The sequence below is a fragment of the Scyliorhinus torazame genome, chromosome 4, assembly GCF_047496885.1.
Source record: "Scyliorhinus torazame isolate Kashiwa2021f chromosome 4, sScyTor2.1, whole genome shotgun sequence".
Taxonomy (NCBI): Eukaryota; Metazoa; Chordata; class Chondrichthyes; order Carcharhiniformes; family Scyliorhinidae; genus Scyliorhinus; species Scyliorhinus torazame.
The window spans coordinates 54,463,071-54,535,159 of NC_092710.1; the positions used below are offsets into that span (position 1 = coordinate 54,463,071).

Consider the following 72,089-nt stretch of genomic DNA (forward strand, 5'->3'; position numbering starts at 1 on the left):
GGGTTAGCCAGGTGTTTCACTCTGGATTTGACGGAAGGGCTCGAGGGGCAGCAGTAATGGTCAGCAAAAGGGTACGGTTCCAGTTGGAGAAGGTGGTTGCAAATCAGGGGTGCAGGTATGTGATTGTGACAGCGGCACTGGAGAGGAGGCCAGTGATAAGTGTATGTGGTCCCAATTGGGACGATGTGGGATTCGAGAAGAAGGCGCGTGGGGCCATCCCCGACTTGGACTCACTCAAACTGATAGTGGGGGGGGGGACTGGAACTTGGTGCAGGAGCCACGTTTGGACAGATCACGGCCACGCTTGCTGGTCCTGTCAGGGGGAGGGCGAAGGCGTTGGCTGGGCTAATGGGAGGGGTGGACCCGTGGAGCTTTCTGCACCTGAGGGAGCAGGAGTACTTGTTTTTCTCGGCGGTCCATAAGGTGTACTCGCGTATATACGTTTTTGTGGTGGGGAAGGCTTTGCTGGCTGGGTTTAAGGGGTCGGAGTACTCGGCAATTGCAATATCAGATCATGCTCCGCATTGGGTGGATATGGTACTGGAGAAGGGGGTAGTACAGAGTCCGGGGTGGAAATTAGATGTGGGACTGTTGGGGGATCGAGGGTTCTGTGATAAAATTGAATAAGTAATTGAGGAATATGTAGGTTTCAAACTGCGCGGGTGAGGTGTCGAAGGCAGTTGTCTGGGAGGCTCTAAAAGGTTGGTGGTGAGGGATGAGGTGATCTTGTTTAAGGCTAGGGTGGACAAAGAGGAGAGGTTGGAGCGGCAGAGGGTAATAGATGAGATGCTGGAGGTAGACAGGAGTAATGCCGAAGATGGGGACCCAGCGAAGTTGGAAAGGAGGAAATAACTACAGGCGAGCTTTGACCGACTATCTACCAGGAAGGCGGTGCGCCAACTGAGGCGAGCAAGGGGTGCAGTTTACGTGCATGGAGAGAAGGCGGGCATATGTTAGTGGGTCAGCTACAGAGGGAGGCGGCTGCAAGGGAAATTGTTCAGGTGTGGGACAGGGCAGGGAAGTTGGTGGTGGCTCCGGATCAGATTAACAAGGTCTTTGAGGAATTCTATGAGAGGCTGTACAGGTCAGAGCCACCTGGGGGAGACCTGGAGATGCAGGAATATCCAGATGGGCTGGAGTACCGAAGGTTTGGAGAGGGGGACAGGGCTACATTAGAAAGGGTAATAATGGAGCAGGAGATAAAAGATGCGATTGGCAGGATGCAGTCGGGGAAGGTGGCAGGACTGGATGGGTTTCCGGTGGAATATGATTAAAAAATCAAGGATAAGCTGGCACCACTGATGGTGGGCATGTTTGAGGAGGCGATAGGGAAGGGGGTGTTACCACAAACTTTGGGGTGGCATTGATTTCCCTGTTGCTTAAAAAAGATAAGGATCTGACGGAATGTGGGTCGTATAGGGCCATATCACATTTAAACGTGGAGGCAAAGGTATTGGCGAAGGTACTGGCAGGTAGGCTGGAGGAGTGCCTCCTGAAGGTGATACGTGAAGATCAGACAGGGTTTGTGAGATGGAGGCAGCTCTTTTCTAAGGTTAGGAGGGTATTGAACGTGGCTATGGCACCAGCAGAGGGGAAGGAAACAGAGGTAGTTGTGGCATTGGATGCCGAGAAAGTGTTTGACCGGGTAGAATGGGAGTACTTGTTGGCAGTTCTGGAACGGTTTGGGATTAGTCCACAATTTGTGTAAAGCTAATGTATAAGGAGCCGAGGGCGAGTGTCCGCACAAATAACATCAGCTCGAGATACTTTTTTCTCCACCATGGGACTAGGCAGGGATGTCCAATGTCCCCCCTGCTGTTTGCACTCGCGATTGAGCCGTTGGCCATCGCATTAAGAAGTTTGGGGGTATGGAAAGGGATAGTGCAGGGGAGGGAGGGGGGTGCAGAGCATAGGGCGTCCTTATATGCCGATGACTTGTTATACATGTTGGAACCGAGTCAATAGTGGGGTATGTTAGAGCTGCTTTTGGTGTTTGGGTCTTCCTCGGGGTACAAATTAAATCTCGGCAACAGTGAGTATTTTGTGGTGTCTCGGCTGCGGGTGGGGACAGGAATGTGGGGGCTGCCATTCTGGAGGGCAGGGACTCACTTTAGATATCTGGGGGTGCAGGTTGCTCGGGATTGGGGGGTGCTCCGTAGGGACAACATTTCTAGTTTGGTGCAGAGAGTGAAAGCTGATCTGGCAAGGTGGAATGGTCTCCCTCTGTCGCTGGCGGGTCGGGTACAGGCGGTTAAAATGAACGTGTTGCCGCGATTTCAGTTTATTTTCCAATGCCTGCCGATTTTCCTGCCAAAGGCATTTTTTAAAAGAGATTGAAGGGATGATTACCTCGTTCATTTGGGAAGGGAAGGTGGCCAGAGTTAGAAAGGTGCTGCTACAGAGGGGAAGGCACGCAGGGGGTTTGGCTCTTCCGAACCTGATGTATTACTACTGGGCGGCGAATGTGGAGAAGGTGCGGAGCTGGGTCAGAGGGGTTGATTCCCATTGGGTCAGAATGGAGGAGAGTTTGTGTAGTGGGTCGGGATTGAAGGCGCGAGCAACAGCGCCGCTCCCGATGGCACTGGGGAAATACCCAGGGAGTCCGGTAATAATAGCTTCATTGAGAATTTGGAGGCAGTTTCGACAACACTTCAGGTTGCGGGCAGGGTCAAGGAAATGCCGATTCGGGGGAACCACATTTGAGGCAAGGAAGTGGGTCAGAAATTTTCGGAGATGGCAAGAGAAGGGGATTGAGACACAAAAAGATTTGTTTCTTGGGGGTCGCTTTGCAGGATTGAAGGAGCTGGGAGCGAAGTATGGGCTGGAGCAGGGGGAAATATTTAGATACATGCAGGTTCGAGATTTTGCCAGGAAGGAGATACAGAGCTTCCCGGTGCAGCCGCCCTCCACATTGCTGGAGGAGGTGCTGACGACAGGGGGACTGGAGAAGGGGGTGGTGTTGGCGGTTTACAGGGCTATTTTGGAAGAGGAGACGGCTGGAAGGGATCAAGGCAAAGTGGGAGGAAGAGTTTTTTTTGGTAAAATATTTTATTAAGGCATTTGGGATTTTATAACAGTAACAGTAAACCATATACAAACAACTATAAACATAGTGCAAAGACCTCCCTCACAGGTCCCATCTTCCTCGAACAGTAATCTAGACTAAACCCCACCCCCTCTGCTGACAGTTAAATTTCTCCGGACGAACCCTAGCATTGCCACCTCCGGACGAACCCTAGCATTGACCCTCTTAAGGCGAACTTGATTTTCTCAAGACTGAGAAATCCAGCCATGTCGTTGACCCAGGTCTCTGATTTTGGGGGTTTTGAGTCCCTCCATGCTAACTGTATCCGTCTCCGGGCTACCAAGCAGGCAAAGGCCAAAACGTCGGCCTCTCTCGCCCCCTGGACTCCCGGGTCTCCGACACCCCGAAAATCGCCACCTCTGGACTCGGTGCCACCCTTGTTTTTAACACCGTGGACATGACATCTGCAAACCCCTGCCAGAATCCCCTAAGCTTCGAACATGCCCAAAACATGTGGACATGGTTCGCTGGTCCTCCCGCACACCTGTCTTCTATCCCAAAAAACTTGCTCATGTGGGCCTCCGTCATGTGTGCCCGGTGAACGACCAAAATTGTATCAGGCTGAGCCTGGCGCATGATGTGAATTTGTTGACTCTGCTTAACATATCCGCCCAGACATCTGCCTCTCTCCCCCTAACTCATCCTCCCATTTGTGCTTTAGCCCCTCTATCTGCGTTTCCTCTGACTCTACGAGTTCTTTATAAATATCTGAGACCTTCCCCTCTCCCACCCATACTCTAGAAATTACCCGATCTTGTATCCCCCGTGGCGGTAGCAGCGGGAAGGTTGGAACCTGCCTTCGCAAGAAGTCCCGAATCTGCAGATACCTAACCCCATTCCCTCCCGTCCATTCAAACTTCTTCTCGAACTCCCTCAAACTATCTATTTTCTCATCTAACTTCCTCAAACTCCCATCTATAAACAAATCTCCTATCCTTCCAATCCCTGCTCTTTGCCATCCCCAAAACCCTCCATCTAGCCCCCCGGGGCAAACCGATGGTTGTTACAGATTGGAGCCCAAACCGATGCTGCCTCCGCTCTCACATGTTCCCTCCACTGCCCCAGACTCTCAGGGCCACCACTACCACCGGGCTTGTGGAGTACCGGGCTGGCGAGAACGGCAGAGGTGCCGTGATCAATCCTCCTAAACTCATGTCCTTACAAGATGCTGCCTCTAATCGCTCCCACACCGACCCCTCCCCCACTACCCACTTCCTAATGCTGGCTATATTTGCCGCCCAGTAATAGTTGCTAAAGTTCGACAGCGCCAACCCACCTTCCCCCCCCCCGGCCACGCTCCAGCATCACTCTTCGCTCGCAGCGTTTTACCCGCCCAAACAAAACCGGAGATCACCTTATTTACCTGCTTGAAAAAGGCCTTTGGGATAAAGATGGGGAGACACATTTACCAAATGGGTGGAAGCATTCCCAGCCCGCACAAACACTGCAAAAACCACAGCCAAGATCCTAACCCACCACATCTTTACAAGATGGGGACTCCCCCGCAGCATTGAATCCGACCAAGGTTCCCATTTTACGGGACGTGTCATGAAGAACATCCTCACGATATTTGGCATCACCCAAAAATTCCACATAGCATACCACCCACAGTCGAGTGGTATCGTGGAGCGCATGAATCGGACCCTAAAATCCACCCTCAGAAAAATGGTCCAGCAGAACACCACCACTTGGGACTCAGTCCTCCCTTTTGCGCTGATGTTTTTGCGTAATACAATTTCTACATCCACAGGTTACACCCCACACACCCTCATGACCTGACGCCCCATGAAAGGCACAGAATATTTGTTAGGTTTAGACTTGACCAGCCCCGAAGTGACGGCCCTCACACACGAGAAAGCAGTAGAGCAATTAGTTCAAAATGTTAAAACGGCTCAGCTCGCAGCCGCAGTGAAATTGGGCAGCAGAAAGAAACAGAGCAAGGCTTGTTTCGACAAAACAGTGCTTGCGACTGAGAACAGTATCGGACAGCAAGTGATGCCCTTCCGTATATAAAATAAAGTATCCCAATGGTACTGCTTGGTTCCATATAAACCAGATGAAGGCATACGGAACACAGTCTAACCACGCACACCACGTCATGCTCGACGCAGCAGACCAAGCCCCACCCACAGCCAACGTAACCCGACCATCCCCCAACACGCCCAGCCCTGCCACGGACTCAACCTCGACTCCACCCCCGAAATATACACTCCGCCCCGGAACGCCCACAGACTGCAGCAGCAGAGACAGCGACTGTGACTCGGACGACAGCCACAGCACGCCTCCCTACTATCCCCATGCAACAGGACCCACACCCAGTTCAGTATTTTTCATATATTATCGGACTGAACCCCATTACAATTCTCACCGGACACACCCCCACCCAACTTTTACTGGACGGATGACTCAAGGACGGTACAGTAAGCCAGATTAGAGCAGTTAGATGGACCCTTCTCTTGCAGGGACGGGACATCACTGTTAAAAGGACAAAGACACGGACCTACTTAGCCGACAACTCACAGTACCCCGGAACCCCCCATGAATGTGAAATTATCTCTCCACACCACAACACAGGCCCCTTTATCGCTAAAACACCCCCCCCCAGAACGATAGGTAGTTCAACCCAGAGCCCCCAGCACACGGACACATGTGAGCCCATAAAGATCTATGTGGATGGATCTTCCACAGTCTTGGATGGGAAGCGCATAACAGGTTGCGGTATATATGTCGAGGACGCGCAGGGACGTGCCCTTGAGGAAATATCGTCAAGGCCACTTAGGCACGCAGGCAGCAGAGCTCGCGGCCATCGCGAATATAGTGGAACACCCAGATTCCTTCCCCAGCCCAGAAGACATATACTCGGACAGCCTCTATGTCTGCAACAGCCTCACGGAATTCCTGCCCCTGTGGAAAGCAAGAGGATTTGTTTCCGCAGACGGAAAACCCCTCTCCTCAGCCCCATTGCTCCGTCACATTTTAGAGAGAGCCCAGAACAGGACTTTTGGGATAATCAAAGTCCGCAGTCACCATCGTTCCTCCCCCCTGGAAATGTGAAAGCCGACGCCCTGGCCAAAGCAGGTTCCAGGCACGGATATTGTTGGACACCCCCCGAAATCGCACCAGTGAATGCAGTTCAGGTCTCACAGACAAAGATCGAGGATCTAGTGGAGGCCCAGAAGCAGGACACCAATCTCAGGGAGATTGTAAAAGGAAACTATCCAGCACCCGATGAGAGATTTAGAAATACACTGACCACACATGACGGTGTGGTGTTAAAAGACACCCTTTATGTGGTTCCTGAAAAGGACAGGAATCAACTGATTTGTTTGTTCCATGACGGTCATGGACATCAGGGAATCGATACCACTACAGCCCATCTCAAGCAGCTTTGTTGGTGGCCGAATTTAAAGGAAGATGTAAACCATTACATAGAAAATTGTCTTATCTCCGCCCAGAATAATCCGGATAGATATGCCAAAAAGGCTCAACTCAGCCACACCCGACCCGTTAATGGCCCCTGGACTAACCTCCAGATCAATTTTATAGGACCATTGCCCCCATGCAGGAATGGCTATAAATATGTACTTGTGGTAATTGACACATTTACCAAATGGGTGGAAGCATTCCGAGCCCGCACAAACACTGCAAAAACCACAGCCAAGATCTTAACCCACCACGTCTTTACAAGGTGGGGACTCCCCCGCAGCATTGAATCTGACCAAGGTTCCCATTTTACGGGACGTGTCATGCAGAGCGTCCTCACGATATTTGGCATCACCCAAAAATTCCACATAGCATACCACCCACAGTCGAGTGGTATCGTGGAGCGCATGAATCGGACCCTAAAATCCACCCTCAGAAAAATGGTCCAGCAGAACACCACCACTTGGGAACTCAGTCCTCCCTTTTGCGCTGATGTTTTTGCGTAACACAATTTCTACCTCCACAGGTTACACCCCACACACCCTCATGACCGGACGCCCCATGAAAGGCACAGAATATTTATTAGGTTTAGACTTGACCAGCCCCGAAGTGACGGCCCTCACACACGAGAAAGCAGTAGAGCAATTAGTTCAAAATGTTAAAACGGCTCAGCTAGCAGCCGCAGTGAAATTGGGCAGCAGAAAGAAACAGAGCAAGGCTTGTTTCGACAAAACAGTGCTTGCGACTGAGTACAGTATCGGACAGCAAGTGATGCTCTTTGTATACAACCCCAGCACATTCCTGCCACCAAAATACTTGGGTCCGTATTCCATTGCGGATAAAGTAAGCCCTTCCGTATATAAAATAAAGTATTCCAATGGTACTGCTTGGTTCCATATAAACCAGATGAAGGCATACGGAACACAGTCTAACCACGCACACCACGTCATGCTCGACGCAGCAGACCAAGCCCCACCCACAGCCAACGTAATCCGACCATCCCCCAACACGCCCAGCCCAGCCACGGACTCAACCTCGACTCCACCCCCGAAATATACACTCCGCCCCGGAACGCCCGCAGACTGCAGCAGCAGAGACAGCGACTGTGACTCGGACGACAGCCACAGCACGCCTCCCTACTATCCCCATGCAACCGGACCCACATCCAGCGATTCCGACTACGATCCAAGTGATCCCTTCATGATCACTTTCCTGAACAAACCCCACCACCGACCACCGAACCACACTGACGACCCCGATTCTGTCCCCAAACAACTAGACACCAATTATTGGCACCGACATAACTCGTTCCGACTTGTCCGCAACGACGAGAGCGACCCCACCTCACACCACGCAGCCCTTTCAGCCCTGATACACTCAAGAGTTTGGCACCCGGGAGAAAATGACGACCTTGGGTCTGACTCCCAAACCGAGAACCCCTGTTCGCAACCGAGAACTGAGGTGTCCAGATGATTTTTTAAAAGGAACCGTTTGGGAGAAGTGGTGTCCTTTCTGATGGAACCTGCAGCATGTTTTATGTTGTTTGTAAGTTTGTTAAATGTTGTTTGTCAGACAGGAAAACATTTTTCACGGCCCCACGCCTTTTTGGCCGAAACCTCTGAGGACTTGCCCACAGAGACTCACTATTGCCAGACACTAGTTCAGCGGAACTAGCTTGTCTGCGGAGACTTGTTCAGGTACCAGACGCCCGTTCGTAACTGCCCTTCTGGTTCGAGGGAAAGAACCACTACGGCAGCCCCCCCACGATGACTACATTTCTTGCCCGTTTTTGTCGGTTGCTCACGCAGTGGAGAAGTGGCTTGGGACCCGCCCTGCCTGGGAACCCCCCCTCTGGTCAACTACGCTCGGGTAGGGGAGACACGGCATTGGTCGCCGTCCTACCCGGGGACTCCACCCAACTCTTACCCGTCGCGGCCCATACGCACCTCATTTTCGAAATTTTAGTTCAAAACGTTTTGTTTTCTTTCAGGTACCCCTTAGGTTGCCAACCACATGCTATTTACATCCTGAAACATTTGGATGGTAAATTGCGCAGTCTGCGAGACGGCTCGCACTGGTTCATTATTTGGAAGTTTGTCTTGTCCTGAAATTCGGTTTTTGAAATACAATGAGGGAGTCACACATAGTGACCAATCATAAAGGGAGTATTTGGCACTACAGGACAGACACACTATCGTACAAGATATTAAACAAAGATAGTTACAGACACTATACTTGTTTCCACAGAACTCCAGAAGCTCCAGGACCGGAGAAGAGAAGAAAGAAAAGGAAAGAGAAGAGCCATGAGGACTTCCTTCACATGGATCAGCATCATCTTTATGGACATTTGGGTGCGTGTGAACGCGAACCCCATGACTTCAAGCCCCCCCCAGCCGTTAATGTTTCACTTCCCCACAGTACCCAGAGCCCAGTCACCAGCGACACCACATCATCTTGGTGTGCCAGGTTTATAACCTGGTACTCCCTGTCCTATGTAATAGAAACATTACTGGTATTGGCGATACTCTGCTGCATCGTGCAGACTATGCGTCTAAGAAAATGGGGAAGGAGAGCCGACCGCGCTCGAACCCCGGTATATAGGATCAGATCCCCTATGTTCGGAAAGGACCAGACCCCCGACCCCCGCGATCTATAATAAAGAGCATTCACTTGCGGTTTTATTGTAAATAAAGAAATGTAAAGAACTATACATGAGCAAATTGTACGACCCTGAGCTTGACTGCCAAGCCAGGAAAACTGTGTATAAACTGCTATGATTTTGTTTGTATGGTTGAGGAAGGTAGAATGATGAAATGTTTAAGTGAGTGTAGTGTACTAAGAATAGTTAGAGGTTCCCAGTTTATTGTTTTGTAATGCATGTCCCTGTTTGACATAGCGCCCTTAGAATTATCAGTTAAAGATTTTTGCATAGCTATGGTCAGTGCAGAGGCAATGAAGGAAGTGCCCCCCTTAGGTCAGGGAATGGAAAGCAACATAGTTATGTGATCCTTCACGCTTCGCGTTAGGATCACAAGGAGGATATGTAGCCTCTTAAAATGGCCAACTCCCGATTCAAAATGGCGAACGGCAAAGGCTGATGGGAAAGTCAGCCAACAAGACAAAAACCAGCAGCTGCAGGTTGGCTGTGTATTTACCACTGGAAAGGCCAGACAATATCGATACCAGCAACCATCAGCATAACAAAAAAACAGCTATCTGCATACTAATGAGCAATTCCCGGGAACAGTGAGCAACATTTACACACACAAAGCAAAACCAGACTCTTCGGCGCCAGCAGGAGCCTACACAAAAGGAGGTGAACGAGCACCTCAAGACTGCCCATCGATCAGGGAACCGCTTCAGCATTGGAGAAAATCGAACCAAGCGATTGGGACAAAGTCCAATCACTTGGGACCAGGTACAGGGTCTGCCCCGAAAGGCGGGAAGCCCCTGGGGACTGTAAGAATTGAGCCCCAAGTTCAAATCGCTCTCTTCTCTTCCTCTCCACCTCTTCGAGCTCTTCGTCCTGCCCGGGTCACCCAGCAACAACGAACCAACATTGACCGTGACCGGAGCAGTGAAGATCGAATCGTAAGTTTAATTCAACGCTCGCTACGAGATAGGCGCTCCTAGCTACCAATCTGTACCAACTTCGAATCCCGCAGGCTCAGAACCCGGACGAAAGGCCATTTGTCTCCCTGACCTGGTGGGCCAGTTCCAAGTTAAGTATAGGCCTGTTATTTGTAGAAGTAGCTTAGACGTAGAATTTGTGCATGAGTAGCAATTACTGTGTATAATAAATGTGCTTTGATTTAAATCTTACTAATCGGTGAATTGGATTATTGATCATTACTCGGACTTGAACCACGTGGCGGTATCAGAAAGATACCTGGCGACTCAAGAGCAAAGGTAATAAAACAGAGCAATTGAACTAAGGCAAAATCAGCAACAGTACGATCACCCCATTTTCCTCTTAAAAGCTGACAGAGGCTAGTCAACTCCTTTACTGGAGAAAGATTTGCTTTTCCCTCCAGAGAACTCGATGAAAGCTGAGGTAGTAGTGAATGGGATGGGTGGAGATAGTATCTCTATTCCATTCTATAAAGTACAATTGGAGCGTGATTTACTGTCAGATCCAGTAGTCGATGGGCTGCTTAAGAAATTCCCAGTAGCTGGAGTAGACTTCCATTTGGGGAATGATTTGGCAGATGTGAAGGGTGCAGTTTCACCCATGATTACAGAGAGTCAGAGAGAAGTACAGCAGATAGCACGTGAGATGCCAATGGTAGGGCATACGAGAGTTAGGAAACCTCATTTGACATTAAATGACTCAAAGAAATGTTGAAAGACGGTGGTGACGTATCAATGGTCAGTGGTACTGAACCAGATTCTGAGAATGCGAGCACCAAAGGTGGCCATAGGAAAGAGGAGTTCGAATTTAGTAACAGTGACAGCGATGAAGAGTCAGGCTAGAGTTCTGAATTCAATTTCGGTCCTGATTATGGAGTAAGGATAAACAACTGGTACAGAATAGACCTGCCACTAACTAACCCTGACCAAATGGCAAGTAATTCTTCCGAAGCTCGGAAAGAAGACCGCAAATCTGCTTGGAAGAAAAATATACCGAAAAGCATGGCATCAGTTAGTCAGGACAAGGACAGTGAGGGCTGTGAAGTGATACCAAGTGAACAGCTGGTTAATGAACATCTTTCGAAAGGTCCCCAGTGCCTCTTCAGGGTAAAGGAAGCAAATAGCAAAGGAGGTGAAATAATCAGCCATTGATTCCTTTTGAAAATTGAAAGGAAGGTGGATGGAGATTTAAAAAGGGGGATTAAGGGGTTGGTTTGAGATGAGTCTTCACTGCCGTGGTTGCAGCCTTTGGGAAAAGATTTGCCCAAAGATTTTCAGGTTGGTGCAGATCCGTCTTTCCACTGCCAGGTGGAGCTAAGTACAGAGATTTTCAGGTCAGCGCAATTCCAATCTCCAGCCACAGGATGGTGCTGTACGCAGGGTGACTGTACCGGTGCAACTCTGCTCTTCTGCCACCAGATGGAGCGTCGGCCTCCCTGTTGAATTACAACAGTTTTGACCCTGGAATGGGCAGACTTTCACTTGCCTGATTTCTGTACAAAACTCTGATGGTTTCTGACAGAACAGAAAAACAAAAGATGGAACTCTGCAGAAGACCCACCTTCTGTCCTGACAGTTTCTGACTGACTCCAACAATCACAGGCAATAATAGGAGATGGCTGAAATTACTACATTCCCGATTGCCTGTCTGCCAAGTCCATCAGATTGACATTGCAGGTTCTGCCACAGAACCCAAAGGGACATCCTGGATTTGTCTGTCAGGACAGGGCTGCAAAGGGTCCAAAGACTGTAATTTAAACAGAAATCACAAACGGTCCAAAAATAAAGTAGCAGCTAACCAGGGGTCTGTAGATCAAATCAGGCAGCAGGACGGGGATAAAAAGGAACACAGACTAGACAAAGGGCGTTACAACAGTGTCCTGCCAACTGAGTGTAATTGTCAGTCTTTCACTGCAGTCCAGACTGAGCCCCACCCTGGGTCCTTCCTGCCTGTACATTTCCCCAGTTTCCCATTGGGGAACATTCAGCCCGGGATCTCCTGCAGAAGCAGCGCTGTGGAGTCGGGAGGCGGAGTCTGGTGACCCTGTTCGTCCTGGGCGTCTGATGTCACAATGGGAGATGACCCTCACTGAGCTCCAGCTGGAAACTGGGAAACGGCCAATAGGATTTCAACCTGGAGCCCGGCCGGTTAAAGGGGAGGGACAGGGAATCAGAGAAACATGTTCACAGGATGAGAGCAGGGATGTTTATAAATTGAAAATATCAAACACCACACTCAGTCCAGGTCTGGATTCCTGCAGCAACTTCAGCTGTCTCTCTCCAATTAAATGGAACTGACTCTTCTGCAAGCTGAAACAGATTAACAACAAAGAACAATACAGCACAGGAACAGGCCCTTCGGCCCTCCAAGCCGGTACTGGTCATGATACCAACCTTTACCAAAACCCTCAGCATTCCTTGTGCCGTATCCCTCTATCCCCATCCTATCCATGTGTTGGTCAAGATGCCTTTTGAACGCCGTTAATGTATCTGCTTCCACAGCCTCCCCTGGCAACGCGTTCCAGGCACTCAACACCCTCTGCACATCTCCTCTAAACTTTGCCTCATGGACCTTAAACCTATGCCGTCTGGTGACTGACCCTCCACCCTGGGAAAGAGTGCTGCCCATCCACTCAATCCATGCCCCTCATAATCTTGTAGACCTCTATCAGGTCACCCCTCAACCTCCGTCTTTCTAATGAAAACAGTCCGAGTCTATTCAGCCTCTCCACCTAGCTAACACCCTCCAGACCAGGCACCATGCAGGCAAACCTCCTTTGCACCCTCTCCAAAGCCTCCACATCCTTCTGGTAGTGTGGTGACCAGAATTGTGCGCAATATTCCAAGTGCTTTGTTCTTTGTACATGAAGCTTAAAGACAATGATGGTTAAAGTGCTGCTTTTGTTATCTCCCGGTTTATTCTCTTGTCCTGTGCAGCTTCTGTGTGGAAATCTACAGACTGCTCCCACCAGTATCTTCTTCCCCTTCTTACTTACCTCCACCACATGGATTCAACATCTTCCGATCCAACATCATTTCTTGCTCTTGCGCTTATTCCATCTTGTACCAACAACACTACCCCACATCCTTTCCTGCCTGCCTGTCCTTACGTATCCTTAAATATTTAGTTCCCAGTATTAATCTCCCTGCAACAACAGCTCATGGTTATACGATCATACCCATTTGTGTCGTTAATTCATTTATTTTGTGCCAAATGCTACGTGCATTTTAGTAAAGAGCCAGTAATGTTGCCTTGTTCCTATATTTCCCTTTTAACCCTATTTTTTGTTTTTTAAAAATGTTTTTATATTCTCCCCATCTGGTAAACTCTGGGTATCAGTGTTTTTTTTATTATTCGTCATGGAATGTGGGTGTCACCGGGCCAGCATTTACTGCCCCTCCCATTTAAGAGTCAACCACCTTGCTGTGGATCTGGAGTCAGGAGTCACATGTAGGCTAAGGACGACAGATTTCCTGAATCCTAAAGGACATTAGTGAACCAGACGGCTTTTTTCTTTGCAACAATCGACATTGGTTTCATGGTCATCTTTTAGTTGAAGTTAAATTTCACCATCGGCCATGGTGAGATTTGAACCCAATCCCCGGAGCATTACCCTGCGTCTCGGGATTATTTGTCCAACGACAATATCACTACACCGCTGCCTCCCCTATCTAGATAGCTGACTTGTATAGTGTTGTATCCTTTTGCTTTGTTAGCCTATGTATTCTCTCTGCAGAAACGCCCCTGCTCTATTTAATATAAAGCTCTCCCTACTTCCCTAATTAACCGGTTTGCAAGAACATTAGTCCCAATAGCTCAGCAAACACAGAACTGATGAACAAGACTTGGTGCCAGGAAGCACAAGGGTAGCAAAGTTTTGGATAACCTCAAGCTTACAGGGAGGTGTGTGGCCTGCTGGGAATGTCATCAGGTAAATAATTCTGGAATAAATAAAAGAATGGATGACGGCTTCAGCAATAAATGAGCGGAGGCTGGGGAGGGATAGAATGACGTCACTGAGGTGGAAATAGGCTGCCTTGGTGATGATGTGCCAAAGTATTTGGAAGCTCGCCTTGGGATGAAATATTTTGCCACGGTTGTGAACAGTTCAGTTCCGTCTCAAGTGAGTGGAGTCTTTAGCAGGGACTGGGTGTATTGATTTCACTCTTGCCAATATTTCAAACCGTACACATGTTCTGTGTGTGTGGACAAGGCTTCCTGCAATCGTCTTGCCTGCTAAAACGCAAACAGAAAAGCGGAAGACATGTGGGACTGGGGGAAGAGATTCAATTACCTGACTGAACAGGAATCTCATTGGCGAAGTCGCACTGGGGACAGACCGTCCACCAGTCCCAAGTGTGCGATAGGATTCACTCAACCAATCAATCTGCTGAGGCAGTAGTGAGTTCATATTGAGGCGAGGTCATTCACCAGCTTCGCATTCAGGATGGGATTCACTCAGTTATCCAACCTCCATGCTCTGGGGAGAAAGCGCTTTAATGCCTGGACTGTAGGAAATGATGTAAAGGTTCTCGGGAACTGATGTAACACTAACGCAGTCAAAAAGATCAGACACTGTTCGGGTGTTTTCATTTTGGGAGTGGGCTGAAATCATCATCTAACCTCACTCGGCAATCAGGTTACCTCACTGTTCACACTAGGGAGAGCCCATTCACACATTCCCTGTGCGCCAAGGGATTCCCTTGCTCATGGGGGCCCAGGTAAATTCAACAGGTTCCACGGCATGGAGGAACGGGAAAGCTTGGGAGGGGAGATACGATGGGGGCAACTGCAATAAAAGTCAGGGGTGCAGGGGGTCCTGAGATGAGATCCCTTGAAACCAGATAGTTAGGATAACACTAGAATAGCTCTGCATAAGTTAGTTTATTGACGGCTGAAACTAACCATAGAAAATGTATCCAGTAATCATTATCAACCATTAAACATGTATTCTTAGAACATAGCAGTAACAGGCATTTAAACTCTTGCTAATTGTAGTGGCCGCAATGTATGATGGGATTTAAACTAGCTGACTTGACCACATTCCTAAGAAAGACAGAATCACACAGAACTAATGTGGGCAGCAAAGACACATGCAGAGGAAGCAGCTCTTATCGCCAAAGCTAGACATCCCATACTCAGGCAACGGTACAGCTAGGAACCACACACTGATAAGAAAAAATGGGAGGGAGAGCAAAGGACAATGGATGCGAGGGGCTTGAAAAACAACAGATGGCCAGTGGAAAGGACGGGACTACACCATGGGCTGATCACGCAGCTAAAATAAAGTTCATTGGTCGAGGAATAATATTAGCTAGAAGGATTGGACCGAGCCTAGGTGTGGCAGGGCTACTGATTTTTGGAAATTGTGTCACTATTGAACCTAAAGCAATTTAAAGCAGAGTGTTTTGGGCTTTTATCCAAATCACTCTCCCTCGTACGTTGACCAAGCTTGGAAAGTAAAGCCGCCTTAACCAGAGTTACTGTGTCCACGAGTCTTTGTGTCAGCTAAATAGCAATTAGGTAGGGAGATTCCCCATGTAAAAGTCAGCTCAATACTCAATCTCTGAAAACGCTCCTCGAAGGAGAATGGAGTCCAGAGGGATCTGAATACTAAGAGGGGTGTGCCTTACTCTGGAAGGAGGAATGGAAGAGACCTACACCTCCACTTCCTGCCTGAGGTGTAACAAGGAAAAACTATGATGTTGTTGCCATTACAGAGACTTGGTTGAGGGAGGGACAGGATTGTCAGCTAAACGTTCCAGGATTAGATGTTCCAAGTGGGACAGAGGAGGATCTAAAAGGGGTGGGGGAGGGGTTTGTACTACGGATTAAGGAGAATATCACAGCTGTACTGCAGAGGACACTTCAAAGGGCTCATGCAGCAAGGCAAGATGGGTAGAGCTCAGTAATAGGAAGCAGTAGCCAATAGCCAGCAGGAGATAGAGGAGCAGATATGTAGGCATTTTTTGGAAAAGTGTAAAAGCAACAGGGTTGTTGTGGTGGGCGATTTTAACTTCCCCTATATTGACTGGGGAAAATATTCCCCTATATTACGTTGTGCTAGGTGCGTGGGTGCGCCAGAGTTTGTAAGGAGCATCCAGGAGGGCTTCTTGAAACAATATGTAAATAGTCCACTGGGGAAGGGACCTTACTGGACCTGGTATTGGTGAATGAGCCAGGCAAGGTAGTCAACGTTTCACTCGGGGAGCCTTTCGGAAACAGTGACCATAATTCAGTAAGTTTTAAGGTACTGTTGGATAAAGATAAGTGTAGTCCTCGTGTGAATGTGCTAATTTGGGGGAAGCTGATTATATCAATATTAGCGCAGAAATGAAGAATCGAGTTCGGAGGCGGACCTTTGAGAGTAAGTCAACATCTGGCACGTGGAAGGCTTTGAAATGTCAGTTGATAGGAGTTCATGACTGGTATGTTCCTGCGAGGAAGAAGGATAAGTATGGCAAGTTTCTGGAACCTTGGATATTGGGAGCCTAGTCCAACATAAAAAGAAAGCATTTGTACGGTCTAGAAGGCTGGGAACAGAAAAAGCCCGTGAGGAATATAAGAAAAGTAGGAAGGAACTTAAGCAAGGAGTCAGGAGGGCAAAAAGTGGTCATGAAAAGTAATTGGCAAATGGGGTTAAAGTAAATCTCAAGGCTTTTCATGCGTATATAAAGAATAAAAGGAGCCAGGGAAAGGGTTGACACATTCAAGAGCAGGGAGGGAATCTATGTGTGGAGCTAGAGAAAATGGGCGAGGTACTAAATGAATACTTTATTCACAAAAAAGGACTTAGTGGATGATGAGTGTGGGGAAGGGTGTGTAGATAGTCCGGGTCACATTGAGATCACAAAGGAGGTATTGGGCACCTTGAAAAACATGAAGGCAGTTAAGTTCCCAAGGCCTGATGGGATCTACCTCAGAATACTGAGGGAGGCAAGAGAGGACATTGCTGGAGCCTTGACAGAAATCTTTGTATCTTCACTGGCAGCAGGTGAGGTCCCCGAGGATTGGAGAATAGTCAATGTTGTTCCTTTGTTTAAGAAAGGATAATCCAGGAAATTGCAGGTCGGTGAGCCTCATGCCAGTGGTAGGGAAATGATTGGAGAAGATTATTCACGACAGCATTTACTCCCAATGGGAAGCAAGTAGGTGTATTAGCGAGAGGCAGCATTGTTTTGTGAAGGGGAGTTTGTGTCTCACTAACTTGACTGAGTTTTCCGAGGAAGTGAAGAAGATGATTGATGAAGATAGGGTAGTGGATATTTTCTACATGGACTTCAGTAAGGCCTTTGGCAAGGTCCCTCATTGCAGACTGGTACAGAAGATGAAGTCACACGGGATCAGAGGTGAGGTGGCAAGATGGATAGATGGAAGACAGAGGGTAGCAGTGGAAGGGTGTTTTTGTGAATAGAGGGCTGAGACTAGTGGTGTTCCACAGGAATCAGTGCTGGGACTGTTATTGTTTGCAGGATATATACATGATTGGAGGAAAATGGAACTGGTCTGATTGGTACATTTATGGACAACACAATGGTTGGTGGAATTGTGGAGAGCCATCAGGACTGTCAGAGGATACAGCAGGATATAGATTGGTTCCAGACTTGGGCAAAGTGATGGCAGATGCAGTTTAATCCAGACAAATGTGAAGTAATGCATTTTGGAAGGTCTAATATGGATGGGAAACAGTAAATGTCAGAACCATTTAGAATATTGACAGGCAAAGGGATCTGGGTGTACAGGTTCACATGTCACTGAAAGTGGCAATGCAGGTGGAGAAGGTGGTCAAGAAGGCATATTGCATGCTTGCTGTATCGGCCGGGGGATCGAGTATAAAAATTGGCAAGTCATCCTGCAGCTGTACAGAACCTTATAGACTCATAGATGTTTATAGCATAGAAACAGGCCCTTCGGCCCAGCTTGTCCATGCCGCCCAGTTTTATCACCAAGCTAGTCCCACTTGCCTGCATTTGGCTCTTATCCCTCTCTCCCCACCCTGCCCATGTAACTGTCTAACTGTTTCTTTTTTTAAAATTTAGAGTACCCAATTCATTTTTCTAATTAAGCGGCAATTTAGCATGGCCAATCCACCTAGCCTGCACATCTTTGGGCTGTGGGAGCGAAACGCACACACACACGGGGGGGAATGTGCAAACTCCACACAGACAGTGACCCAGATCGGGGATCGAATCTGGGACCTCGGCGCCACCATGCTGCAGAGCCTAACTATTTCCTAAAGGAAAAGATTCTACCCACCTCTACCACTGCCTCTGGCAGCCCGTTCCAGATGCTCACCACCCTCTGTGTGAAGAAACCTCCCATCTGGTCTCTTTTGTATCTCTCCCCTCTCATCTTAAACCTATGCCCTCTAGTTTGACTCCTCTACCTTTGGGAAAAGATGTTGCCTATCTACCTTATCTATGTGCCACATTATTTTATAGACCTTTATGAGATCACCCCTAAGCCTCCTACGCTCCAGCGAGAAAAGTCACAGCCTATCCAGCCTCTCCTTATAACTCAGACCATCAAGCCTTGTAACATCCTTGCAAATCTCTTCTGCACTCTTTCTAGTTTAACAATATCCTTCCTATAATAGGGTGACCAGAACGGAACACAGTGTTCCATGTGCGGTCTTACCAATGTCTTGTACAACTTCAACAAGACGTCCCAACTCCTGTATTCAATATTCTGACCTATAAAACCTAGCATTCTGAATGCCTTCTTCACCACTCTGTCCACCTGCGACTCTACGAGGAGCTATGAACCTGTACCCCTAGATCTCTTTGTTCTGTAACTCTCCCCAACTCCCTACCATTAACCGAGTAGGTCCTGCCCTGATTTGATCGACTAAAATGCATCACCTCACATTTATCCAAATTAACTCCACCTGCCATTCATCGGCCCACTGGCCCAATTGGTCAAGATCCTGATGCAATCTTATATGACCTTCTTCACTATCCACTATGTCACCAATCTTGGTGTCATCTGCAAACTTACTAACCACGCCACCTCCATTCTCATCTAAATCATTAATATATATAACAAATAACAGTGGACCCAGCACCAATCCCTGAGGCACACCACTGGTCACAGGTCTCCAGTTTGAAAAACAACCCTCCACAACCACCCTTTGGCTTCAGTCGCCAAGCCAATTTTGTATCCAGTTGGCTACCTCACCCTGGATTCCGTGAGATTTAACCTTTTGCACCAACCTACCATGTAGTACCTTGTCAAAAGCCTTGGTAAATCCAAGTAGACAACGTCAACTGCACTGCCCTGATCTACCTTCATAGCTCAACATATTCTTTAGCTGATTTCTGAACTTAGCCTGTGTCAGTACATAAATGCAGGTGTTTGTGCAGCAGCTCAAAAGCTGCAGCATCAATCCCAGTTCTCTTACGAAGGGAGGTAAATATATGTCACTAAAACCTAAATATATCATCCGGATCCACATATAATAGAACATATACACTGCCCATAAAAGAATGAAATTCGCCGAGATAGCAAACAGTAAAATGATAGATTTCCTTCGGCTCTCCATCTCTGGATCGCTGGGGCTCTCCTGACTTACATGACCTCTGATTCTCCTCCGGGCTCTGCTGGCCACTAAAATGTACCTTACGGTTAAACTATTGAGCAGCATAATGATAAAAAATGGGACACATGGGTTGAGAATATAATGAAGAAGTTCAATTACTATCCAGAACTTTGAATACAAAATACCAAATGTTCCATAGCAAAACCAAGGGGCGTTTGAAAATTTATAGCGACCTCTCAACAGGAAGTACCAGAATATATTCTTTAAACAACTGAGAAATGACACTGTTCCAATAACGGTAACTGCAGTTTTCTGTGTGCAATATTTCACTTTCACATTCTGCCAGCAAATAGCCACAAATCGATCAAAGGTGAAAGTGACGGTGAACCAAACTGAACAGTCTGTAGTAGCATAAAGCAGCACGGCATGGATATTGCACACCGGAACATACCAAAGGAAAGAAAACAGTCTCGAATAAGAAATTGGAATCTGCCTCAACATCGAATCAAGGATAGCGACCAGCATATCCGCTGCTGCCATGGCCACCAAGTAGCATGTGGTGCCTTTGGAGAGACCACACTTTCCCTTAGATAGTATCGCAATCGTCAGCAAGTTAACTGTCAGGAAAGAAAACAGACATCAAATTATAAACAACACAAAATGCAGAAGTATAAGATAGATGGAGGCCTTGGTGAGATCAGTGGAGCATATAATCCCACACCACAAGACCAATCTGTGTGCTGTGCTAGAGTCAGATTTCTGAAAGTGATATATACTTAGTCCTTATTTCTCCACTCTATCCGTTATTCTTGAAGTTAGCATTAAATCTGTTTCCATCATCTTTCAGTTCGTGAATTCCAGGAATTCCAGGAAACATGCTGCCTAAAATAACAATCCCTATTTCCCTTATATTTTGTCAATTGTCCTTGATTTGTATCCTTTGGGTATCAACCCTGCTTCCAGGAGAGATTATTTATAAAAATGTAGCAGAGATCACACCATATAATGTGTTTTGTTTCAATAAAGTCTCTTCTAGTTTAAGGCTCTTCCAGTTTTCATACAGTTTATTATATCTGGTATAGATTTGGAAAGTATGAACTCTACCATTTGCAATGTAACTTTGCCCCATTGAAAGCGTGTACCTTAGATACAAAGCCTCATCACAGACATAGACAAAGTTTTATTAACGTTCATGACAACGGTATTTTTTTGGTTTTCCCATCCAGTAATAGGATTGAATAACTGTACCAGGGCTTCAGGACAAAGACAACATTTTCATAAACACACCCAGATTTGGGAATAATAATACAACCTAAATTAAACATACCCAAAAGTAAATACGGTCATTTCATTGTTGTTGCAGTTTTCAATTCCCAACTAAATATAGATGCATTTGTTCAACCTGGCTGTGTAAATCAGTAAAGACTCGGAATTCCTCCCAGGCAACAGCACCGAATTTGTAGACTTGTCCTGTGGATTTATGTGAAAGTTATCGTCCAGTTTTCGTAATACCCAGAATTTGCCAAATTCCTTCCATGTCCAATATATGCTTTGGTACAGTATCTGAATCATGGAATTCCAACAGTGCAGAAGGAGACCATTCGGCCCATTTAGTTTGCACCGACCCTTGGAAAGAGCACCCTACTAAAGCCTACGCCTCCACCGTATTGCTGTCAACCAGTAACGCTACCTAACTTTTCAACACTGAGGGGCAATTCAGCATGGCCAATCCACCTAACCTGCACATCTAGGGGTAACACGCCGCAATAAAACATAGAACATAGAACATTACAGTGCAGTACAGGCCCTTCGTCCCTCGATGTAGCGCCGACCTGTGAAACCACTCTAAAGCCCATCTACACTATTCCCTTATCGTCCATATGTCTATCCAATGACCATTTGAATGCCCTTAGTGTTGACGAGTCCACTACTGTTGCAGGCAGGGCATTCCACGCCCTTACTACTCTCTGAGTAAAGAACCTACCTCTGACATCTGTCCTATATCTATCTCCCCTCAATTTAAAGCTATGTCCCCTCATGCTATGTCCCATCACCATCCGAGGAAAAAGGCTCTCACTGTCCACCCTATCCAATCCTCTGATCATCTTGTATGCCTCAATTAAGTCACCTCTTAACCTTCTTCTCTCTAACGAAAACAGACTCAGGTCCCACAGCCTTTCCTCATAAGATCTTCCCTCCATACCAGGCAACATTTTGGTAAATCTCCTCTGCACCCTTTCCAATGCTTCCACATCCTTCCTATAATGCGGCGAACAGAATTGCACGCAATACTCCAATTGCAGCCGCACCAGAGTTTTGTACAGCTGCAACATGATGGCTCCGAAACTCAATCCCTCTACCAATAAAAGCTAACACACCGTTCGCCTTCTTAACAACCCTCTCAACCTGGGTGGCAACTTTCAGGGATCTATGTACATGGACACCGAGATCTCTCTGCTCATCCACACTGCCAAGAATCTTACCATTAGCCCAGTACTCTGTCTTCCCGTTATTCCTTCCAAAATGAATCACCTCACACTTTTCTGCATTAAACCCCATTTGCCACCTCTCAGCCCAGCGCTGCAGCTTATCTATGTCCCTCTGTAACTTGTAACATCCTTCCGCACTGTCCACAACTCCACCGACTTTAGTGTCATCTGCAAATTTACTCACCCATCCTTCTACGCCCTCCTCCAGGTCATTTATAAAAATGACAAACAGCAGTGGCCCCAAGACAGATCCTTGTGGTACACCACTAGTAACTGGACTCCAGTCTGAACATTTCCCATCAACCACCACCCTTTGTCTTCTTCCAGCTAGCCAATTTCTGATCCAAACTGCTAAATCACCCTGAATCCCATGCCTCCATATTTTCTGCAGTAGCCTACCATGGGGAACCTTATCAAACGCTTTACTGAAATCCATATACACCACATCAACTGCTTTACCTTCATCCACCTGTTTGGTCACCTTCTCTAAGAACTCAATAAGGTTTGTGAGGCACGACCTACCCTTTACAAAACCGTGTTGACTATCGCTAATCAAATTATTCCTTTCCAGATGAAGATACATTCTATCTCTTATAAACCTTTCCAATTTTGCCCACAATAAAAGTAAGGCTCACTGGTCTATAGTTACCGGGGTTGTCTCTACTCCCCTTCTTGAACTAAGGAACAACATTTGCTATCCTCCAGTCTTCTGGTACTATTCCTGTAGACAAAGATGACTTAAAGATCAAAGCCAAAGGCTCAGCAATCTCCTCCCTAGCTTCCAGAGTATCCTAGGATAAATCCCATCCATCAAGGGACTTATCTATTTTCACACTTTCCAGAATTGCTAACACCTCCTCCTTATGAACCCTTCTAGTCTAGTAGCCTGAATCTCAGTATTCTCCTCGACAACATTGTCTTTTTCCTGTGTGAATACTGATGACAAATATTCATTTAGCACCTCTCCTATCTCCTCGGACTCCAAGCACAACTTCCCACTACTGTACTTGACTGGCCCTACTCTTACCCTAGTCATTCGTTTATTCCTGACATATCTAGAGAAAGCTTTAGGGTTATCCTTGATCCTACCTGCCAAAGACTTCTCATGTCCCCTCCTGGCTCTTCTTAGCTCTCTCTTTAGGTCCTTCCTAGCTAACTTGTAACTCTCGAGCGTCCTAACTGAACCTTCATGTCTCATCTTTACATAAGCCTCCTTCTTCCTCTTGACAAGTGTTTCGACTGCTTTAGTAAAACACGGTTCCCTTGCTCGACCACTTCCTCCCTGCCTGACAGGTACATACTTATTAAGGACACGCAGTAGCTGTTCCTTTATCAAGCTCCACATTTCCATTGTGCCCATCTCCTGCAGTTTTCTTCTCCATCTGATGCATCCTAAGTCTTGCCTCATCGCATCATAATTGCCTTTCCCCCAGATATAACTCTTGCCCTGCGGTATATGCCTATCCCTTTCCATCACTAAAGTACACTTAATCGAATTGTCGTCACTATCACCAAAGTGCTCACCTACCTCCAAATCTAACACCTGTCCTGGCTCATTACCCAGTACCAAATCCAAAATGGCCTCGCCTCTCGTTGGCCTATCTACATACTGTGTCAGGAAACTCTCCTGCACACATTGGACAAAAACAGGCCCATCTAAAGTACTCAAACTATAGCCTTTCCAGTCAATATTTGGAAAGTTAAAGTCCCCCATAACAACTACCCTGTTGCTTTCGCTCCTATCCAGAATCATCTTTGCAATCCTTTCGTCTACATCTCTGGAACTTTTCGGAGGCCTATAGAAAACCCCTAACAGGGTGACATCTCCTTCCCTGTTTCTAACCTCAGTCCATACTACCTCAGTAGACGAGTCCTCATCAAATGTCCTTTCTGCCACCGTAATACTGTCCTTGACTAACAATGCCACCCCTCCCCCTCTTTTACCACCTTCCCTGAGCTTACTGAAATATCTAAACCCCGGCACCTGCAACAACCATTCCTGTCCCTGCTCTATCCATGTCTCTGAAATGGCCACAACATCAAAGTCCCAGGTACCAACCCATGCCGCAAGTTCACCCACCTTATTCCGGATGCTCCTGGCATTGAAGAAGACACACTTTAAACCACCTTCCTGCCTGCCGGTACACTCCTGCAACTTTGAAACCTTACTCATGACCTCACTACTCTGAACCTCCTGTATACTGGAGCTACAATTCAGGTTCCCAAGCCCCTGCTGAACTAGTTTAAACCCTCCCGAAGAGCATTAGCAAATTTCCCCCCCAGGATATTGGTACCCCTCTGGTCCAGGTGTAGACCATCCCATTTGGAGAGGTCCCACCGACCCCAGAATGAGCCCCAATTATCCAGAAATCTGAAACCCTCCCTCCTGCAATGGTTAGCTCTACTGCCTCACGACGCTGAGGTCCGAATATTCCGGCTCTGGGTCACTGTCCGTGTGGAGTTTGCACATTCTCCACGTACCTGCGTGGGTTTTGCCCCCACAACCCAAAGATGTGCAGGGTAGGTGGATTGGCCACGCTAAATTGCCCCTTAATTGGAAATGATGAATTAGGCACCCTAAATTTTTAATTTAAAAAAAAGAAGAAAAAAACCCTGCACATCTTTGGACTATTGGAGGAAACGGGAGCACACGGAGGAAACCCATGCAGACATGGGGATAATTTGAAAAAGCCATAGTCACCCAAGGCCCTGGCATTGTGAGGCAGTAGTGTTAACTACTGTGCCACCCATTATCATTATTATCATTATCATTAGTAAGTTCACTGCCTTCACCGATAAACTTCAGCACAATCTTTAGAAGCCCATGTAAAATCTGATTAATAAATATATCCCTGGTTGCAAATGCTGAAACGGTCTTCACATCTAACTTCAAATATTGCATCTCTTAAAATCATGCACTTGCAAGATGGTCTTAGTTTGAATAAATATGTACAGATTTGAATGACGGTGGGACCACATTTATCTGGATGACAGGGAATATGTAGACCTGCTGTAAATGTTGCCATTCACTCAGAAATGTCCTGTAAATGCTGAGACACATTCAGAAACAGCCTGTCATTAAGGACACTCTCAGAAGCCACCTGTCAATATCGACCAACATACACTAATGTCTTGTCCATATCGAAGAAGACAGTTAAAGGCTTTGAGTTAAACTGAGACACTCACAGGTCGATTTACATTCCATGTGTCCCTTGTAAATTCTATGACTCCCAACATAATCTACAGACTCGATGTAGACACTGACAGATCACAAAGATATTCGTATATGCTGTTAAAAAAATCTAAGGGTTCTGCGTTATCACTGAAGCAAAATCTTTTTAATACTGATAGGTCCCGTGTTTAATCTCATATGGATCCCTTTGTCAATAGTGACCACCTGCGAATGTTGCCATGATCCTAAGGAATTGTGTACTTTATCAGGATGCAGGAATCACCAAAAAATACACCATACATCAGCCACACATTTATATATGGCACGCATTGGAGCTCAGTAAGTCTTCTGTTACATATCAAATGTCCCAGGAACTCCACAGTGGGGAGAATTGGTAAATTAATGATCAGTGCGATAATACAGTGAAATATACTTTAGAAAATTAGTAGCTGGGTGTAGTGACTCACAGGAATTTGAACCACAGTAGAGACAGGATTAAGTAACCAGCAATATTGTAAAACATGCTGTAATACTTATAATTGAGATTAGCAGAATACCGGGTACAACATAAAACACGACAGTGTAATGTTAATATCAAAAACAACAATGTAGTTTAACAGAGTTACTAAGATAAGAGTTAAATATAGATCCTTACTCGGAACACCAACAGCGACAAGAAAGGGATAGTAAATCTTCTGGATGTCATAAAGTACATCTTGTATCTGGAACACCAGACTCCAATTCATTATTCAGCCCACAATGGAATCAATGTTGCAGTTGATGCTTCTGCAGTCTGGGAAAACATGTCAAAATGAAGCACGTATTCATAGTGAAGGTAAACCCTCTAGTGAAACAATTAGGGCCCATAGAGACTAATATTAATTCCAGTCACTGAACATACACGTTCAGTTAATACTTTGAACATCATCATTTATTAAATCACAAAGTGATTACCTGGACAATGCTGTAGATTCCGGAATGTTTCCAGGATACCGGACTCACCAAAATCCGGAACTTGCATTTTTAACCTGGTCCAGCCCTGTACCCCTTTCTTTGCCTCATCCATCTATTATTGTACGAGTGCAACAGGGCTGCACATTGCAAAACACCGTGACTGGTGTGTATGTGTGTGAACGAAACCTACTGTTTTATTTCATCTTATCTCGAGTTTGCTGCGCAATTTAGTCACAGAACATTCGAGTACTCCGAACCTAAGGGTTGGTGAAAATACACGATTTACAAGGTGGGGGAGGGGGGATCAAAAATCAAAAATGCCTGTCTGTTTCTAGGTGCGTAGTGAGAGGAGAAATCAAGACTTTGTTTTATAAATTTAGAGTACCCAATTCATTTTTTCCAATTAAGGGCCAATTTAGCGTGGCCAATCCACCCACCCTGCACATCTTTGGGTTGTGGGGGCGAAACCCATGCAAACACGGGGATAAAATGCAAACCCCACACTGACAGTGACCCAGAGCTGGGATTGAACCTGGGACCTCGACGCCGTGAGGCAGCAGAGCTAACCACTGCGCCACCGTGCTGCCCAAATCAAGGTTTCTTATATTAATCTCCCTCCTTTTTTTAATATCCGTTCATGGGATGTGGCATCACCTGTGGCTGGGCCAGCACTTAGTGACTAAACCTGAGGCAATTCAGAGTCAACCACATTGCTGTGGGTCTGGAGTCACAGATAAGCCAGGCCAGGTGAGGTAAGGACGGCAAATTTCTTTTCCTGAAGAAAATTCCAGATGAACCTTTAATAACAATATGCCGTGGTGGGATTCAGATGTTTGGTCCACAGAGGATTATCTTGGGTCACCCGGTTACCACGCGAGCTATGCGAGCGGCAATAACAGTAGCCACCCCTTCCCCCAAAAATTGAACACATGGAAAATAATGATCAATTCAAGGATAGTAAACATGAATTTGTGAAAGGGAAGTTCATCTTTGATGAACATATTGGCGGTTCTTTAGCTTGTTACTTGTTGCACAGATAAACAAACTGAGTGGAGTTGGATTTTCAGAAGACTTTGATAAGTTCTCACAGCGGAGGCTAAGAAACAAAGTGAGGGCGCAGGGCATTGGGAGCAATGTACTCGGATGGACGATGAATTGCGTCACAGACAAACAACGTAGAAGAGGAAAAAGAGTGTCATTCTCAGGATGGCTGTCTTTTACGGGTGGGGAATCACAAGCATCAGGGCTAGGGCCACATCTGGTCACAATCCATATAAATGGTTTAGATTGCAATGTTTCCAAATTTGTTAATGGCACAGAACTAGATGGAAATGGCGGTTGTGAGGAAGATGCTAGGAGGCTTCAAGTGGACTTGTACGGGCTAAGTGAATGGGCACGGACATGGCAGATGGAGTGCCGTACGAATGAATATACAGTTATCCACTTTGGTAGAAAAAGAGGCAGACGGAATATTCCTAAAATGGCGAGAGATTGGGAAGTGTTGGTTCCAACGGTATCAGGCTCGTTAATAATACACTGAAAGCTCGCATGTAGGTTCAGCAAACAATTATGGGGGAGATTTTTGTGGGCCTTCATTGCAAAGACATTTGAGCACTCAAATAGGGATGAATTTCTGCAATTTCTAGAGTCTTGGTGAGATGGCATCAAGAGTATTATGTACATGGAGAGATTGCACTGAAAGTTCACCAGATGTTAGCACTTACCCTGCTCCTAAAACCATTCACCCAGAGATACTCAAGTGGGGAAATAAGCTACCTACATCTACTCAGGAGGAAAAGTAAATGTGAAACTGCAACATGCGATCACTGGTACTACAATAACACCCGCCTCGACAGAAGGAAATGAGTTGTGGCTTGCTTGAATGTGTACATTCACTAATGCTCCTGCAAATCTATATTTACTCTCTCACATTCCTCCAAACACTGTCACTGAATCTGGACAGTGTTAAAGGATAGCCTGCCTTTCACCGGGTCATTTCAGACAGTCTGGTGATGGTCAGAGTTTTTACAGGCTCTGATGGTGACAATACATATTGAGGGATTCCCAGCTGTTTTAGGATATAGTACCAACAAGTTTTGTGTTCCATTTTTGTTTTAGCCTGTGCAGTGGTCACCAAGCCAGGCAAAGTGCTCCCAAAGTGGCTAAAAAGACCTTTCTGAGCCCCCCGCTGAACTTTTTCCGGGACACTATTCAATCACACGAGTCATTGATCAGGGTGTCCCAGACCTCCAGTCCTGGTTCCCTGTCAATTTGCTGCACAAAAGCCTTCGCCAGTGTGAAAACTGTTCAAGAGTGCCCAACACATCACACCCTGGTGGCAATTTCTCAGCCCAAGACCGTAAGAAACTACAGAGAGTCCAGAAACCGCCTCCCATCCATTGACTCCATCTACGCCTCCCGTTGCCTTGGGAAAGCAGGCAGCAGAATCAAAGACCCCTCCCGCCTGGGTTATTATCTCTTCCAACCTCTTCCATCAGGCAGGAGATACAAAAGTCTGAGAATAGGCACCAACAGATTCAAACCAGCTTCTTCCCCGCTGTTACCAGACTCCGAAATGACCCTCTTATGAGCTAAACTATCATCTCCACACATCTTCTCTACTGAGTAGTACTACATTCCGTATGCTTCACCCGATGTCTGTGTCTATGCATTTACATTGTGTATCTATCGTGTGTCTTATATACTTTCATGTATGGAACGACCTGTCTGGACTGTTTAGTAAGGGGAGGTCTTGCCTGACAAACCTGTTAGAGTTCTTTGAAGAGATAACAAATAGGTTAGACCAAGGAGAGCCAATGGATGTTATCTATCTTGACTTCCAAAAGGCCTTTGATAAGGTGCCTCACGGGAGACTGCTGAGTAAAATAAGGGCCCATGGTATTCGAGGCAAGGTACTAACATGGATTGACGACTGGCTGTCAGGCAGAAGGCAGAGAGTTGGGATAAAAGGTTCTTTTTCGGAATGGCAACCGGTGACGAGTGGTGTCCCGCAGGGTTCAGTGTTGGGGCCACAGCTGTTCTCTTTATATATTAACGATCTAGATGACGGGACTGAGGGCATTCTGGCTAAGTTTGCCGATGATACAAAGATAGGTGGAGGGGCAGGTAGTATGGAGGAGGTGGGGAGGCTGCAGAAAGATTTAGACAGTTTAGGAGAGTGGTCCAAGAAATGGCTGATGAAATACAACGTGGGCAAATGCGAGGTCTTGCACTTTGGAAAAAGGAATAGAGGCGTGGACTATTTTCTAAACGGTGACAAAATTCATAATGCTGAAGTGCAAAGGGACTTGGGAGTCCTAGTCCAGGATTCTCTAAAGGTAAACTTGCAGATTGAGTCCGTAATTAAGAAAGCAAATGCAATGTTGTCATTCATCTCAAGAGGCTTGGAATATAAAAGCAGGGATGTGCTTCTGAAGCTTTATAAAGCATTAGTTAGGCCCCATTTAGAATACTGTGAGCAATTTTGGGCCCCACATCTCAGGAAGGACATACTGGCACTGGAGCGGGTCCAGCGGAGATTCACACGGATGATCCCAGGAATGGTAGGCCTAACATACGATGAACGTCTGAGGATCCTGGGATTATATTCATTGGAGTTTAGGAGGTTGAGGGGAGATCTAATAGAAACTTACAAGATAATGAATGGCTTAGATAGGGTGGATGTAGGGAAGTTGTTTCCATTAACAGGGGATACTAGGACCCGGGGGCACAGCCTTAGAATAAAAGGGAGTCACTTTAGAACAGAGATGAGGAGAAATTTCTTCAGCCAGAGAGTGGTGGGTATGTGGAATTCATTGCCACAGAGGGCGGTGGAGGCCGGGACGTTGAGTGTCTTTAAGACAGAAGTTGATAAATTCTTGATTTCTCGAGGAATTAAGGGCTATGGAGAGAGAGCGGGTAAATGGAGTTGAAATCAGCCATGATTGAATGGTGGAGTGGACTCGATGGGCCGAATGGCCTTACTTCCACTCCTATGTCTTATGGTCTTATGGACTGTACGTAGAACAATATTCACTGTACCTCGATACAGCAGATCAATCAATACAATCCAGTTGGTGTGGAAGATGGAGTTCGGTGGGTGGGCTGTGGGATCTCTGATGAGGAACTGTTTTTTAATGGTGGCGTCTTGATTCAATTGCTGCTGCCACAGGGCCCATCGTGTTATTTACCGGCACAATGTTCTTAACCATACAAGCTGGCATGATGGGAGGCATGCAGCCAATGGATTGGGAAGGTTTTGTGCAGCAGCAGGCTTGGGTGATGTGAACCGACTCCAGGGGATTTCATGTTGAAATCGCCCCCTGTTTGCAAGGGTGTTGGTCAGGATTGGGAATGAGGGGAGCTGGGTTTATCGGAGGGGCCCAAGATGATGCACATTGTTGCGTTGAGTTGGGGATTGACAAGATTGATATGGGATGACTTGGACCATATTGGTGCCCAGTACTCCGCAATTGTGTAGATGAGAGAAAGAGCTGAGGTCCTTAAGATTTAACAATGTGCACCTCATAAAGTACCAGCACTCCTCCTGGGGAGGAGTTTGTTTCGCGCTTTGATCTTCTCTGTCTCACAGTAGTTGGTCACCTTTGCAACATTATTGGTTAGTTTAGGTTTCTGCTTTCAAAAAAGCCCGAGACTGAGAGGCACAGCAGATATCAAAAACATAGAAGTCACAGTGCAGACGAAGGCTATTCGGTCCATCAAGTCTGCACCGGCCCTTGGAAAGAGCACTCTACTTAACCCCACGCCTCAACCCTATCCCCGTTATCCCACCTAACCTTTTGGACACTAAGGGGCAATTTAGCATGGCCAATCCACCTAACTTGCACATCTTTGGGCTGTGGGAGGAAACCGCAGCACCCGGAGGAAACCCCCGCACACCCGGGGAGAAAGTGCAAATGACATCTGATCAGTTTCTGAATGGCGGCATGGTAACACAGTGGTTAGCACTGTTTCTTCACAGCTCCAGGGTCCCACGTTCCATTCCCGGCTTGGGTCACTGTCTGTGCAGAGTCTGCACGTTCTCCCCGTGTGTGCGTGGGTTTCCTTTGGGTGCGTTGGTTTCCTCCCACAGTCCAAAGATGTGCACGTTAGGTGGATTGGCCATGCTAAATTGCCCTGAGTGTCCAAAAAGGTTGGGTGGGATTACTGGGTAATGGAGATAGAGTGGAGGTGTGTGCTTAGATAGGGTGCTCTTTCCAAGGGCAGGTGCAGACTCAATGGGCTGAATGGCCTCCTTCTGCACGGTAAATTCTATACCACACAGACTGTTTCCCAAGGCTGAAATTGGACCCGGATCCCTGCAGCTCTGAAGCAGCAGTGCTAACCACTGTGCCACAGTGCCACCATTCAGATTCCGATCTGATATCGTCAGCATTGATGATCTTACTCAACATGTTTGGAGGCAGATCGCTGATATAATTTTGGAAAAGCATTGTGGCTAGAACAGTTCCCTGGGGAAACTCTTTGGACTTTTGCTTCCAGGCACGAGTCCCCTCACCCATGATCACCCTGAATTCTCTATCTCAGAATAAGAGTTTGATGGTGCCAAAAACCCATCGGGAGAGCATTCTTAAGATTTGGACAAGGAGACCAATGTGTCAGACCATGACGAATGAGATCGAAAAGCCAGCACCTGTTTGAGGCTATTTTCAAATAAATTTTCAATTGCTGTGGTTAGGGCAAGAATGTTGTCTGTGCTTCACCCCGGCTTGGTCAGCTTTCAAGATTTTCTCCACCTCTGGCATGGAGCCGCTGGAAGATGAGGTATTCCGGGAGCTTGTAGCAGGCAGAGAGCAGAGATATTGATCGGTAGCTTGAAGGTACGTTTGTGTCTTTGACTGGATTTGTGAGGCTGAGGAATATCGACATGTGCTAGGGTTCTCCCTTCACTGGTAGTCTTGGTGAGGGGCTGGTTTAACACAGTGGGCTAAACAGCTGGCTTGTAATGCAGAACAATGCCAGCAGCGCGGGTTCAATTCCCGTACCAGTCTCCCCGAACAGGCGCCGGAATGTGGCGACTAGGGGCTTTTCATGGTAACTTCATTGAAGCCTACTTGTGACAATAAGCAATTATTATTATTAATCGAGCCAACCAGCAGCGGGCATGTTTGCCAATGTGTTTGAGGACCTCAGGAAGAAAGTTGCCACAGGTCGGGCACAATGGTGTTCAGCAGCAGTGCCAGGCTTTGATGTTTTTGCAGCACGTTGTAGAATTCCACTCAGTGAAGTGTTCGGGGCAGGACCTGAAATTGTAATGCCTTCGAAATGCTCTCCACTCTGTCTTTATTTGATTCTTCACATTATACTCCAGGGGTGCCTATCCCATATGGAAGAGAGAGGTTGCTACGTTGTTGGCATTTACTATAATAGGCGTCAGGGGCTTCTCCAAGGTAGCATAGGAACTTCCAGGAGTTCTGGATGGAATAGGTGAAAAACAAGTTTTGATTGGTTTCTTGCCATGTAGCTTGCCAGGTAGAGTCCATCAAATGATCAAATATATCTGGCTCACCAGTTTCCCTGTAGTGCTGAAGGAGAGGGTGTACACTAAGTGATATCTATTTGGGATGGATTTGGAGGCAACTTTGTAGAATGCTTTGCAGATGGGGCTGTGTGCCCACTCTAAGGTAGCATGGCATCGCTACAACATTTTCTAGTCTTGTAGCATTTCTCCCAATTGGCTTTGCGTCAGTTCCATCCTGCAATAAGGTGAAAATATTGAGGATGCTGAAAATCTGGAATAAAAACTGGAAATGCTGGAAAAATAATCTCACCAGAGCTGAGAACACCCGCGGAGTGAAAAACAGAGCTGACATTTGGAGTCCGCGGGTTCATCTTTGGTGATGAAAAAAATGAGAAATTTTATTTCGTTTTTGGTTTATTTTTGGGGGTTTATTTCGGTTTAAGAAGGAGTTGTGTCGCTGAGCAAAATAGAAGTTCTACGATAGATGGAGCTAAGAAAGATTTGAGAAATACTCTATGGAACAGAACAAAAACCGAGTTCATGATAGTGTTAAAGACTAAAGAAGGTGCTGATAGTAGCACAAAGGTAGCAGAATATTTTAATAACAGAACCAAGGTCAGCGCAGAGTAAAGTAAAAACGTAGAGCAAATAACAGCTGATCCTGGGGACGGGGTGGGGGCAGTATTGGGAACAATTGGATTTAAACATTTATTTCACCCGATCTGACTACGAACCTACAGAGTGTTTTTTTCCAGTGTTTTCTGTTTTCAACATGAAAATCCAATTATTTCTTCTCGACATTGCCCTTTGATTTAAAGCCAAGGATTGAATGCAGAGGTAGAGATTCCACTGATGTTTGAACTTAGGATCATCTGTTTAAAAAAGAGTCACTTTAACTACCTCCGCCAAAGCGTGCACCAGCATTCTAATTCACAGTCTAAATTTGTATCTCAATATGTTGTCTCAACCATCTGTTTTGTTCAGCTGTTCTATGGTATATGCCTGTGTGAATTCATCTGCACTCGTCTTTGAAAGTTTTCAAATGGTGTTTATTGTGGGGAAAGTGTGAGACAAACCCTTGAATGCAAGAAAGTTCATTTGGTTTTGTCATGTGAGAGTGCCTTTAAGAATTGGATGCTGAAGAAATGTATCTTTAACAGATGAAGCTGATCATATTACTGAAGTGATGTCACAGGGGGGGGGCTGAGATCACTTCTGCTTTTGGTTTCAGTTTGAAAAAGCAGCTTGTGTGTGTCTGGGTGTTTCCAGAGAGCTGCAGGAAGAAAAGCAAGGTGCTGGAGCTGAAGTCAACCAAGCTGATATATCTCTGCCATCCAACAGAGAATATATATTAACTGTGACCTGGTGTGTTACTGTTTAAGGTTTGAAGCCTTTTGGATGTTTGAAGGAACATTTTGAGGGATTATTTAGTGTTGTATTATTTTCTGGGTTTTCTTTGAAGTAAGGGGTATTCAGAGATCCAATGTTTATTTAATAGGTTAATTTGAGTTCATGGAATAAACATTGTTTTGTTTTAAAAACCACGTGTCCATAATTGTAATCCCAGCCCTGGGGAACAAGCCGTGTGCTTCAAAAGCAACAATCCATTAAAGGGAGAGGTTGGGTGAACTCCATGATACATTTTGGGGTTCTGAAAACACCTCGCCCTCGTCCACACAGCACTATCACCGCAAGACTGCACGTCCCTGGACACTGAGGGGCAATTCATCATGGCCAATCCACCTAAACTGCACATCTTTGGACTGTGGGAGAAAACTGGAGCACCCGGAGGAAACGTGGAAAATGTACAAACTCCACCCAGAAATTGACCCAAGGGTGGAATTGAATCTGGGCTCCTCAGGCAGCAATGCACTGTGCCGCCTGTATGTAAAGTTGTCATAGTTCCAGCTGACAATGGGGTGATTTTTCCCTTTGGGGGGGAGCTGTCTGGTGGCTATTTACCCTGAGGGTCAACATATCTTAAGCGAGGGGGAAAGGTTGAGAAGGGGGAAACCTTCATGGATAACCTCAGCTTGTAATTGAACCCTCTCTTCTGGCCTGGCATTTCATGGCAAACCAGCTGCCCAACCAATTGAGCTAAACCGGCCCAGTTTAAAGATAAATTGTGTGACTGTTAGAGGTGTTAGTAGATCTGTCAAACCACAGTCATCATTAAAATGTTGCACTTTTTAACACTCCCCATTCTTCCCTGTATTCAATGACAGAAATCAACCAATTCTTCCCTTCCTATCAGTTTTATCAGTTATCGACGGTAATAATTCAAAGCGCTTCCTTAAATAATAATCTCCAAACATAATATTGATCCAATCTGGCTTCTTTGTATTGGCAAATCCAAATCTTTTTATTCGGATTTTCGGAGGTCGATTTAGTCTTCATTACATCCGTCTGCAGGCTATTTTGTGTTGTTAATTTTTTCTGGTTTGCTTTAGTCTCCATTCTTTATCCCTTCATGTTAGATTGGGACGGTTGCGAATCAGCCACTCAAAACCTCATCTGGACACATTTTTGTTACTTTCCTCTAAACATTACAGCTCTCTTCGCATTTTACATCATGAATCATTTCCTCGCCTCCCGTCCTCACTCACAGACCTTCACTTGTAGCACACCCTGCCCCATCCCGCCTGAAGATGTGAAGGTGTTGAATTATTGATCCTGGTCAATTTCCTGCTGCTTTGTACCGACCGTTTAATCAATGTAACAGTGCCACAATTATCCAGCTGTGGTGAGCCAGTGGTTCAGAAATTGTTCCTTGAGTGTTGTACGTGGGGTTCAGTGTGAAGGTTCAAACACTGCTCGCAGCCCCATGATTGACATTATTCCCTTCTTCCATCAGCTCGCTGACTTGAAAAGATTAAATTGAATCCATCGACACAGAACTTGGAAACACAAATAATGTGGAAGGTTCATTGAAATTATGTTGATTTGTCAACACTCAAAAACGGATGAACAACAAACTCAGAAGAAAGGTTGAAAATGTATTTTAATAAATGACCGACAATGTTTGGGAACAAAAGCAGGAGCTTCAGCGCGCTTTGATTTCATTTCCATGATGTGGAGACACCGGCGTTGGACTGGGGCCAGCACAGTAAGATGTCTTACAACACCAGGTTAAAGTCCAACAGGTTTGTTTGGAATCACTAGCTTTCGGAGAGCAGCTCCTTCATCAGATGACTGAAGCGGTGGGTTCCACAAACACACATCTAGACAAAGTCAATGATGCAAGGTGATACTTTGAATGTGAGTCTTTGCAGATTTTATTTCAAGTTTGAGGAGATTTATCTGCGCCGATGATCGCAGTCGGACTCGACGCTGGAATCTTCCAATAACATCACAGAACACATTGAAATGAGACGCCCTCACCATTCGGCCATGGGAGCTCTGCAGAAACACTCAAGTAAATGTCACTGTTGCATTCAAGCACCTGCATTATGGTATGGAAAATATTATGAATGCCGTGTCCTGATCCACTGCTGAAGCTGAATTCTGACTCTTTTCTATAAATGTTGTGTTGTTTTCACAGAGAAACAGAGGACACCACACGGCAGGAGGTGAAGAGAATGTGTTCTCATGCCTTGCAATTTCACTGAACTATTTACTTAGGTCTTAAAATAAAGACATTGGAAAAGAAGTAGAACAGTGGCATTATTTGGACACAGTTAGGTCAAGGAATTTGGGTTTGATTGTTTCCTTTTCTAACCAATGTCGGGATAACTGTCCAGTTAGAATTTACCACTTTCTCCAGTCATTTCCTGAAATTAGTTTGCGTAGCTGCATAAATGCCAGTAGCTTGTCCAGTAGCTCAAAGACAATTACACATTGCCTGTTTGGAAGGCGATACATTTCAGAGATGTAATTTCAGGTGGGTAATGCACGGCTAAGTCATTAGTCACAGATCAAACAGCAGCTGTAAACCACAATAAAACTCTCTGACATAGTGAACAGGAAAATAACGGATTTCCTTCAGTTTCCCATCTCTGGATTATTCCGATTCTTACTGTTCTCAACCTGCAGTTCTTTGCAGACCATGGTAACTATTAAAATGCCGCTGATTATCAATAATAATAACAACAATAATCTTTATTAGTGCCACAAGTAGGCTCACATTAACACTACAATGAAGTAAAGAAAGAATATATAAAAACAAACAGAAGTAATGGTAATATTACTTCAGTACCATAAGTCCCAGATTAGGAAACCCACGCCAGGACAGAAACCCCAGTGAGTATTGTTAATGAAAGTAAAAATACTGCGGATACTTGAAATCTCAAGAAGCAACACCCGAGCACTCCAAAACGCTGCAAGATTTCCATCATGTTTCCCAATGGCCCCTCCGGATTCCCAACATATAAATGCATATAGTGAGACCCTATGCTCCACCACTTCTCTAACTATCCTTTGCCAAGTTTTAGAAGCTCTCAGCGCCATGGCTAGCGGCTCTACTGCCAACGCAAATAACAAAGGAGAGATTGGACATCCCTGCCTAGTACCCTGGTATAGGAGAAAGGGCTCAGACAGAGGTCACTTTGTTAATGCATACACTGGCAAATGGAACTGCATTCAATAGCTGCACCAATTCTATGAAGCCCGGTCCAAACCCAAATGTCTTTAATATTGTGAACAGGTAGTCCCATTCTACCTGGTCGAACGCCTTCTCTGCATCAAGTGAAAAAATGATCGCCAGAACCAAACCCTCCCCAGGGGTGAGGGCCACGTTCGGCAGCCTTGTCCCGTTTGCTGTCAACCTCTGCCCCGATACTAATCCCATTTGGTCTTTTCCCACCACCTCCGGAAGACAAGGCTCCAGTCTTAACGCCTACATCTTGGCCAGGATGCCGTCAACAAATCCATTTGAAGGCTGCCTCAAGGCGACCTGCCATTTGTGCAAACCAATTCTTTGAGCCTGCAAGGCTGGATGCGTCCACGCGAGATCAGATGGTATGACCCGCAGACTGTGGGGTATTCGTTCTTCTTCAGGAGCAGAGAAATCGATGCCTGCCCTAGTGAATGTGGCAAGGCACCTCTCTCAAAGGAACCCCTGAGCATTCCCAATAACAGAAGACCCAGCTGATCTAGGAATTTTTCATGGCATTCCACGGGAAACCCATCGAGCTACGGTGCCCTCTCCGAAGTATAAACTTTAGCGCCTCCTTGATCTCCTCCAACTTCAACGGGGCATCTAGTTCCTCCTGCACCTCCTCTCCCACCTTGGGAAATTCCAACTCCCACAGAAATTCCACCATACCTCTCATCCCGAGGTGGTTCGGACTTGTAGAACCCCTCGTAGAAGGCACAAACTGTGCCGTTTACCTTCTCTTGAGCCAAAAGCAGCCCCCGCCCCGCGCTCTAATGTGGACAATCCCTCTCAGCCTCCCATTTCCTCAGTTAATATGCAAGGAGCCGACTTGCCTTCTCTCCATACTCATAGATTCCCCCTTCAGCTCACCTCAACTCTCGCATCGCCTCATCGGCGGAGATCAAATTGAACTGCATTTACAGATTTTTCCTATCTGCTGATAGGACCCCCGGGGGCCCAGGGGGCGAGAGAGGCTGATGTTTTGTCCTTTGTCTCCCGGGTAGCCCGGAGACGGGTCTTATTAGATTGGCGGGACTTAGAGCCCCTGAAATTGGGGGTTTGGGTTCGGGACATGGCCGGGTTTCTCAGGCTTGAGAAGATCAAGTTCACCCTGAGAGGATCAATGTTAGGGTTCGCCCGGAGGTGGCAGCCGTTTAGCGACTTCCTTGGGGAAAATTAAGCTGTCAGCAGATACGATAAGAGGGGGGGGCTTAGGGAGAGGGGTAGGGGGGAGATAGCTTGGGTGGAATCAGTGAGTGGAGGAGGGGGGACTGGGGAACTGTGTGTGTGCGCCATGTTGGCTGGTATGGTTGTTGGTTGTTAGGAGGCTATTCACTGTGTTATGTTTGCTTTAGAAATTGTTGTTAAAAAAATTACAAATGCCTTCACAAAATGTTTTATTTAAAAAAAGATTGAATCGCTCCTGTATCCCTTAAATTTTAATCTCCTTACCAATTCCACCGGTACACACGAGTACACCTTACCCTTACATATTATATCATTTAAGCGTTCTGATACTTGCTTGTTCACCAACTATGGGACGCGCTGCACAATTTGTTGCCCCTCTGCCATTGGTACAATGATTTTTACTTTAATAAACCCTTCTCCCCTTTTACCGAAACTGTCTTCCCTGTACATTTCTTAAGCCACCAACACTGTGACTGCACATGTCCAACTTTATTACAATGAAAATACTTATGTTTTCTTTTCACTCTATCACGATCCTAGGTTTCCTTTTTACTCTAAGGCACACTCTCCTTAACATTACCAAACAAAGCTCCTTTGCAATGACCACCATGAATTTCTCATTAGTCAGGTTTCTATCCTTCAACAGATTGAAATTAATGTAGAAACCAAACTTAGTTTCATGAACCAATTCAAAATCATCGGCCATTTCTGCTGCCTGTCTAGCATTTTGAGCGCTTTGCTCTTTCACTTGAGTTCTCATTACTGAGTGGAATGAATCTCCTAATTCCTCCAAGATGATTATTTTCCTAAAAGCATCATATGTTTGGTCTGTTTTTTATTTTCTTATCCACCTATCAAAATTAATTTTTTTTAAATCTTTTGAATTCAATATATGTCTGACATGGTTCTTTCCTCAGATTTCTAAACTTTTGTCTGTAAGCTTCTGGCACAAGTTCATGTGCTATTAATATGGTTTAGCTCACCTCATTATGATCCCTAGATATCTCTTCAAATAGTGATGTGCGACCTACCAGCTTCATCTGAACCAACACTACCCACATGGTCTTTAGCTAATCCAATTGATTAGCCACTACCTCAAATGAAATGAAAAAGCCTTACACGTGTTTCTCATCAAATCTTGTAAATGCTTGAATGTATTTCAGCATATCCCAACTAAGCTTGTGTTTGTAAAGTATGTCTACTTGCTCTCACCTTCCTCAGATTCAGCCTTTAACTTCAACCTTTTAAGTTAATATTCTCCTTGCAGCACCATTTTCTGAAGTGGAGATTCTCTCTCTCTTTCCTTAACCATTTAAACCTTTTCTAATCTTTCCATTTCTCCATCAATCGTCCTCCTTTCAATTTCCTTTAGAAAAGCTCTCTTTTTCCTTTTCTTCTGCCATTGCCGATCTCTCCTTTTTCTTTGCTTCTGCCACTTTCATCTCTCCTGTTCCACTGCTTCTGCTATTGCTAATCTGTGTATCCTTTGCTTCTATTTCCAATTTCTCCAGTTATATTTGCAATCGAATTCGAGCTAATTCTAATGATTCAGGCTGTGTCTCTGGAAAATTTAAATATTGAGCTGTGGTTTGTATTATCTCTACCTAACTCACGCCTTTTGATAAGGTTAACCACAGTTTCTCCACCAAACCCAAAAGCCTTGTTTTAGTCGCCCTTTCATTCCAAATAATCATTTCCACATCCAGGAAAATGTTTGCAATTGAAAGGGCCTTATCCAGCCACTCCTTATTTAAATTTCAAAACGTGAAAGAATGCGACCATTCTTTAAGTTCAATAACCCCAAGCCAAGCAAGGAATTCTCCTTAAATTCCCAGACGAGCCCTCAATTTTAAAATGAACGTAGACCAGACACCAGCAGTGGCTAGGATACTGGACTGAAACCCTAAAATCTTTGTTTATTTGTAAGATTGCTTGGAAAGAATTATTTGCTCCAGTGGTTATTGCATGAAAAAAAACTAGGTCTTTGGTATTTCTAAAACAAAACTTTACTATGAATACAATATCAAACTTTTTAACATCATATCAAAAATAACATCTTACAATTACCCCTGAACACTCCGAGTCAATTTCCCGTTAAACAACAAGGAAATAAACATACAGCTCTCAATCTATCTTAAAATCAGCAGGACATGGAGTAATACTTGTTTTATAAGAACCACGTTCAGACTCTGGCTGAGTATCTTCATAAAAAGTGGCTCACCTGCTGGGTTTCAGCTTCTTCCTGGTCCCCAAACAAAACTGTTCTGCTTTACATGTTATTACTCTTTTATAACTATCCTACTGTGAGAGAATTATGAACTCGTGGTCAGGCAGATGAGAATTCAGCCCCTCTCTCTCTCCCAACCTTCTCCAAATATCACTGCCTCTCTGAATTCCTGGGTTCCACCCAGCAATGTTCTTATATCTCAAAGCTGAAAAATAAATGACTTCTGCAGGTGGACTAACCGCAGTAACACCCCAGGGACATTTCCAGTCAGACCACATTGCTCTGGTCAATTGCACCTGCTGTTTTCTAGATGTTCTCAGGCCTGTACAAACAAAATTATTTTTTAATACATGACCAATGCAGATAAACACACTATATCCCAAGGATGAAACCCCCAAAATATCCCAATATTTAGAAGCCAATAATCCTAAAACCTACCATTCATCACAAACGTCATGATTTTGAACTTCTCTACAAAATCTACTTTCAACATTTTGTTTCCTACAGAGAGAGAACAGGCCATATCTTCCACAAATCCGTGTAATTCAAATCTCTTATTTTTCGAACAATTGTCACGAATCTATAATGCACCCCTTCGAATCTCCACATCTTTCCTGGTTTAGCTCACTGGGCTAAATCGCTGGCTTTTAAAGCAGACCAAGGCAGGCCAGCAGCATGGTTCATTTCCCGTACCAGCCTCCCTGAACAGAACATAGAACATAGAAAATACAGCACAGAACAGGCCCTTCGGCCCACGATGTTGTGCCGAACCTTTGTCCTAGATTAATCATAGATTACCATTGAATTTACAGTGCAGAAGGAGGCCATTCGGCCCTTTGAGTCTGCACCAGCTCTTGGAAAGAGCACCCTACCCAAACTCAACACCTCCACCCAACACCAAGGGCAATTTGGACATTAAGGGCAATTTATCATTGGCCAATTCACCTAACCCGCACATCTTTGGACTGTGGGAGGAAACCGGAGCACCCAGAGGAAACCCACGCAGACACGGGGAGGACGTGCAGACTCCGCACAGACAATGACCCAAGCCGGAATCGAACCTGGGACCATGGATCTGTGAAGCAATTGTGCTATCCACAATGCTACCGTGCTGCCCTTAAGAACAAATAAATCTACACTATATCATTTTCCCGTAATCCATGTACCTATCCAACAGCTGCTTGAAGGTCCCTAATGTTTCCTACTCAACTACTTCCACAGGCAGTGCATTCCATGCCCCCACTACTCTCTGGGTAAAGAACCTACCTCTGATATCCCTCCTATATCTTCCACCTTTCACCTTAAATTTATGTCCCCTTGTAATGGTGTGTTCCACCTGGGGAACCAGGCGCCGGAATGTGGCGACTAGGGGCTTTTCACAGTAACTTCATTGAAGCCTACTCGTGACAATAAGCGATTTTCATTTTTCATTTCAAGACTGGTGTTCAGAAGTAGCGCAGTGGTTAGCACTGTTGCTTCACAGCTCTGGCTCCCAGGTTCGATTCCAGGCTTGGGTCACTGTCTGTGTGGAGTCTGCACGTTCTCCCCGTGTCTGCTTGGGGTTCCTCCGGATGCTCCGGTTTCCTGCCACAAGTCCCGGAAGACATGCTGTTAGGCGAATTGGACATTCTGAATTCTCCCTTCGTGTACCCAAATAGGCGCCGGAATATGGCGACTAGGGGCTTTTCATAGTAACTTCATTGCAGTGTTAATGTAAGCCTACTTGTGACGCTAACGATTATTATTATTAGAAATTGACACTATTCTTTAGTTGTTGCCAAACCAACTGCACATAAATGCTCACTATACTTTCCTTGCTTTTATAATCTCTGCCTCTGTAATTGAAAACGAGGATCATGTGTATCTTGTTCGCCAATTATTAAATTACGCTCCCACTTTCAATGACGTGTTTCAACACGCCCTCCGCTCCCTCAGTTCCTGCAATCCCTTTAGAATGTTATCTCTTATTTTGCATTGTCTTCCCAACTCTTCCCAATATATATCACTTCACATTTCTCGGCATGAATTTCACCTGCCACTTGTCTGTCCATCGCACTACCCTGTATAAGACTTGCACAGGACAATGACAAACCATCCTAAACGTTCACAACGCTTGGAAGTGTGTTGTCTGAAACTTTTGAGACGCCACTTTAAATGCTGCAGGTCAGTTGATGCAGGTACACCCACAGTGCCTTTATTTACAAATGTGGAAATAAAGCAAACACAGATTCTAGTAAAAACAGAGCTTGACAAGAAATAAACAAAAGAAAACAAATAGAAATAGAAAGAATAACATGATAAACAGGCACTTCTGGGCAGAGTGAGCATTTGTGGAGAGCGGAATCTTCAGTTAAACGATTCATGGCTCTGAACTTTCTCGAGGTCTGAACATTTAATTCGAGTTTCCTCTCCACGGAGAGGATTATATTTCCTCCCCTTTAATGTTGCAGCTCCCCATTTTGGTTGCCAGAGTTAAAAGATTTAGCATTTAAAAAAAAATGTATGAACTCACTTTGCGCATTAAATGGTATTTGCTCTTCGCTCATCACCATTGTCACCGTTGATACTAACAGAATAAACATTCTGAACCCAATGGTACTATTGCCACTGGAAGGTAGATTTTGTCAACTGTAACATATTCCAGTTGTGCATCTCCATTTCTCAGACCTAGAACCAGGACGGATGCATCCGGCGTGGTTATGTTGCAGAGACAACAGGGTTCCGATTGCTTTCACTTCAGCTCCGTTCCTCTCCAATGCCAACATGGTGGAGAGTTTTTGATGGTCGTCTTTTTTTCTTTGCATGTTATTTTTTTTTTTTGCATTGCTTGTTTCTTTTCGAAGATACAATGCAATTGTCCACTGCTAGCTGTCACACCAAGCTGTTAGCACAGATTGCAGGGCAATTTCCCCCCCAGGCATTAACCATCACTCGTGTAGTGGGTAAAGCGGGAAAGCAAGCTGGCAATGGGGGAAGCAGGAATGAGTTTCAACAGATTTCTCTAATTTTAACGGAAGGGCAATTAGAGAGCTCAATAAGCTGCGAGCCAGCGTCCCCATCAGCATGTTTTCCTGTGCTTCACTCTGGCGATGTCAATGCAGAGAACTGGATATCAGAATCGACCCCATTGCAATGGAACTTTGAACAAAAGCATTGTTCAGTGACATTGCACGGTGCTGAAGTTCTAGCTCGATGTTGAATCTTAAAGTGCTATGTTGGGCCAGCTTGTGCTGTGAGCTGTGCAGTTAGTTGACTTCGCTGGGCAGCATAACAGTAGAAACTTCTTACCATTCACAGACCTGATCAAATGGCGCCTTTTCTCCAAGAGATGACGCGGTGCCTACTGTATAAATCCATGTCTCCATGTTTGGAACAGCGTAGGGCGGTATTGCAGACACATCATTACCACGAGTAAATAACTTCCTGTCCTCCATTATCCAAACTTGGAGGTGAGCAATTCCTAATACAATTAGGCTTAGAGAGGGAGATTGTGGCCGGGGATAAGATGTGTGTTACCGTCGCCACATCAGGAAACGACAGGGAATGAACCACCAGCTGTATAACTGGAGCTGCCTAAATACCCCCTTGTGTGAGAAATGTCCATATTTTCATTTCCAGTTAATTCAAATGATAGCAATATAATAGTATAATCGACCAGGAATCAAACCCTCACTGTGCATTAAAATAAAATTTAATGTTTGGTCAAATTATCATTGTGATGTGATGCGTGGTGTCACGGAAGAAATGACTTGAAATGAATTATTGAGTTGTCTGCCATGAGTTAGCAGTGCGCACCTGTAAATAATCTGTTCGGATCGAGAGAGGTGTGGAAGAGTATTGAGGGGAAAAAAACAATTCATCAAGATAGCTACAAGACGAGGTTTAGCGCTGGTCTCACAGGTACATGCAAAAACAGAGTTGCCTCTGCGATTATAGCAGAAATTGTATCAATAGTCTCACCAAAGTGGCCATCGCTAGTCATACAGTGCTGTGAATGGGAGTCCAAATGAATGAAATCAGTTATTCGAGAGGAGGAGCATTGTCACCTCTGGTGGACATACAGCATATCTGAGTTACAGGCCAAATTTAATGTATGTGTATGTTCACTCCTGGTAATTTGGGAGTACGTTCACATCCCTACTCAACTCTTCCAACTTCTTCCAACGGGCAGCAGATACAGAAGTCTGAGAACACGCATGAACAGATTCAAAAACAGCTTCTTCCCCGCTGTTACCAGACTCCTAAATGACCCTCTTATGGACTGACCTGATTAATACTACACCCCTGTATGCATCACTGGATGCCGGTGTTTATGTAGTTACATTGTGTACCTTCTGTTTCCCTATTATACATTTTCTTTTTATTTCCTTTTCTTTTCATGTACTTAATGTTTCGAGCTGCACGCATAAAAATACTTTTCACTGCACCTCGGTACACGTGTCAATAAACAAATCCAAATCCACCCTTGCAATGGCTGCACCTCGCACCGGAGGGACATGTCCACCAAGGCGCATTGGATTAACTCACCTTTTGCCCAGGTGTCGCAGTCACACTAGTACTGAAGGAACAGCCTCCTCCAACGCTGCCGTTCCACAGTCATCACAACGATTTCTGCGCTGCTTATCTGAAGGAGTCGAGACGTTAGAACGGATTCAAGTATTGGGGCAGAACGACTCGTAACTGGGAGACAACCTCTCCCAGTTCTGTGGGAATAGGGTCAGTGCCGGTGTTGTGACACTTCGCTTCAGACTTGTAGTTAATGCTTTCTTTGTGTTTTTCTTCAAAAATGTTCGAATTTCAATGCCAACCTTTTCTTTTAAACTGGCGCATCAGACAAACAGCAACAAAAACAGACTCCCCCGAGTTTGTCTGTTGAGCCAGATTTTATGGGCAACGGGTAATATCCCGGCCTCTGAAACTCTGGGTCTCAATCCCAGTTCATGACCTGATGGCCATGGAACCTGGCGTTCATCACTCTGACAAACAGGTGGCTTCTCACTCCGTGAGTCTTTCGAATGCACTCCAAAGGTGGTAAGAGTAGCACAGCTTCCAGGTCAGCCATTTGATGGAAAAGAGTTGAACTCTCAACCATCACTGGCCAAATCTCCAGACGGGCAGCACGGTAGCATGGTGGTGAGCACAATTGCTTCACAGCTCCAGGGTCCCAGGTTCGATTCCCGGCTTGGGTCACTGTCTATGCGGAGTCTGCACATCCTCCCCGTGTGTGCGTGGGTTTCCTCCGGGTGCTCCGGTTTCCTCCCACAGTCCCAGGATGTGCCGGTTAGGTGGATTGGCCATGATAAATTACCCTTAGTGTCCAAAATTGCCCTTCGTGTTAGGTGGGGTTACTGGGTTATGGGGATAGGGTGGAGGTGTTGACCTTGGGTAGGGTGCTCTTTCCAAGAGCCGGTGCAGACTCGATGGGCCGAATGGCCTCCTTCTGCACTGTAAATTCGATGATTCTAAAACATTCACGTAATTTGCCACAGCAACTGAGCCTTCCTGAATAGTCCGTGTCACATATTTGTTAAATGACTGTAACTAATGTTAATTATGACTTAATCTGATTGACTCCCTGGAGGAGTGATGTGTGTATAAGTGCCTTATCCACCCGCCACTCTTTCAACACGTACAGAATTTAGCCATTCTTGAGGGAAATGGGACGACCGACGATTCTTCTGGTGAAAGAGTTGTACTATCCAATTCTCGCCTCCTTTGGTGTCCCGGGTAAGACATTGTAATCTCCTTAATGTTCATCAAAGTTACCTTGTGTCTCCGTCGTACTGCCTCGTGGATAAAGCAGCATGTTTCTCCTGTGGCACGTTACAGAGTTGGTAGTTTTTGAAGTAAAAGCTTTGTGTGCACACTTTACTCGTTTCCTTTGATCCGATAATTTTACTGATGTTTAAACGTTCTTTGAATATCCAGTGCAAGGGTTTTAAAGTGTTATCTGATCGCCTTGTCACCCTGTTCAGTGTGCGCACTTCAACCGCTCGTACAAATGTGAGCAGGTTTCCCTGATGATGGCTTCAATGTTATTCCTGTTGTTTTACATTGACAGTTCAACAGGGAAATCAGGAATGGAGTAACATGTGCTCATATCTCCACATATACTTCAATCGGACACCGCAACAATATATATTCTCTTCCTTACAGCCAACCTGCTGACAATTGTGGTTCTCTACCGAGGAAACTGCGGCCTTTCCACATGCATCACGGTCTATATGGTGGCCATGGCAACAGCAGATCTACTGGTCATGATCATCAATGTAACAATATATCACATTTTCAGCAATCGCTTTCCGCTTTCATTCCTCTCTCACACTCCCGTCTGCAAGCTCCTTATTTACATCACTGTTGTCACCATCGACTTGTCTGTTTGGTTCACCGTCTCCTTCACATTCGACCGTTTTGTCGCCCTCTGCTGGCCGAGGTTTAACATACGATATTGCACCCAGAGAACTGCGACAACAGTTATAACAGCGTTCTTTGTATTGAACCTTTTCAAGGATATTCTCTTCCTGTTTGCATATCAAACTGAGCAAATAATTAACAATGTGCATTGGGGCTGCCGAGCAAATGTGGCGTTTTATTCCTCACCTCTGGGCACAGTGTTCTCCTGGTTTCACAGCGCTTGGGTTGTCTGGATTCCTTTTATTCTCATTACTTCTTCAAATGTTTTAACCGTCCGAAGTATTTTAATGGCCAATCGAGCCCGGAGGAAACTGAAAGGTCGCAAAGGAGAGGCTCACACCGACACGGAGATGGGGAGCCGAAGGAAATCCATTATTTTACTCTTTTCTATATCAGGCCTGTTCATACTGCTGTGGCTGACAGCTGCCCTGAGCTTTGTAACTACCAGACTGACAAACACCGCTTATTACCGAGGCGACCGCACAGCCCCTGGCTATATCGCCACTGAAACCGGAGCTTTCCTCAAGCTGTTGAGCTGTTTACAAAATCCGTGCATTTATGCAGCGACCCAGAGGAAGTTTCGAGAAGAGCTGAAGAATGTCGTGAAATCTCCCTGGATACTAATCCAGAGATTATGCAAGAAATTAGGATAAAATGTGTCCTGCCATTGTGGAATTGCACTTCTTGTGTAAATGTGAGCTACACCAGTATGAATTGTGCAGAAAACACAATGAAAGCACTTTAAATGCGGATCAGTGATAACAACGTGACAACCCCACAGAGGCTGCAGAAATATGGACACCAAAGAGATCCGCCTTCAGCCGCACAAACTGCGATCACCGTCACTTTAACAATCAGCCACAATATATATTGGTGATGCCAGCCCAAAGGAATGAAATGTCATTTGATTGCCAACGTGGTGTCTTTCCTGAAACTTTGCTCTCATCCCTGTCGGTGACAGTTTCATTATTGAACAAAATCCTTATTGGCAACTCTGGTCACTTCATAATCTTTCGAACAGAGGAAACAATCAGAATTCGTTCGAATGAAGTGACATTTTACTATGTATGTCCCATTCACTGACCTATAATCTCCATTGTAATGAAGTGGAGCTGCCGGCGTTGGACTGGGGTGGGCACAGTAAGAAGTCTTGCACCAGGTTAAAGTCCAACAGGTTTGTTTCGAATCACTAGCTTTCGGAGAGCAGCTGCTGACTCACCTGATGAAGGAGCTACGCTCCGAAAGCTAGTGATTCCAAACAAATCTGTTAGACTTTAATCTAGTGTTGTGAGACTTCTCCATTGTAATATCATTGATGTATCAAACCAATCGGTAGGCCACTATCTGCTCTTGCTCTGTGCTGTCCATAGGAGTGGCTTGGGTAACATTATTGACATTCAGTTTCAAAACGTCTCCCAAACCAATTGGCAAAGGAATGAAGAAACGGATGTATTTTCATAAATATATTAACTATTAATATTCACGCAATGTACTGATAAAAAATAAAACATTGTCAGAAATTCAGTAATAATATTTTGCAGGTGGTGCAATTTTGTGAGAACTAAGCTGAACACAGAAGGTTAAGAGGGGAGGTGAAAGAGCAAATCTGAGGAGCGAGGATTGGTCATATGAAAGGACTGGCAACCAACAGAAAGGGGAATCCCAAAGCCTTCTATAGGCAATCAATAGTACAGGGGCTGGAGGGGAGGGGAGGAGGGCTGATTGGGGACCAAAAAGGAAATGTACATATAGAGGTATGGAACATGGATGAGGTATTGAATAATAAAAATCTTTATTGTCACAAGTAGGCTTACATTAACACTTCAAATAAGTTACAGTGAAAAAGCCCTAGTCGCTACATTCTGCCACCTGTTTGGGTGCACAGAATTACTATGTTGCCTCTTTCTTTGCCAATGAGATACATTCTACAGAGGCCATGGTGACAGAGGAGGATAACCAGTTGGTGATTAAAGTTGCCAATGCACTGGAGGTGGATGACTTGGACATTGGAGGAAGTGAGATTAAGAATTATATGGGCACAGGCGAGAATAGTTCAGTGCTCCAGACTGGGGGGCGGGGGGGGGGGGGGGGTCTCGAGAGGAGTGTAGATTTTTTATATAAATACCCTTGTTTTAAAAAAGTCTAAACGATTCGCAGATACATTAAATTTATCTTTGGTGGTCAGGAAGGTTTTAGATAAAAATATATTCGGGATAGAATTAATAGTAACAAGCAAAATTGCAGTTGGATCAGGAAGTGCCAATATGGATTTCTTAAGGTCAATTCGTGCTCACTGAACTTGCTGTAGTTTTGAAGGCGGACCAGAAAGGGTGGGTGAGGTTAATGCTGTTGATGTGGTGTGCACAAACTTACAAAAGGCTTTCAGTGCAATGCAACACAACAGATCTCTGAGGAAAAAGTCACAGTTAATTCAATCCACGGGACTGGAGCGACGTGGATACCAAACTGGCTGAATAACAAGAAGCAGCGAGTAACGGTCAGTGGAAGAAAGTTTGTAGTGGTGTTCCACAAGTGCCGGTTACTTTTCCTGATATATATTAATGATAGGCATATTGGTGTTCCGGGACAATTTCAAAGTTTGTTGATGATACGAATTGGAATCTGTGAACAGGACAGTGCAGAACTTCAAAAGGATTTGATGGAATGGGCCGATAGGTGGAAATGAAGTTCAGGATGGAGAGAGTGAAGTGATTCAGTTTGGTAGGAAGACCATGGAAAGGCAATAGAAAACAAGGAGCACAACTCTAAATGGTGTGCAGGAGCAGAGAGACCGGGGTGAATCTGTGCATATATTAGTGAAGGCGTCAGGACTCGTGGGGAGAATAATTAATAAAGCAGACAGTATGCTTAACTTTATTGATAGCGGCACACGAACAAGGAGTTTAAACTAAGCTGTTATAAGACATAAACTAGTTAGACCTCGGCTGCTGTAGTGTGTACCGGTCACAGAGTCACACTATAGGAAGAATGTGAATACTTTGGAGAGACTGCAGAAGAGATTTACAAGAATGGCTCCAGGAATGAGGAAGTACAGTTGTGAGGATATATTAGAAAAGTTAAAAATGTTCTCCGTGGAGGAACAGTTTGACAGGAGATTTGACAGAGATGTTGAATGAATTTAGGCGGCTGGACAGAGTAGAAACTGGCCCATGCCTCAACCCATCATAGTTACCTTCATTGAGGTTCAGGACCCGGGTCTCAGAATCAACTACCTCACTATTCACCTTGATTTGAAAATAATTCTATCTTATTATGGTCACTCATCCCCAAAGGTTCTCTCACAATTAGATTGCCACCTAATCCTTTCTCATTGCACAATACCAAAATGGCCTGTTCCCTTGTGGTTCCTCAACACATTGGTCCAGAAATCCATCCCGGACACACTCCAGAAGTTCCTCCTCTATTGTACTGTGACTAATTTGTCTCACCCAATCAATATTCAGATTGAAGTCACCCATAATCATAGATGTTCCTTTATCACATGCATCTCTGATTTCCTGTCTAATGCTATTCCTAACTTTACCACTGTGGTTCTGGGGTTTGCCTACCACCCCTACAAATGTTCATTGCCTATTTATGTTTCTTAACTCGACCTAGAGACATTTCACATAATCTGCACTAATAGCTTTCCTCAATATTGTATCAATGTCCCCTTTAATCAACAATGAACCTCCACCACTTCTATTCTATCTGTCCTTTCTAAAGACTGAATAGCCCTCAATGTTTAGTTCCCATCCTTGGTCACCTTGGAGCCATGTCTCCGTAATCCCAATTATATCATACCCCTTTACATCTAGCTGCACAACTAATTTATTCATTTTATTTCAAATGCTCCACGTGTTCAGGTACAAAACCTTTCAACGTTCTTTGTCCCGTCCCTACTATTTTTAGTGTCATTATCTGACACAAGCCCTTGATTTCTCTGCCTGTCACTTTTCTTATTCTTCTTGCTGCCTTTTCCTCTTGTTCTTGCTAACCCCTGGTCTAAATCCTTACATACGGTCCCACCCCTCTGCATTATTAGATTAAAGCCTGCCCAAATGCTCTAGAAAGTTCCACCGCACGAGGACACCAATTACGATCCTGCCCAGGTGGAGCTGTCCAGTTTATAGAGGTCCCAACTCCCCCAGAACTGGTCCCAATGCCCCAGGAATATGAATCCCTCCCCCTCACACTATCTCTTCAGCCACGTATTCACCCGATTCATCCTATTATTTCTACTCTGACAGGTGGCACTGGTAGTAATCCTGAAATTACTATCTTTGAGGTCTGACATCGCAACTTGCTTCCTAATTCCCTACGTATGCTTTGAGAGCCGCATCACTTTTTTTCTTGCCTATGTTGTTGGTACCGTTGTGCACCACAGCCATTGGCTGTTCCGCCTCCCCCTCCAGAATGTCCTGTAACCGCTCAGAGACACACTGATCCGAGCACCCTCCTGGAGTCTCATTTGCGGCCACTGAAACACCTATCTATCCCCCTGACAATCGAATCTCCTATGTTAGAAGACATAAACTAGTTAGACCTCGGCTGCTGTCGTGTGTACCGGTCACAGAGTCACACTATAGGAAGAATGTGAATACTTTGGAGAGAGTGCAGAAGAGATTTACAAGAATGGCTCCAGGAATGAGGAAGTACAGTTGTGAGGATATATTGGAAAAGTTTAAAATGTTCTCCGTGGAGAATTGCTCCCTTCTGCAGCAGAACCAATGGTGGTGCAACAAATTTGCCTGTTGCAGCTTTCCTCTGGGAGGTCATTCCCCTCACCTGTATCCAAAACGGTGTACCTGTTTTGCAGGTGAATGGCCACAGAAGATTCGTGAACTGCTTGTATAGCTCTCTTGCACTGCCTGGTGGTCACCCCATCCCTTCCTGCCTGCAGGGTCTGAGCCTGCGGTCTGACCACCTCTCTGTATGTATTATCCAAGACACACACCACCTCGCGGATGTTACCCCAGTTCTCCTGCCACGGGTTGTAGCTGGAGGTGCTTACTGAACACATGCTGGACCTTCGCACTGGAAAGGTCCCCGGTCTCCCACATGGAGCAAGAGGAGCAAAAAGAAGCTTTGGATTCTCCTGCCATTACTTACCTTTTGGAAGGTGCTTGATATTAGATTATATACAATTATCTATGGCCCTTCTTTCCTTGTCCTCGTCACTACCAATTATCGCCCTGACAGATTATAAACCATAAAACATTTTTTCAAACTACAAGTGATGAAAGATGTAAATACTTATCCACCTTACCCACTACTTACCCACTAGCTCTCTCCCTTGTAACCTTAGCTGAGCAACGCAATATCACTCTCTGAAGGTTCAAAAGTTACAAAGCAAGGAAGAAAAGAAAAAGCACCTCTTCCTGCTCCGCACTGAATTCCCACTCTACTTCAAGTTCCCAAGTGTAACACTCACTCAGTCTGTGCCTCATTCCAGATGTGGCCTCTCCCACTGCTCGTACGCAAAGCGCACTCGCAAGCCCGGTGCTCTCTGCCTGTAGAATATATAAGATGCATTTCAACAACTGGCGACACCCCATTCAGCAACATCTTCCAAACAGACGATCACTATCGAAGGGCAAAGACAGGCATCACATTGGAAAATCAACACCTGTAATTGGTAAGGAACCAGAAGGGAGATGAGATTTTCCAAACTGAGTGGAAGGAACAATGAAAAGAGTGAGGCCACAAGTTAAACCCCTCCACACACCCCTGCCCCTAAGCTGTCTGCTCTGATTAATGATTTCACATTTTGGAAGGAAGTTATCAGTAGAGAAGTACTTTGATCATTGCTGCTCTAGTCGAGAACCAGGGAGCAAGTATCTGACTATCAGAGTGGGATGTTCAGGAGCTAAGGATTATGTTGGAAAGTCCGGCTTTTAGCTGGTTGCTCCTTTGTTTGGTTCATCAGTCTTTTATTTTCACTGTTTTACATTTGCTGGCCACTCACAATATTCACATTCATAGAGACCCGGAGCCCTGGGTCGTGTTGCTGTGAAAACACCTCACTGACTGAAATCGCAGCCACTGTCACACCAACCTGTCTGTGGTAAACCACTGAATTGTATTGTACTGTTCCATGCCTGGGCTTGTCCCTGCTGGGTCTGAACTGAGGCAGCGGCGGAGACTAGCCACCTTTATACCGAGCCCGAGGGGAGGCGGGGCCAGCAGGCAGTAGTTTACCACATTACATACAATACAGTGGCAGTTTACCACAATACACACATTATATACCACAGTGGTTCGGACCCAGCAGGGACAAGCCCAGGCATGTAACAGTACAACAGTACAATACAATACAGTGGTTTACCACATTCACCCCCTGTTAAAAAAAGAGTCCAGCGGGGGTGAAGTGGACATAAAGATCAAGTCTGTCGGGGGCCTTGACCTTCCGCTGTGATCGCCTCAGTCCTGGCTGTGGTGTGGGCATCGGTGTCGACACCTGCACGTCCAAGAGCGTGTCGTCCTCTTCTTCACCCAGTCGGTGGAGGGGGGGGGGTGTATGGGCGGGGGGGGTGGTGATGGCCGCCGGTGGGCCTGCGGGTGCCAGACCTTGAAGTAGCCGGGTAGTGGCGGAGGGAGACGATGTAGGATCAGGGTGGTGGTGATGGTCGCTGGGGAACCTGCAGGTTGGCAAATCCCAGAGGGAGACTGTGTCCAGCCGCCCGTCCTGATGTGCCACGTAGGCATATTGTGGATTGGCATGGAGGAGCATGACCTTCTCAACGAGGGGATCTGATTTATGGCTCCTCGCATGCCTCCGGAGGCGGACAGGCCCTGGGACTGTCAGCCGGGACGGGAGCGAGACCCCGGAGGTGGACTTCCTGGGGAAGGCAAACATACGCTCGTGAGGGGTCTCGTTGGTGGCAGTACACAGGAGCGACCGGATGGAGAGGAGCGCATTGGAGAGGACCTCCTGCTAGTGGCAGACTGGGAGACTTCTAGGCCGTAGGGCCAGGATGACGGCCTTCCAGACCGTTGCGTTCTCCCTCTCCACCTGTCCATTGCCCCGGGGGTTGTAGCTGGTCGTCCTGCTGGAGGCGATGCCCTTGCTGAGCAGGAACTGCCGCAACTCGTCGCTCATGAAGGAGGAACCCCGATCGCGATGGATGTAGGTGGGGAACCCGAACAAGGTGAAAAGACTGTGCAGGGCCTTGATGACGGTGGCAGAGGTCATGTCAGGGCATGGGATGGCAAAGGGGAATCTTGAGTATTCGTCAAGAATGTTGAGGAAGTACACGTTACGATCAGTGGAGGGGAGGGGCCCTTTGAAATCGATGCTGAGGTGCTCATTGGGCGAGAGGCCTTTACCAGATGCGCTCTGTCTGGCCGATAGAAGTGCGGACAGCAGACCACCACGATGCGGGTGGCCCTCCTGGCCTCGTACTTGAGGGCCCCTCCAGAGTGGTCCAGGCACCTGAAGCGCATCTTCAGGACCCCGAAGCACCTCGAAACCACACCCATGGTCGCTGTATGGGCATTATTGTAGCGGGTCTCCGCTACAATGATGCCATACAGCGACCTCTGTGGCCTCCATATAGGCGTCATCAGCCACGGCCGCAACGGGTAGCCCCTGTTGCCCAGCAACCAGCCCCGCAGCCGGGGGGGGGGGTCCCTCAAACAGGTCGGGGATCACCGAGTGCTCCAAAATGAAAGAGTCATGTACGCTGTGCCTGGGTATCGTGCGCAAACGTGCATGATCCGCATCTGATGGTCACAGACCACCTGAATGTTCATCGAATGGTAGCCCTTCCTGCTGGTGAACAGCGGCCTGGTATCCGCAAGTGGCCCGTAGGGCGACGTGCACCCCATCGATGACCCCCTGGACCCGTGGTATCCGGAGATAGCAGAGAACCCTGCTGCCCGGGCATCCTGGTGGGCGCAGTCCACAGGGAACCGCTCCGCCTGGGCATATAGGGTGTCGGTGATGGCACGGATGTATATGTGCGCCGATGCCTGTAAGATGCCAGACAGGTCCCCACACAGCAACTGGAATGACCCTGTCGCATTGAAATTCTGTGCGGCCGTCACCTTGACGGCCAGCGGGAGTGGGTGTCCTCCCCCATACCCATGCGGTGCCAGGTGTGCCATCATCTGGCCGATGTGTCGCACTGTTTCCCTGCCCAACCGCAGTCTCCTTCTGCATGCCCGGTCCGGAAGGTGGCAGTACACGCGTGGCCTCATCCGCTGCCTCCTCCTCCTCGGCTTGTTGGGCAGCCAGCCCTCCATCCTGAGCGGCTGCCACCTTCCCTTCTGCGGCTGCTCCTCTGCTGCAGCCTCCGCCTCCTCTCTGTGCGGCCCCCAATCATGCTTCCACAGGGCTGCATGGAGGGCAGCGGCCTTCGCCGCAGTGGCCACATCACAGGCTGGTGTCCGAAAGCCATTATTTCCTGCAGGGGGTGAAAGGAAAACATGTTAGCATGGCGCATACACCCGTGCCCAACCAGATGCCATGGGCTACATGGTGGCCCCGGTTGGCAACGCGTGACCCACCCACGCATGTTCCCCAACCCACCCCTGCACCCGGGCCCCGCCGGTGCCCCCGGTCCTGGCACCCGTCCCTGCTGCCAGGGGCACCGTTGGATGGCACTGCCCTCACTGGGGGCTGCCATCGGTGTGGCCCCGGGTGGTTCCCCCGGTGGGTGGCTGCCGGTTGGGTGGGGTGGTCGGGAGGGGGGCCCATCCATACACCCATTGTAACTGCGAGCACCCAGGGGCCGGGGTGGGTGGCCAGCAAGATGGCCGCCGTAATGGCGGCCTGTGCCTGGGCACCGCCCATGTCCAGTTGGGGGGGGGCTCCCTGGCAGGCTCGATTTCGACGTCGGAAGCTATTCTCCGCCCGATTGCGTTTCCCGAATTCAGCGTCAGCAAATGGAGAATCCAGCCCCATATCTTACTTGGAGGACATTTTTCAGGTTATGGTATTCCTCTGAACCTGTTGCACTTGTCATTTTTGGTGTCAGACAGGACAGTTTGGAAGGTGTTATCAATGGGATCTTGCCGAGAGGCTGTCGTACATTCCATACCTGGGACACATTGCTACCTTTTTGTGCTGGTTGTGGCAGGATTAAATGCTTAATGTACCCAACCGGTTCCTCATCAGGAGATTTCTTTTTCCTGGTTGATGTTGAGCTTCTTGTGTGCTGTTGGAGTTGGACTCCTCCAGGCAAGTGGGGATTATTCCATCTCGCAACTGGTTTGCACCTTGTAAATGGAGTGAGTACAAGACTTGGGTAGATGGGAAATAAATTATTCACCTCACAGTTGGGCTGTCTTTCTGCCCAGACAATATTCAGAGTTGGTCCAGTTATGTTTGTGTTCAATCGCAACCACGGTGGATGTTGATTGTGGAGAATTCCGTGCACTAAATTGCAAGGGCAGGTGGGTATATTTACCCTTGCTCAAATGGTCATGGCGGGCATGTTCAGCAATTGTCATTGACAATCACCACTTCTGAATTTATATTGGAATAAGACAACTTATTAAATATCTGAAGATGTTTGCACAGGGAAGCTGACCTCTGGACCTTTTATTTCTTTATTCATTCATCGGCATCCCGGCATTTGTTGCCCATCCCGGAGGCACTTTAGAGTCAACCACATTGCTGTGGGTTTGGAGTCACATTTAGGCCAGGCCAGGTAGAATGGCAGGTTTTCTTCCCGAAAGGACATTAGTGAACCAGATGGGTTTTTAAGGCAATCGACAATGGTTTCATGGTCATCATTTCAGGTTTTTTATTTATTGAATTCAAATTACACCAACTGCCCGGGTGGGATTCAAACCCAGATCCCCAGAGCATTATCGTGGGTCTCTGCATTACTAGACCAGTGACAATACCACTGTGCCCCTGTCTCCTGCAACATCCTGTGGCTGAGATCATTGATGTGGAGATGCTGGCGTTGGACTGGGGTGGACACAATAAGACATCTTACAACACCAGGTTAAAGTCCCAACAGATTTATTTGGAATCACTAGCTTTTGAAGCGTAGCTCCTTTATCAGGTGAGTGAAGAGGTGGGTTACTCAAACACGGAATAGAAAGACAAAGCCAATGATGCAAGATGATAAGTTGAATGCGAGTCTTTGCAGGTAATTAAGTCTATACAGGTCCAGATAGTGCGACTGGAGAGAGGGAAAATCACAGGTTAAAGAGATGTGAATTGTCTCAAGCCAGGACAGTTGGTAGGATTTGCAAGCCCATGCCAGATGGTAGGGGGTTTACTGTAGTGAGACATGAATCCAAGGTCCCGGTTGAAGCCGCACTCATGAATGCGGATCTTGGCTATCAGTTTCTGCTCGGCGATTCTGCGTTGTCACGCGTCCTGAAGGCCGCCTTGGAGAACGCTTACCCGAAGATCAGAGGCCAAATGCCCTAGACTGCTGAAGTGTTCCCCGACTGGAAGGGAACATTCCTGCCTGGTGATTGTTGTGCGATGTCCGTTCATCCATTGTCGCAGCGTCTGCATGGTCTCGCCAATGTACCACGCTTCCGGACATCCTTTCCTGCAGCGGATGAGGTAGACAACGTTAGCCGAGTCACACAAGTATGTACCACATACCTGGTGGGTGGTGTTCTCACATGTAATGGTGGTATCCATTTGGATAATCTGGCACGTCTTGCAGAGGTTGCCATGGCAGGGCCGAGTGGTGTCGTGGTCGCTGTTCTCCTGAAGGCTGGGTAGTTTGCTGCAAACAATGGTCTGTTTGAGGTTCCGCGGTTGTTTGAAGGCAAGTAGTGGGAGTGTGGGGATGGCCTTGGCAAGGTGTTCATCTTCATCAATGGCGTATTGAAGACTCCGAAGAAGCTCACGTAGTTTCTCCGCTCTGGGGAAGTACTGGACGGCAAAAGGTACTCTGTCGGGTGTGTCCCGTGTTTGTCTTCTGAGAAGGTCAGTGCGGTTTTTTGCTGTGGCGTGTTGGAACTGTCGATTGATGAGTCAAGTGCCATCTCCCATTCTTACGATGCCGTCTTACAGCGTCTGTAGATGTCTGTTACGTTCCTCCTCGTCTAAGCAGATCCTATGCCTACGGAGGGCTTGTCCATAGGGGATGACTGCTTTAATGTGTTTCGGGTGGAAGCTGGAGAAGTGGAACATCGTGTGGTTATCCATGGACTTGATTGATTGATTGATATTTATTGCCACATGTACCAAAGTACAGTGAAAAGTATTTTCTGCGGCCAAAGGAGCGTACACAGTACGTACATAGTAGACAAATGAATAATCAACAGAGTACATTGACAATGGTACATCAACAAATAGTGATTGGTTACAGTGTGAAACATGGGCCAAACAAGAGCAGCATAGGGCGTCTTGCGGTAAAGCCAAGCGCTGAGGTGACCGTCCTTGATGAAGGAGCTATGCTCCGAAAGCTAATGATTCCAAATAAATCTGTTGGACTTTAACCTGGTGTTGTAAGACTTCTTACTGTGCCCACCCAGTCCAACGCCGGCATCTCCAAATCATTTCTACCTGTAAACATTGATTTAATTGCCTGCCTTTTTTGAACTCACTAATAAGGATGTTAGCATGTTCTCGTAACCTAGCACAACAAACGGAGAATTTCTTTTTAAAAATTTGCCAATGTCTGTTTGTTAAATCACTGTTAATAATGCTAATGAAGACTTTTCACCTGTTGGGTGCCTTGAGAATTGGTTTGTATATAAATATAGCATCTCTTCCAATGCTTTAGTCTGCGTCACTCCCAGTTTCAGCTTCGATATTATTAATCCACTTCTCAGAAGATGGGACAACCAGTTATTGTACTGATAAAAGAGATTTACTTCCCAGTTATCGCAACTATTGGTGTACCTGGTGAGTCATTGTAACTTATTTGCTTTTGATCAGTATTTCCTGTCTCCCTGTAATAGGGTAAAGTAGGTCTACATGTATGTCAATCAGTCGCTAGAACACGGTCTATCTTCTTTATTTCTTTCAGCGAACATGCTGACAATTGTGGTTCTTTGCCGAGGAAAGTGTGGCCTCTCCAAATGTATCTCCTTCTACATGTTGGCCATGGCAACAGCAGATCTACTCGTCATGATTATCAATGTAATGGTGAATCACATTTTCAGTTATAACTTTCCACTTTCATTTCTCTCCCACACTCCCGTGTGTAAGTCCATTCTGTACCTGGCTACTGTAGCACTTGAATTGTCCATTTGGTTCACTGTCTCCTTCACCATTGATCGGTTTGCAGTTATCTGCTGCCAGAAGTTTAAAGCAAAGTATTGCACCGAAAGAACTGTGGTTGTGGTCATAACAATATTCTCTGTCCTGGTCGTTTTGAAGAATGTCCCATTTTTCTTTGCTTACGAACCTCAGCAAATCATTGACAACATGCAGTGGGGTTGCAGGTCTGGTGTGGCATTTTTTTCCTCACCTATTGGTGCGACATTCTTCTGGTTTCACATCACCTGTAAGGTTTGCCTTCCTTTTACTTTAATTGTCTTATTTAATTCTTTGACAAGCAGACGTATTATAACGGCAAGCAGAACCCGAAAGAAACTCCGGTCTGACAAAGCTGAAGAAAAGTCTGATGCAGAGATCGAGAACCGGAGGAAATCCATCATCTTGCTCTTCACTGTGTCGGGCACCTTTTTACTGGTGTGGCTGACAGCTGTGGTTAGTTTTGTGACCACTGGATTGATAACTCTCCGTTCTTACCGAGGTGACCGTACAAACCCTGGCTATATCGCCAGCGAAAGTGGAAATATGTTGAAGTTTTTAAGTTCCTGTCTAAACCCGTGGATTTATGCAGCCACCCAGAGGAAATTCCGGGAAGATCTCAAGAAGGTGCTGAAATCTCCCTGCACACTGATTCTGCGGTGTATCAAAAAAATAAGCCAATCGACCTAGGGCCCCATTTGAAACATTATAATTAACTTTAATTATTATTCCATTAGGCTGGAACTCTCGCTCCTTACAGCTACATGGAATTGCTTATTTATTGTAAGGAATCACAGATACACATCTATATTTACCCCCCTTTATGGCAATCGACATCAGCATTGCATATGTCTTTCCACACTGTGTCGCCTGATAGCTCCAACTGAATAAATATATTACACTGTAAATGTTAGATGCAAACATCAGGAAGCAATAAGTAAATGGAACCTTTGATTAGCTGTAGCCCCCTGAGTTGGCCACTTCCCGACTTAAAATGGAGAACCGCAAAGGCTGAAGGGAAATTCAGCCAACGCAGACGAAAACTAGCAGGTACAAGTTTACTGTGCATTAGACTCTGCAGAAATCCAGACAGCATCAATAAAAGCAGCCATCTGCATAGTAATGTAGCAGCCATCGACATAGTAATGAGCGATCCCCGGGAACAATCGAAACATTTTGAGGTAAACAAAGCCAAGCCAGACTCCTCGGCGCCAGCAGGAACCAACACAAAAGAGGTTAACGGACACTTAAAGACCACCCAACGATCAGGGAACCGCTCCAGCATTGGAGAAATCAAACCAAGCGATTGGAACGAAGCCCAATCACTTGAAACCAGGTACGGGGTCTGCCCCGAAGGGCGGGAAGCCCCTGGGGACTATAAAGCAAAGCCCCCAAGTTCAAATCGTTCTTCTTGACCGGGTCACTCAGCAACGCGAAGCAACCCCTGAGACTGAACTGTCCGGCGGCCTTCAAGAAAGTAACTCTCAAGTCAACGCTCGCTATGAGATAGGCGCTCCTAGCTACCAGTCCATACCAGCTTTGAATCCCGCAGACTCAGAACCCGAACGAAAGGCCTTTTGTTCCCCTGACCTGGTGGGCCAGTCCGAAGCTAAGTCTAGGCCTGTTAGTTATAGAAATAGCCTAGAAAGTAGAGTTTATGCATGAGTAGCGATGTACTGTGTATAATAAATGTGCTTTGATTTGAATCCTACTAATTGGTGTGTTGAGTTATTGCTCATTACTTGAACTTGAACCTCGTGGCGGTATCATAAAGATATCTGGCGATTCTAGAGCAAAGGTTATAAAACAGAGCCAATTGAACCAACCAAAAGTTAGCAACATAGCTATTGGATATTTGAAAATATAACGCGCAATGCACCTGATTTGGCGAAATGTATCCAAGAATACTGAGTAAAAATTCCTCAGCCATGTTCTACAATTTCCTAATCCTAGACTGCTGGGCAATCCAGGCCACGGGAGATTGGTAAATATGACTGTTGTATAAGAAGTGCGCTAAACTGTTCATAAAGTGCCTGGGCAGTGATGGGGGTGTTGAGGTGTGTCCAGATGTGCGAGAGCCTGTGCGTGTTGAAGGAACACATTGCTGAACATTGTATTGTATGATCCAGTCCCATTGAGTCTGAGGGACCTTCAGCGACCCTCAATGTAAACCTCCACAAGCTCCTTTCCTTTTGCGATTTCTTGCGAAATTTTCAGAGAACAATTCGACCAGCAAAACATCAACTGGCAATGTTAAAATGACCAAACAAAAATGATCACCAGAACTCAAACGTTGAATATGACAATCATTAATTGTTAATGATATATAATTCTGGGTGGGACCACCATCAGGGCTGGTGGAGCTCAGTGGGCTAGACAGCTGGCTTGTAATGCAGAACAAGGCTAGCAGCGTGGGTTCAATTCCCGTGTCAGCTTATCCGAACCGGCGCCGGAATGTGGCGACGAGGAGCTTTTCACAGTAACTTCATTGAAGCATACTTGTGACAATTAAAGATTATTATTATTATGATATTGACAACACACAATCAATTGGCAGATATGTATCCAAATGAATAGGAGAGTTTGCATAATTAGATCACTACATCAAGGTTATTCGCCAGCAGTTGAATCAATCGTAAATCAATTACAACAGTGTAGAAGGAGGCCATTCAGCCCATCGAGTCTGCACCGACCCTTACCTAGGCCCACAACCCGCCCCTTCCCCGTAATCCAATAACCCCATCTATTCCCATTCCAAATAAACGCAGAGAGAATTAATAGCAACTTCCCAATAACCTCTCCTCCTAGGACAGTCCGGCAATCTCACTATCAGCCAATTGACCCTCCGCTGCACTCCCTCTCTGGCAACTATATCCTTTCTATGTTAGGGAGACCAAAAACTGTACACAGCACTCCAGGTGTGGTCTCACCAAGGCCCAGTGTAACTGCAGTAAGACATCTCCACTTCTGAACTCAAATCCCTCTTGCAATGAAGGCCAACATGTCATTGATCTTCTTAACTGCTTGCTGCACCCCCTTCTCCACTTTCAGTGACTGGTGTACAAGCTCCCTTTGTACATCCACATTGCCCAACATATCACCATTTAAATTTGACTCTTTCCTTCAGTTTTTGTTTGACACTAACTTGGACAACAGTCCGAATTGTCTCAGTGTTGTGCTCACATAAAATGGCCACCATTAAGTAACTTAAAATGGCTGACTGCTGATCGTGGATTTGTTTAGACAGATTCCCAGAGAGAGAGAGAGAGAGAGATGCAGACAGAGAAGATGGGGAGAATAACTGAATACATTAATTCAATATTCAGAATCTCTGTTAGCAAAAGTACATCATGGGGTTAGAATCAGATTACACATCCCTCTACACTGTCCCCATCAAACACTCCCAGGGCTGCTACAGTACGATGATGTATACAGAGTAAAGCTCCCTCTACACTGTCCCCATCAAACACTCCCAGTACAGGTACAGCACGGGGTTAGATACTGGGTAAGGTTTCCTCTACACTGTCTCCATGATCACTCCCAAGACATGGCAGAGGCAGTGCAACGTGGAAATCACCATCCCTGTGTATAGTCTGAACAGCGCTGTCGGAATGTAATACATTTCAATCAGAGCTCACAGAATCATAGAATATACATTGCAGGAGTAGGCCATTTGGCCCATCGAGTCTGCACTGGCCCTCGGAGAGAGCACCCTACCCAAGCCCACGCCTCCACCCTCTCCAAATAACCCCAGTAACACCACCTAACCTTTGGGCCACTAAGGGGCAATTTAGCACGGCCAACATCTCCTCTCATCCTTCTCGGCTCTAGTGAATACAGGCACAATCATAGAATCCCTACAATGCAGAGGGAGGCCATTCTGCCCATCGAATCTACACCAACCCTCTGACACAGCACTCTATGTAAGCTCAGTCACCCGCCCTATCCCAATAACTCCTTAACCTAATCTAAACAATCTTTCTTGGACACTAAGGGGTAATTTAGCAGGACCATTCCACCTGGCCTGCACATCTTTGGACTGTGGAAGGAAACCGGAGCACCCGGAGGAAACCCACGCAGACACGGGGAGAAACTGCCAACTCCACATAATCAGTCACACAAGGCCGGAATTTAACCCGGGTCACTGTGAGGCAGCAGTGCTAACCACTGTGCCACAGTCAACCCAATCTCTCCTTGTAGGACAGTCCGGCAACCTCCCTATCAGCCGATTGACCCTCCGCTGCCCTCCCTCTCTGGCAACTAATCCTTTCTTAGTTAGGGCGACCGAAACTGTACGCAATACTCCAGGTGTGCTCTCACCAAGGCTTTCTGTAACTGCAGTAAGACATCTCCACTTATGAACTCAAATCCCTCTTTCAATGAAGGCCAACATATCATTGGCCTTCTTAACTGCTGCTGCACCCCCCTCTCCACTTTCAGTGACTGGTGTACAAGGACAGCCAGCTCCCTTTCTACATCCACATTCCCCAACAAATCACTGTTTAAATCAGACACTTTCCATCAGTATTTTGTTATACCAACGTGTACAAATGTCAGAAATGACTGTGCTGTGCTCACCTAAAATGGCCACCATTAAGTAACTTAAAATGGCTGACTGCTGATCGTGGATTTTGTTTTGACAATATTCCCAGACAGACAGAAAGAGAAGCAGAAACAGAGAGATTCATCAAATTCATAGAATTTACAGTGCAGAAGGAGGCCATTCGGCCCATCGAGTCTGCACCTTCTCTTGGAAAGAGCACCCTACCCAAGGTCAACACCTCCACTCTGTCCCCATAACCCAGTAACCCGACCCAACACTAAGGGTAATTTTGGACACTATGGGCAATTTATCATGACCAATCCACCTAACCTGCACATCTTTGGACTGTGGGAGGAAACCGGAGCACCCGGAGGAAACCCACGCAGTCTCGGGGAGAATGTGCAGACTCCGCACAGACCCAAGCCGGAATCGAACCTGGGACCCTGTAGCTGTGAAGCAATTGTGCTATCCACAATGCTACCGTGCTGCCCTTCCCATCACACTTTTCCGGATAATCTTAAATAGATAAACATAGAAATAATTAGCAATAACAGACCACAAGGAATAGGAGCAGGACTGAACCATTCAGCCCTTCGAGCTCACTCCACCAGTCAATATGATCATGGAGCTTCTTCCATTTCAACCCCATGTTCCTGCCCTATCCCCGTGCCTCTTGCTGACCCATCAATCGCAGTCTAGAGCCGGTTCAATGACGGAGTCTCCACATCCCTCTGGGATAGAGAATTCCCAGGATTCACCACCATCTGAGTGACAAAATTCCTCCTCATCTCAGTCCGGCATATCGGTGGTTAATACATACAAGAAATGATATCTGGGAATGAATTATAGACTGCAATCTAATCGAGGGGTTCAGGATAGATTATATACAGGATAACAGGTATCCGGGAGTGAGTTACAGACTGCAATCTAATTGAGGGGTTCAGGATAGTTTATATATAGAATAACAGATACCCGGGAGTGAGTTACAGACTGGTATCTAATCGAGGGGTTCAGGATGGTTTATATATAGAATAACAGATACCCGGGAGTTAGTTACAGACTGGAATCTAATCGAGGGGTTCAGGACAGTTTATATATAGAATAACAGATACCCAGGAGTGAGTTACAGACTGGAATCAAATCGAGGGGTTCAGGATAGTTTATATATAGAATAACAGATACCCAGGAGTGAGTTACAGACTGGTATCTAATCGAGGGGTTCACAATGGTTTATATATAGAATAACAGATACCCGGGAGTGAGTTACAGACTGGAATCAAATCGAGGGGTTAGATTTAACTCACTCTTACACACTCACTCATGAACACACACTATCACGCACTTAATAACTAACTCACTCTTACACACCCTGACTCACACTCACTCACTATTGCACTCACTCACTTACACACTGAAACTCACTTATTCCTCACTCACTTATTGAGTACACACTCACTCATTATTACACACTCACTTCCTCTCACTTACACATTCACACCACTCACTCAGTCTTACACACACTCACATTCTCTCACAAACACTCACTTGCACACTCACTCAGTCCATCACTCACTCTTACACATTCCCTCACACACACTCACTCTTACACACTCACTCACTCATACACTCACTCACACCCACTATTACAAACACGCACGCGCACACTCACCCATTCTTACACACTATCTCACTCATACACTCAAACTCACTTACACAGTCACTCACACTGACATATTCACACACTGACTCGCTCTCTCTTACACACAGTCACCCTAACACACACTCACTGTTAACAGATACACTGGAGTGCGACACAGTGTGCAATCTAATTGAGGGGTTAGATTTCACTCACTCAACACACTCTTACACACTTGCGCACACACTTACACACATACTCTCACACACTCGCACACACCCTTACACACATACTCCTACACACTCGCACACACACTTACACACATACTCGTACACACTCGCTCACACTCTTACACAATCACACACTAACACACACTCTCACTCACTAACTCACTCTTACACACCCTGTCTCATACTCGCTCACTATTACACACTGGGGATATATATCGGGGGCTGGGAGAGCAGGGCAAGACATTGGTGAAAAGGATCACCAGTGTGAGGAGGAGTTGTGGGGACCTGGGTGTGAGGGAATGCACTGAGGGCGGCACGGCGCTACAGTGGTTAGCACTGCGGCCTCACAGCTCCAGGATCCCGGGTTCGATTCCCGGCTTGGGTCACTGTCTGTGCGGAGTCTACACGTCCTCCCCGTGCCTACGTGGGTTTCCTCCGGGTGCTCCGGTTTCCTCCCACAGTCCACAGATGTGCAGGTTAGGTGGATTGGCCGTGCAAAATCAAAATTGCCGATAGTATCTAAAGATGTTGAGGTCAGGTGGGGTGACAGCGACGGGGGAGGGGAGTGGGCCTAGGTATGACGCTCTCTTCAGGGTTCACAATGTCTCTGTCATTATTGTTTACACCTACAAGGCTGCCAATGTGTGTGCTCTGTGGCAAACTTTCTCTCTGATTATCTTCAATCGTTACTAAATAAAGTCAAACTGAGACAGACACACAGACACACACAGACAGACACACACAGACAGACACACACAGACAGACACACACGCAGACAGGCACACACGCAGACAGACACACGCAGACAGACACACACGCAGACACACATGCACAGACACACATGCACAGACAGACACACACACAGACACACAGACACACACACAGACACTGACATAGACACAGACACACACACAGACAGACAAACAGAGACAGACACACGCAGACAGACACACACGCAGACAGACACACACGCAGACACACACGCACACACGCACAGACAGACACACACACAGACAGACACACACGCAGTCAGACACACACGCAGACACACACACACACAGACACACACACACACAGACACACACACACACACAGACACAGACAGACACACACCGACACACACACAGACATACCGACACACAGACATTCCAACACACAGACACACACACACAGACACACACAGACAGACAGACAGACACACACACACAGACAGACACACACACACACAGACAGACACACACACACAGACAGACACACACTGAGACACACACACAGACAGTTAGACACACACAGTCAGACACACGGACAGACACACACATACGCAGACACACACACACACAGACAGGCACACAGACACACACACACACACACACACAGACAGACACACAGAGCCAGACACACAGAGACACACACAGACACACACACAGACAGATAGACACACATACACAGACACACACACACAAACACACACACAGACAGACACACACACAGACAGACACACACAGACACACACACACACACAGACACACAGACAAACAGACACACACAGACAGACACACACAGACACACACACACACAGACAGACACACACACAGACACACACACAGACACACACACACAGACACGCACACAGACACGCACACAGACAGACAGACACACACAGGCAGACACACACAGACAGACACACACACAGGCACACAGCCAGACAGGCAGACACACACACACACAGACAGACACACACACAGAACACACACACAGAACACACACACAGAACACACACACACACAGACAGACACACACACATTCAGACACACAGGCACACACACAAATGCATATACACACACACACACACAAAGAGACACAGACACACACACAAAGACAAACAGACACACAAAGCCAAACACATAGAAACACGCACACACAGACACACGCACACAGAAACACAGGCACAGAAACACACAGACACACACACAGACTCACAGACGCACACACACAGACACAGACACACACAGCCACACAGGCACAGAAACACACAGACACACACACACAGACACACACAGACACACACACACACAGACGCACACACACACAGACGCACACACACACAGACGCACACACACAGACACACACAGAAACACACAGACACACACACAGACAGAAACACACAGACACACACAGAGACTCACACACACACACACATACAGATGCACACACACACACACACACACGCACACACGCACACAGAAACACAGGCACAGAAACACACAGAGACTCGCACACACACACAGACACACACACACAGACACACACAGGCACAGACACACACACATACAGACAGACACATACATACACACACACACAGAAAGACACAGAGACACACACACACAGGCACGCACATGCACACACACACACAGACACACACAAACACAGACGCAAAGAGACACACAGACACACACACATAGATGCACACACACAGACACACAAACACAGACACACACAGAGGAACACGCACACACAGGAATGCACACACAGACACAGACACTCACAGACAGATACACAGACAGGCACACACACACAGGCATACACACAGAAAAACACACACACAAAGGCACATACATACATACAGGCATACATACATACACACACCGAAAGACACAGACACACACAGAGACACTTACACACACAGGCACACACATGCACACACAGACACAGACACACACAAACACAGATGCAAAGAGACACAGTCACACACACACATAGATGCACACACACAGACACACAAACACACACAGAGGAACACGCACACACAGGGACGCACACACAGACACACAGACAGATACACAGACAGGCACACACACACAAGCATACACACACAAAGACACACACACATACATACAGACACAGGCATACATACATACACACACCGAAAGACACAGACACACAGAGACACAGGCACACACATGCACACACACACACACAAACACAGACGCAAAGAGACACACAGTCACACACACACATAGATGCACACACACAGACACACAAACACAGACACAGAGGAACACGCACACACAGGAACGCACAAACAGACACACACGCACAGATACACAGACAGGCACACACACACAGGCATACACACAGAAACACAGACACACACAAAGACACACACACATACATACAGACACAGGCATACATACATACACTCACCGAAAGACACAGACACACACAGAGACACAGACACACACAGGCACGCACATACACAGATGCAAAGAGACACACACACATAGATGCACACACACACAGACACACAAACACAGACACAAAGAGACACACAGACACACACACACACATAGATGCACACACACAGACACACAAACACAGACACAGAAGAACCCGCACACACAGGAACGCACACACAGACAGACACACACACATACACACACACACATAGACATCAACACACACATATATACACATACTGCAAATTGTCCCTACAAGGTACTAGAATCATTTTATTTCTACAGTGCAGAAGGAGACCATTCGGCCCATTGAGACTGCACTGACCCTCTGCAAGAGCATCCTACCTAGGCCCACTCCCCCGTCCTATCCCCGTAACCACACAACCCCCCTAATCTGCACATATTTGTGACACTAAGGGGCAATCTTTAAGCGTGGCCAATCCATCTAACCTGCACCTCATTGGATTGTGGAGGAAACCGGGGCACCCGGAGGAACCCACGCAGACACGGGGAGAAAGTTCTACCTGCACACAGACTGTAATCCAACATCGGTCTAAGGTGCGATATACGAACCTCTTGTCCAATTAAAACAGGACCACACAGCTCCTGCACTCAAACCATCCTTGTGATAAAGGTCAACATCCGGTTAGCCTTCTTAATATTTTGCTGCATCTGCATCATGGACAGGGACACCCAGGGTCCCAGGTGTCTTTGTCAATCTGCACTTACCCGGCACATTTTTGGGTTGTGGGGTGAGAGTTCCAGGGAGAAAGTGCAAACTCCACAGGGACAGTAAGCTGGGTCAGGTATGGAACCCGGGTCCTCGGCGCCGTGAGGCAGCAGGTCTAACCACTGTGCCACCGTGCCACCCCCACTTTCCAACCATCTAGGAGCTACTCTGCACAACTGTTCCTACTACCACATAGTGACAGGGGGGAGAGAGAGTGACTCCCATTATAGTGACAGCACGGGTTTAGATACAGAGTAAAGTTCCCTCTACACTGTCCCCATCAAACACTCCCAGGACAGGTACAGCACGGGTTTAGATACAGAGTAAAGTTCCCTCTACACTGTCCCCATCAAACACTCCCAGGACAGGTACAGCACGGGGTTAGATACAGAGTAAAGCTCCCTCTACACTGTCCCCATCAAACTCTCCCAGGACAGGTACCGCACGGGGTTAGATACAGAGTAAAGCTCACTCTACACTGTCCCCATCAAACACTCCCAGGACAGGTACAGCACGGGGTTAGATACAGAGTAAAGCTCCCTCTACACTGTCCCCATCAAACACTCCCAGGACAGGTACAGCATTGGGTTAGATTCAGAGTAAAGCTCACTCTACACTGTCCCCATCAAACACTCCCAGGACAGGTACAGCACGGGGTTAGATACAGAGTAAAGCTCCCTCTACACTGTCCCCATCAAACACTCCCAGGACAGGTACATAGAACATATAGAACAATACAGCGCAGTACAGGCCCTTCGGCCCACGATGTTGCACCGAAACAAAAGCCATCTAACCTACACTATGCCATTATCATCCATATGTTTATCCAATAAACTTTTAAATGCCCTCAATGTTGGCGAGTTCACTACTGTAGCAGGTAGGGCATTCCACGGCCTCACTACTCTTTGCGTAAAGAACCTACCTCTGACCTCTGTCCTATATCTATTACCCCTCAGTTTAAAGTTATGTCCCCTCGTGCCAGCCATATCCATCCGCGGGAGAAGGCTCTCACTGTCCACCCTATCCAACCCCCTGATCATTTTGTATGCCTCTATTAAGTCTCCTCTTAACCTTCTTCTCTCCAACGAAAACAACCTCAAGTCCGTCAGCCTTTCCTCATAAGATTTTCCCTCCATACCAGGCAACATCCTGGTAAATCTCCTCTGCACCCGCTCCAAAGCCTCCACGTCCTTCCTATAATGCGGTGACCAGAACTGTACGCAATACTCCAAATGCGGCCGGACCAGAGTTCTGTACAGCTGCAACATGACCTCCCGACTCCGGAACTCAATCCCTCTACCAATAAAGGCAGGTACAACACGGGGTTAGATACAGAGTAAAGCTCCCTCAACACTGTCCACATCAAACACTCCCAGGACATGTACAGCACGGGGTTAGATACAGAGTAAAGCTCCCTCTACACTGTCCCCATCAAACACTCCCAGGACAGGTACAGCACTGGGTTAGATTCAGAGTAAAGCTCACTCTACACTGTCCCCATCAAACACTCCCAGTACAGGTACTGCACGGGTTTAGATACAGAGTAAAGCTCCCTCTACACTGTCCACATCAAACACTCCCAGGACAGGTACAGCACGGGGTTAGATACAGAGTAAAGCTCCCTCTACACTGTCCACATCAAACACTCCCAGGACAGGTACAGCACGGGGTTAGATACAGAGTAAAGCTCCCTCTACACTGTCCCCATCAAACACTCCCAGGACAGGTACAGCATGGGGTTAGATTCAGAGTAAAGCTCACTCTACACTGTCCACATCAAACACTCCCAGGACAGGTACAGCACGGGGTTAGAGACAGAGTAAAGTTCCCTCTACACTGTCCCCATCAAACACTCCCAGGACAGGTACAGCACGGGGTTAGATACAGAGTAAAGCTGCATCGACACTGTCCCCATCAAACACTCCCAGGACAGGTACAGCACGGGGTTAGATACAGAGTAAAGCTCCCTCTGCACTGTCCCCATTAAACACTCCCAGGACAGATACAGCACGGGGTTAGATACAGAGTAAAGCTCCCTCTACACTGTCCCCATCAAACACTCCCAGGACAGGTACAGCACGGGGTTAGATACAGAGTAAAGCTCCCTCTACACTGTCCCCATCAAACACTCCCAGGACAGGTACAGCACGGGGTTAGAGACAGAGTAAAGTTCCCTCTACACTGTCCCCATCAAACACTCCCAGGACAGGTACAGCACGAGGTTAGATACAGAGTTAATCTCCCTCTACACTGTCCCCATCAAACACTCCCAGTACAGGTACAGCGTGGGGTTAGATACAGAGTAAAGCTCACTCTACACTGTCCCCATCAAAC

At 46.4% G+C, this 72,089-nt stretch overlaps 1 protein-coding gene and 1 long non-coding RNA gene across 2 annotated transcripts; one reads left to right on the top strand and one right to left on the bottom strand.

The window, feature by feature from the left end:
* Positions 1–19,893: 19,893 nt before the first annotated feature.
* On the bottom strand, positions 19,894–52,704 carry LOC140410220 (uncharacterized). The gene is made up of 3 exons (XR_011940576.1): positions 52,631–52,704; positions 25,994–26,131; positions 19,894–20,294 (listed from the first exon to the last, which is right to left on the bottom strand). It is a non-coding gene; the product is annotated as an uncharacterized lncRNA (long non-coding RNA).
* A 6,252-nt stretch (positions 52,705–58,956) lies between these two features.
* LOC140411353 (probable G-protein coupled receptor 139) lies at positions 58,957–60,070 on the top strand. The gene is made up of 2 exons (XM_072500474.1): positions 58,957–59,026; positions 59,151–60,070. Exons 1-2 carry the CDS (start codon positions 58,957–58,959, stop codon positions 60,068–60,070), a joined length of 990 nt encoding a protein of 329 aa, XP_072356575.1.
* Positions 60,071–72,089: the final 12,019 nt, after the last annotated feature.

Bases quoted from the DNA above. Each gene is read 5' to 3' on its own strand.
- LOC140411353 (XM_072500474.1), top strand. From the start codon at position 58,957: ATGGGACAACCAGTTATTGTACTGATAAAAGAGATTTACTTCCCAGTT. The intron at 59,027-59,150 runs GTGAGTCATTGT...TATTTCTTTCAG, and splicing joins CGCAACTATTGGTGTACCTG to CGAACATGCTGACAATTGTG.